This window comes from Callospermophilus lateralis, chromosome 17, assembly GCF_048772815.1.
Source record: "Callospermophilus lateralis isolate mCalLat2 chromosome 17, mCalLat2.hap1, whole genome shotgun sequence".
Classification (NCBI taxonomy): domain Eukaryota; kingdom Metazoa; phylum Chordata; class Mammalia; order Rodentia; family Sciuridae; genus Callospermophilus; species Callospermophilus lateralis.
The window spans coordinates 71453926-71514873 of record NC_135321.1 but is presented as its reverse complement, the minus strand read 5'-3'; the positions used below and the strand labels follow the sequence as shown (position 1 = coordinate 71514873).

Sequence of the window (60948 nt, the reverse complement as noted above, 5' to 3'; positions counted from 1 at the left end):
TATTCCTAAACAGTGGTAAACAGATCTGTCCATACACAATTTCAGATTCATATTTGTATCGCTATTGAGGGCAAGTGTCCACTGTCTCTCAGGGACACTGAGAGAAAGCAGCATCTGTCCCTGACAGCATGTCAATGTCTTGTGTGGGTCTCCCATGGTGTGTTTATGAGAGCTAGCTCTTCTTGTTTTACCATTGATTGTCACCAAATTCATTAACCAATTGACTAGTATAGAATTTTTTCACACAACAGTCGGCCTAACTTGCAAAATCTAATGTAAGTCGTGCTGTGAGAGACGCTAATGAAGGCCCTGAAGTTGACGTGTTTTGTGTTTAGGTAATTTACTGTACTTTTGCTCCCCTTCACTGAAACAGGGGTACCAGAGCAGAGTCACTGTGTTTCCAGTGCCAGGCCTGAGCCAGAGTGGGGCTTTGTGGCCTCAGGCCCTCCACATATGCTGCCTTCTTCCAGCACAGTTGGGGCTCGGCAGCACCCACCCCACAAGGAGGCCAATTCCCTTAGAACGGGCAGGCTGGAGGCGACGCTCCTTCCTGGTCCCTGAGGAATGAGGATGTGGTCATGTGGTGGACACTGGAGAATGGCATCCTGAGGGTCTTTCAGAATGGTGACACCCTTACACACTCAGGGCTTGCCCACTGGCTCTGGGTGGAGCAGGTTGGCCACCATGGGCTCGGCTTGCAGAGCTCTTTCCCGAGAGGTCAGGAGCCTCTTAGCCCCCGGCAGCATGGTTGGGGGAAGCACCAAGGGGCTGGGCTGGGGCTTGGTGTCCTGAAGGCTCACCTCCACCTTCCCGCTGGGCTGTGTGTCATATTGGTCTTTTATTTATTTTTAACTGATACCTAGTAATTGTATATATTCATGGGGTCCAGCGTGATAATTTGTATACAATGTGTAATGATCAAATAAGGGTAATCAGCACTTACATTCCCTTAAACACTTACCATCTCTTTGTGTTAAGAAGCTTTGAACTCCTCTCTTCTAGTTCTTTATAAGGTATATAATAAGTTGTGCTAAACTGTAGTCACCCTACTGTACCACAGAACCCAAGAACTTACTCCTTCTGTTGAACTGTAATTTGGTACTTGATATCCAACTTCCTCTATCCAATCCCTTCTCCCTCCTCTCCCTAGCATCTGGTGACACTATTCTACTCTTGTTTTAGTCAGCTTCTTGGCCATTGTGACTAAAAGACCCACAAGAACAAATGGAGAGGAGGGACAGTTTATTTGGGGGTTCATGGTTTTAGAGGTCTCAATCCATAGACAGCAGACTCCATTCCTTGGGGTTCAAGATGAGGCTGAACAGTATGGAGGAAGAGTGTGGCAGAGGGAATCACCTCACATGAGGATCAGGAGGCAGACAGAGAATCTACTCTCCATATACAAAATATGTACCCCATAGCCACGCTCCAATGAACCACTTCCTCCAGCCACACCCCACCTGCCTCCCGTTACCACCCAGTTAATCCCTTCAGGGATCAATTAATTGATTAGGTTAAGGTTCTCATAACCCAATCATTTCTTCTTCCTACCTTCTTACACTGTCTTACACGAGAGCTTTGGGGGGACATCTCACATCCACACCATAGTAACTCTCTCCTTCTGTGAAACCCACCCTTTTAAGGCTGACTTAGCTACCAGTAAGAGTGTTCTTTCAGGGGGACTCCAAACACAGGAATTTGGAAGACACAGGAATAGAGCATATAGAGTGGCCAAATTCACCATAAAGAGAAGGGGCACACACAAACATCAATTATTTGAAACTGTTTTTTCTTGGCCATTAAAGAGGAAACTTGACAAAACAGAAATAAGATTAGGTATTCTCAAACACGAACCTTTATAAAGCAACACTTATATACAGATTGGATCTTGAATGTCCTCCAAAGATCTGTGTGTTAAAGGCTTGGTCCCTAGCCTGTGGTACTATTGGGGTGTATGTGTGTGAAACCTTAGGAGGTGGGGCCTAGTGGAAGTTAGGCCACAGGAAGTTAGGCCATTCCCGGGTGACTTTATGGGGATCTTGGAACCCCAGCCCCTTCCTCCCTCTCTCTTCGCTTCCTGACTGCCAAGAGGTAAACAGGCCCCTTTCACCAATCGCTCCCACTATGATGTACTATGTGACCACGGGCCCAAAGCAATAAGGTCAACTTACCAGGGATGGAAACCTCTGAAACTGTGAGCCAAATAAACCGCTCCTACTTTGAAGTTAATTATCTCAGCTATTTAGTATCAGCACAGAAATCTGACTAACATACGTTGAGTTCGAAAGGTCTTTTAATTTCAATGATTTAAATAACTTGTTTTAGCTGCTTAATTCATATTTATGAATCTTCCTAATTTAGTATCCCGGTTTTCAGTGATCAAAGTGTACTTACTTTTGAGAACAAGCCTGTGATCGCAACATGTATCCCTGCTGATGAGGGAAGTCTTTCCTGTGGGCAGCACGTTGGGCCCGTCCACTGTGCCCAGCTCTTGTCCTCATTCTCACTGCCTCTGCTGGCTGCTGTCGCCACCCCCACCCTCGGCTGTCGGTGCAGAGCAGCTAGTTGCTGAGGGTAGCTGCTCTCTGTCCCCTCCAATCTGCACTCTGCCCTGGTAGGCTTGCCCCTCCAGATGGGCAGGGGCTTAGTGGGTGTTTTAGTCAGCTCTGTCTCTGCTGTGACTCACAGGCCCCACCAGAACAATCATAGGGGAGGAAAAGTGTATTTGAGGGCTCACGGTTTCAGAGGTCTTAGTCCATAAGGCCAGCTCTATTCCTTGGGCCTCGAGGTGAGGCTGGACATTACGGCTGAAGAGTGTGGCTGAGGGAAGCAGCTCACGGGACGATCAGAAGGCAGAGAGAGTTTCCACTTGCCACATACAAAATATATACCCCAGGCCACGCTTCCAGCGACCCACCTCCTCCAACCACAGCCCACCTGCCTTCAGTCCCCACTTGGTTAACCCCATCAGGCGAGTGATTCAATGATTGGATTAAGGCTTTTGTGACCCGGTGATTTTTTTTCTCTGAATTTCCTTACATTATCGCACACATGAGCTTTTGGGGGATACCTCACATCCAAACCTTAACATTGAGGGTAGAAAGTTCTAGTGGATATCTCTTTCAGTTTTAGTGTTGCCCACCATGATCTGATCTAGGCTTTCTCTTCCTCATCACTTTGTTTTTACTCCACTGAACCTTATCTTAGGTAAAATTAGAATCCAGATGAAGGTGAAGAAATGGTGGGTCTTAAAATAAGAGTTTTGTGATAAGATTTTTTTTTAAAGGCAGCTAGTTTAATGGTCCAGCCTTTATAACTGCCCAAGTCTTGTGTTCCCAGCCTTCATTGGCTTTTTAACAGCTGGGATGTCAACTCCTGTTGAAAATGAACCTGGATTTCTCAGCATGGGAATTCAGTATTTCCTCCTCTTCTCTACCCAGGTGCCCATCTCTCATGTAGGGATTCAGGAAATTGGTTTGTGGCTTCCAATAATTTTGGAATATCACACTCCAGGCATTTTAAAAATGAAAGGCATACAATTTTTCAAAAAAACTACTTCCAGCAATGTTTCTCAAAATGGGCCCCAGGACCAGTAGGGTGGCACTGCCTGGGACTGTGGCAGGGGAACAAGTTCTTCATCTTCATGCATCCTTTGGGGTCCCTCCAGCCTGGGCTGGCTGTAAATATTTTTTGTAAAACTACTTTTTTCCCCACTAAAACATCAAATAAACTTTCCTGTAATATGTCAAAGTAATATTTCTGAGCCATTTGACATGTAAGAAGTCAACACGGAAGCCATGAGAGTGGGTGGAATGTCTGCTTTCGTGCCAGCAGTGTGGGCTCAGCAAGCTAACCAGCCAGGCTGCTGCTGTGAGGTCAAATTCCGGAGGAGCCCTGGCTTCCTTGGGGGTTCCTCAAGCATCGGATCACTTTCTGTGGACTCAATCCCTGGTTCTAGGCCTTTGCCTTTGAGGACACATCTGCAAGGTGAGAAGACCTGTGTCCCCTGAAACAGCAATCCTGCAAGGTGGAGCATGCTGGTGGGGACAACCATCCAAGGGACATATTAGCCAGCTTGAAGGGCACCCACTGAGCCACAGCAAGAACAGAGAGAGCATCGAGCCAGGATGAAAATTGATTGTGAACAATAAATAAAAACCAGCAACTGTAGTAATTCTAAAGAAAAGAAAGGTCTGTTTGTTGGCTGGTGACTGCGCTGGTTTCTTACTTTGAAAATAGGTCATTTGAAAGAGTGAATTGGGTGATTTCCCTGCCTTCTCAACATGCTCTTTGTGGGAGAATTCTAGTCGATGATCCTAGGGAAATGCGGGAATTCACCCAAAGCCCCTGGTAATGGCTAGTTCACATAGTGTTGTGAAAAGGATTGTATAGGAAATTTAAGAGCAACTGCTATGGCTTTAGGATGAATTTCTAGAAATGGAATTATGGTGTCAAATGCAATAAAGAACTTACAGGTTTTGATTGTTATTTCCAATTTTTAAGGCAAATGATTAAAACAAAATATTCACAGAATAGGTATATGAAAAAAATACTCAGCCTAACTAAATGCAAATTAAAACAGTAATTACAGCCCATAATGCACTCATAAAATTTTTAAAAATGTTTTAAGTTCAATGAAACCTAGTATTGGTGAGAACATGAATGGCCTAGAATGACCCTACACATCATAGCCAGGGATCAACAACCCCATGGACACAGGGTGGGGTCCTGCTCCATCTGTACAACTAGACTCTGGGGCCAAGACTGTGGTAGATAAGAACCAGAGGAACCACTCCACAAGCCAACATGAAAAAAAGGAAAATTACCACTGACCAAGGGCTCAAGATGTAGTAAAGCTCAAACCTGAGCCACACTTAGCTTTGAATACAAAAGTTTTACTGCTTTTGAGGTGCAGTATTCCAAAGTTAAACAAGAAATGCACAAAAACCTTTGTACAAGTGGTTATAGCAGCATTGTTCACAAGAGACTAGAAATTCAAGTGACTCAAATGTTCTCCATTCAGAAAGGTATAAAAATATGTGACATATCTATACAATATAATGTCAGTAGGTCATAAAAAGAAATGAGGTACTGCTTCATGTTCTACAAGGATAAGCCTTGAAAATATGCTGTGTGAAAGAAATCAGACCAAAGGTCATATATTTTAAAAATTTTGTTCTTTTTAGATATAGATAACAGTAGAATGTATTTTGACATATTATAAATTTGTTGAGTATAACTTCTCATTCTTGTGGTTGCATATGATGTAGAATTTCACTGGTTATGTATTCATATATTAACATAGGAAAGTTATGTGCAATTCACTCTACTATCTTTCCTATTCCCATCCTCCCTCTCTTCCCTTCATTTCTTTTGTCTAATCCAGTAAACTTCTATTTTTCCCTCCCACCCCTTATTGTGTGTTAGCATCCTCATATCAGAGGGAACATGTGGCCTTTCATTTTTGAGGTTGGCTTAGTTTACGTAGCATTATATCTCCAGTTCCACCCACTTACTAGCAAATGTCATAATTTCATTTTTTATTATGGTTGAGTAATATTTCATTGTATATATGTACTACATTTTCTCTATCCATTCATCTGTTGAAGGGCACATAGGCTGGTTCCATAGCTTAGCTACTATGAGTTGAGCTGTTATAAACATTGATGTGGCTCTGTCACAATAGTATATGCCAAGGAGTGGGATAACTGGGTCAAATGTTAGTTCCATTCCAAGTTTTCTGAGGAATCTCCATATTTCTTTCCATAGTGGTTGTACTAATTTGCAGTCCCACCAGCAATGTATGAGTTTACCTTTTCCCCCACATCCTCAACAATGTCTATTGTTACTTGCGTTCTTGATAATTCCCATTCTGACTGGAGTGAGATGAAATTTCAATTTGCATTTCTCTAAGTGTTAGTGATATTGAACTTTTTTTTTTCATATATTTGTTGACTGACTGCATTACTTCTTCTGTGAAGTGCCTATTTAGTTCCTTAGCCCATTTATTGATTGGATTATTTGTATTTATTTATTTATTTATTTATTTATTTTGCCATTGAGGTTTTTGAATCCTTTATAGATCCTGGAGATTAATGCAAAGATTTTGTCCCATTCTTTAGGCAAAGACCACATATTGTATGAACCCACTTATATGAAACATTGGGAATACTGAGATCCATAGAGAGAGAAAGTGCATTAGCATTTGTTAGGGTTGGTGGGACTGGGAAATGACTGTTCATCTAATAGGTATGGGTTTCCATCTGGGAGTGATGAAATATTTTGGAACTAAGCAGGTGATGGTTGCACAAACTTGTGAATATAATAAATGGCACTGAAATGTACACTTTAAAAGATTAATTTTATAATATCTGAATTATATCTCAATAGTTATTTAAATATATGCATATATGTGCATATATATGTAGTCATTTAAAACTTTGAAACCGCAGATGAATTAAACAGCACAAACAATTGATTAGATACATTTGAGGAAAGAAATAATGTACTAGAAGACAGGGGGGAAATTGTCCGAAACACACTATAGAGAAATAAAATATGACATTTCATGAGAAATGATGATCAGAAAGATCAGTTGTGACATGATGGTAAGAATTATAAAATAATAGCATAAGGACATTATGGAAGAGACAATATTTTTAAAACATGCATTTTTGGTGATTTTCAATTTTTATTTTCAGAAAATAACACCATGTCCTATCTTTACTTGTATAATACTCCGATTTACATAATAATTTTTTTTCTTATTTAGCAAAGTGTTTTATTCAAAAACTTCTCAGCACCATCTAGTTGTCAGAAAGAATGGATGTCACCTTTTTCTGCCCAGTTAACCCCCAATTCAGAGGCAAAAGTTAAACCCTTTGCTTAGAGCTCCCCCTAATGATGATTCTTGAGATTATGATAAGGTTTTGGTTGTTCTTTCGCCCAACTTCTCCCTAAGCCTTTACTTAAATGGACTCAGGCAGAGCTGTCTGTGCACAATAGTTCAGAACAACAGGAAGGAATCAGGTCAGACCCAATCGACCTCCTGTTGCTGGGCCACTGGAGGAACATGAAATTACCTTGAAAAAATTGTACTCAGTGACTTCCAGCTACATAGGACAGCAGTTTGTTAGGCAGCTCTGATTGTAACTGAAGGTAACCCTCCACTACTCTAGGAACATATGGAAATGAAACATTGCATTCACTGAGCAGAGGAAGGCACATCAATAATGTAAAAGTCACTTTCTTTTGAGAGAGAGAGAGAGAATTTTTTAATATTTATTTTTCAGTTATCGGTGGACACAACATCTTTATTCTATTTGTATGTGGTGCTAAGGATAGAACCCAGCGCCCCATACGTGCCAGGCAAGCACGCTACTGCTTGAGCCACATCCCCAGCACCTGGAAAAGTCACTTTCTGAAAGGTAAGTGGCAAATCAGGAGACCTGAGGGAGATCTGATCACAATGGAACATCAGATGCATCAGAGAGGCTCTTTCAGTGAGGACAAGAGGATGCTGCCGTAGGAACGAGAAGGCTGGTGCTCTTGCCAGTGGAGGTTTAATGGAGTGAAGGAGGGGGAAGTCAGACTACTGTAGTCTGGGTACGCATGGAGGTAGGAAGTAGAAAGGGTCGGTCTTTTTTTTTTTAGATTTTAAAATTTGCTCTTTTTAGTTATACATGACAGTAGAATGCATTTTGACATACCATATATACACGGAGCATAACTTCCCATTTTTTGTGATTGTACATGATATGGAGTTATACTGGTTATGTATTCATATATGACTATAGGAACGTTATATCCAATTCATTCTATTGTTTTTCCTATTCCCATCTCTTCTCCCTTCCCTTCATTTCTCTTTGTTTAATCCAATGAACTTCTATTCTTCCCTCACGCCTCCTTATTGTGTATTAGCACCTGCAAATTAGAGATAACATTTGGCCTTTGGTTTTTTGGACTGGCTTATTTTACTCAGCATGATAGTGTTCAGTTCCATCCATTTACTGGCAAATGCCATAATTTCATTCTTATTTTTTTTAAAAAATAATTTTTTTAGTTGTAGTTGGACACAATACCTTTATTCCATTCATTTATTTTTATGTAGTGCTGAGGATCAAACCCAGGACCCCATGCATGCTAGGCAAGTGCTCTGCCACTAAGCCACAATCCCAGCCCCTAATTTCATTCTACTTTATGGCTGAGTAATATTTCATTGTGTATAAACATCACATTTAGAAGGTGTCAATCTTGACAGTTCTTGCAACACAGTTTGGGAACAAAATGAAGGACTGGGGAATATACATAACCATTTAGAACATAATAGACAAGAGCTCTAAGAGTTACCTACTCTCTATATCTATATTCATGTAAAGAGAGATAACTCATTCTTGCATATAATGAAAACACCCAACTAAGAGGCAAATGATGTAAGAGAGGGAAAGAAGACTCACATGTGGATCACTTGCCATGTGTCAGGAGTTGTATGGACACATTTCATTCTATCTTCAGAAGTCAGTGTCATTCATGTCTTATTTCTCCTTTAGAAATGAGGAAAGCAAGGTTCCAAGAGCTCACTGTGCAGTTTGGTATTAACCATAACTATCAAAAGAGCCTGCAGACTCAGTGACAAACACCAAGGTCAGCTTTTTCCATGAGGGTTTTGCCTAAACTGTGAAGGTCACCTTTTTTTGTGAGCAAATATTATACAAGATGTGTAGTACAAAAAATCTCATAAATACGAAAAAAAAAAAAAAAAAAACCTCAGCAGAAGATGGTAAAATACTATTAACAGAATAAAAATGAGGCATAACAGAGCCATGTTCTAGGATCTTAGAAATTAGATTGGCCTCGGAATAAAATTCACAAATGGATGAGATGCAAATTTGTCATAAAGTGCAAGAGTCACTGCGAGGCCAGAGACATTAAGCACAGGACACAGGGATATGTTTTGCAAACAAAGCCTGAGATACTCAAGTGGGAAAGTGTTTCAAGGGAAAATATCACATTACCCACCCCAACACATCCTGGGGCAGAGGATGCCCTGGCTCAGCAAGTGCACTATCTAGTACTGTGGTAGGTGGAGGGGAAGGAAGCAGTGTCCAGCCATTAAGTATGGAATTTCTCTAAGACTGAATTCTTTGGAAATTGTAGGCACCATTAATCCTGAGGAGCTTGATGAATTTATTTTTAATTGAAAACAAATATAAGGTAGAAGAATCTATCAGAGATATCACACTTAATTTTTGTTTTGTGAAACTTTTGTTTGAATTGATCAAAGGGTATAGATGTGTAATGCATGGTGATTTAAAATATATTTCTTTCCATGTGCTGAGTTGGTAAAAAAGTCTGAAAAACACAGTTAGTTTTATTCCTTCTACTTGGGTACGTGTTCATGAAGTCACCTCACCACACATATCTGCCTACTAGAGAGGAAGATGCTGGTCACAGTGAGTCTCATTTCCTTTGTGTGTGTGTGTGTGTGTGTGTTTGAAGCTCTCTGTGCATCTTGTGCTGCAACTGCACACTGCTCGGTGGCCCTAGCCTTGACTAAAGCTTCCAGCACAAACACATCTGCACATGCTATTCAAACGGAATTTGGGCAGTGATGTCACCAGGATGAGATGTTGACAGTGAGGTGAATGAGAGTGGAGTGTCAGCTGCTGTTGAGGGCCACAGCGGAGTCAGGATGACGCATGGCATTTTGGAGTGGTTGAGAGGTGACTCCAGCAAGCCATTGAGATGATGATGGTTATGTTAAGCTGTGTATTCAATTGTATATTAGAGCCCTGCTGTCCGCCTCAGCCTGCTACTTTGGAGTTCTCGTGGGGATTCCTGGGGAGTTCGCATTGGTTGGGGAAGTGCCGGAGGAGGGATTTCTGGGGGAGGGATTTCCGGTTGGTGTGTGGTGTGTCCCGGGAGAAGGCCGAGAAGGCCGCGTGCGTGGTGTTCGCAGGAGTGCGGAGAATAAAGGAGTTCCTGTTTTGAACTTACAAGGCTGTGTGACGGCTCGGTTATTTTGTGCCCAGCCAGATTGCGGCAGGCTGCCTGAGAGCACAGGGGGAAACCAGAGCCAACTATGTCCAACAAAAGGTGCTGGCTTCCATTCTTACCAGTTCTTTCCAGAACTCTTCCATTTCCTTTACCCCATCTCTCTCTGTCCCTTTCATCTTGGAAAACAAGCAAACAAAAAACCCTTCTGCTCTCCTGACTTGTCCATTCACATGGAGTTAGGATGGGGCCACTGGGGATCCAGGAACTAGAGGCTGGGATCAGAAACCCCAGAGGGTTTTATTGCTCCATTACTGTCTCTTCTTCACTTTTGGGTTCTTGGACTCTCTCCCATCTGCTTCACTCCCACACTCAGTTCTTCTCCTGACTTCTCTTCTTTTTAGGCTGGTGGATGAAGAGCTGATTAATTAAAGGCAGACAGAGCAGAGGTATTACAAATAGTGTAGAAGGAATGGCAATAAAGCAGAGTATAGAATTTCCTTGTCTACATCGACAGGTTGTAGAAAAGTGTGTCCTCAAGTCTAAGGTGCTTTGACTTTTACTTTGTATATACAAATTGTGTAGGCATTAACTATCCTGTGAGTCACAAAATGTTCTATCCTGTACCAAACTCTTGTTCTGGCTCCTCCAAGCCCTCTTCTGGACTAGGACTCAATCTTAGTGGTCTTAGTTGATTTTCTGTTGCTGAAATTGAATCCCTAGACTAATTTATAAAGAACAAAGGTTTATTTAATTTATGGTTCTGGAGGCTGGGAAGTCAAATAGGCCAGATCCTTGGTTTCTTCTCCTGAGCATGCTCTTAGACTCTTTACACAGCCAGACTGAGGATTTTCCAGAATTTCCACATTTCTCTAGACTGCCTCCATTTTAGTTATACATTCTATCTTTAAGTCATCTCCTTGCTCTCTCATTTCGCTGTAAGCAATTAACAGTAGCCATACCACAGCCTGATAGTTTTGCTGCATAGAAATGTCTTCCCTCAGATATACTAGTTCATCAAGATAAAAACATTCTGAGTCGGGCATGGTCATCTCAGTGGCTCAGGAGGCTGAGGCAGGAGGATTGCAAGTTTGAGGCCAGTCTCAGCAGATTAGTGAGTCCCTTAGCAACTCAGTGAGACCCTGACTCTAAATAAAATATAAAAAGGGCCAGGATGTAACTCAGTGGTTAAACGCCCCTTGGTTCAATCCCTGGTATCAAAAAAAAAAAAAAAAAAAAAAAAAAAAGTCCATTTACTTCTGGACAATCTGAGCTTGATTTCATTGCAGTCTTATTCTAAGCATAATAGTATATTAATGATAAAAAAAATCTGTTGCCAATTTACCTAGTGTCTGGCTCTGTTTATCTTTCAAGGTAGATTCTTACTCACATATTTAGAGAGTAGGGAATTACTGCTGGCCAGCTTTGAGAATATGGATTTCTCCTGTTGTGGAAAGATTCATGCTAAGTGTGTTGAAACCATGGTGCTAAGTGTTCCATTGGATCCACAAAATGTCACTGTTCCCAAGGAAGAGGCAGGGTCAGTCAATCAATCACTTCCAAGAAAAGTATGGAGGAACAGTGTCTAGCCTGGAACATGGTTGAAATAAATTCTCTTCTCTGAAGCCACTGAGATAAGGTTGTTAATATTTAACAGAGCCCAAGAAAGTCAAATTAGATGGGTCTTATTTTCCACAGTTTTCCATACCACATGGGAGGGAGCATGGAAATGTACAAAGTAGAACAGAAGTGGGTGTTCAGAGGGATGAGTCACAGGAAGGTGTATGGCAGATTCCTAGAAATGAGGAAGGAATACAGAAATAGATGGAGCAATAGAGAGGTCACTCACTGTACAAAAATCAATTGTATTTCTGTACAGAAGAGGTAAACAATCAAAAAACGAGATTAAAGAAACAATCCTAGTTACAACAGAATCAAAAGCAAAATACTTAGGAATAATTTTACCAAAAGAAGTGAAAAAATGAATACTAAAAACTGTAACCCACAGCTAGTTTGGAGAAAACCTGTGTGTCGTCACTGAGTTCCCTCTCCTTGGCAATGAGGACATCATCTTCGTTGAAGGAAGAAGGGAACTTCATTCTTTCCCCTCTGAGCATTACAAGTGGGCTGGGGTGTATACTCCTCCAAACATATATTACTGTCTCCATTTTTTGGGTAGAAAACTGAGGCCTACTAAGAGGAGTGACTGTTTATATAGGCATTGGTTCTTCCTACCCAAACCCTGCCAATCATCTTGTATTTAAAGGACTCCCAGACACCAACAGATTTTTAAGAGATAAATATGGGATTCAATGTGTAAGAGGGAACCTAAAAATTTCAAAATCTGAAGCAAGTAGGATCTGCAAAGGTTGTCAACTGAAATAACAATCAGTGTGAGATTCTCCAAAGAATAGTGATTTTTTTTTCCTGGTATATAATAGAGCATTGCAATGGGAATACCTGTGCAACACTGAACTATGGGTATATTCAGGAGTTTGAGGCAAGAGGAAAGTGATAAAGGCAAAAAGGAAGACATTTACCTAAATTACTTGGGTCAAAATTTGCTGGTTTGGGGACCTGATGCAGGAGTTGGTGTCAGCTGTTGGTGTAGGTGTCTCTGCTTGGCAAGTGTGTCAAGAACATCTTGTCTGAGTTGTTGCCATCTTAAACAATGCTAAAGATAAATTTTTGTTACAGAAATCTGTGTAAATGTGCTAGACGTGCAAATCACTGAGATGTGTATAGAACAAGAAGAAATCTCTTTTGTGCCTTTAGAAAGATCTTGAGAAAGTACTCATCGCAGGCAGGCAGGCATGACTCACCCTCTTCATAACTTCTAAACCCTTATTTGTGTGTGTCTGAGAAGAATGATTTCATTTTTGTATCATCACTTTTATAACATCGAGCTGACTACCCTGAATCTGCAGAAGAGAGCTGGAGGAATTTGAACAGGGCAAAGCACATATTAAGAAAAGAGAAAAACAGGCGTAGGTCTTGAGCAAGAGTCAAGCCTCTCACATCGCTGTCCCCCAACTGCCAAGCTTCTCCACTTTCACATCACCCTGATTCCACCTTCAAGCACATATCAACCTGGTGATCCTGGTGACTCCAGCCAGACACTTCCCTGTCTGAAGAGCAGTTGGTGGTATTGGAAGTTTTGAGAAATCTCTGTACAGAACTTCTTGCCTAATTTGTGGCAGAAACCAAAGAAGAAAAGGCAAAATTCTCCCAAAAGAACAAATGACTACAGATCCTGAGCAGATAATTATCAGATACCAGAGTGTAAACTTTTGGCACAAGGATTATTTAACTTCTTCTACCAAAGAATTTCCAATTCAATAATATAATTCATTGAAAACCCACTCATTAGTTTAGAGAGTGAGAACACTTCTTTAATGAGCTCAGACAGAGCTAACGTTAATTTCTTATTTGTTATCCATTTAATTTTTTTTTGTTGTTATAGATGGGCACAATACCTTTATTATTTTTATGTGGTGCTGAGAACTGAACTCAGTGGGTGCTTAATACGTGCAAGGCAAGGGCTCTATCACTGAGCCTTAATCCCAGTCCCCTTGTTAACGAATTTAAAGTAAAATGTAGACATGACTTTCAAAGCTTTCGAATGCACATGTAAAAGTAGACGTCGATATTATAATCGCAATATGCTTAAACAAAATAAAAAAAGTTAAGGCCAGTTTTTAACATCACGGACTTCTTCGCCTACATTCGAATTTCTCCATTCGTTCCACAACCAACCAGCTTCCCAAACCAGGATTCAAAAAGGAAGTTCCTGAGGCCAGCGCAGGTACATCCGGGTCTCCGGGTACCCGGACTCACCGCAGAGAAAACTAACATTCCCTCCTCGGGTTCCCTAAGGGCAGGCGCAGTGCCTCGTGGGAAATGTAGTCTCCTCACTAACATGGCCCACCTGGTTGTCCGATTCATTCTGAGCATGCGCGGCCACGCCCATTCCCGCCGGGTTTCCACTGAAGTTCTCGGGCAGAATTTCTCCCCACGCTCCAGAGCACGCCCAGACTTGCGTTCTTTGTTTTTGAAAGTTGGTGTGAGTGGGTGGAGATCCCCGAGCCTCGAAGTCCCTGAGGAGCAGGAGGGGGTGTCTTGTTACTAGGGGAGATCAGAAACGTCCGCGGATCTCAGGGTCCGGGCCGTGAGGGTGCCAGCCGGGGCTGCGGAAGGGACCACTGGGTTGTGCTTTCAGGACTTACCTCCTCGGCAGACCCGTCGCCGCCAGAAGGCAGGGGATGTGCCTCCAGAGGGCCGGAGGTTCTAGAGCCGGAGGTATGCTACCGTGAAGTCACACGCCGCGCTGCCCTCCGGATCCCGTTCTAACCCGGTGGCGTCAGTTTACCCACGTGTGCGAGAAGTTTCCTAACCGTACTAGGAGAGTGACCCCCAAATTCCCAGAGAAACTTATCAGTGTAACGCGAGCGCGCTCGGAGGCTTGCCCTGCGGTCCTCGTGTCCGTGGGGTTCCTTGGTGACTCTTGAGAAAGTGAGGTTTCTGGTCCTTCTCATACCGCCAGTGACAGTCCTGCTCCCCCCACGTGTTGGAAGTTTAACATTAGAGAAGCACCGAGGCAAGCATATACAGCAGGGTTTATTTAAAAGGGGGCAACAGAATTCTCCTGGGAGGGAGAAGGGGCCATGGCTGGTATCCTGGGATCCCCAGAAGGGAGGTGTTATGCCCTTTTTATATGTCCTAGGCTTCCTTTGTTCTGCCCTTATCTCTCCTTCCAGAAAGTGACTAGGCCCAGGAATGCTGGTGGGGGGCGGTGTCAAGGTGGAAAACCGGTGGGCTGAAGGGGTAGGGCAGAATGGAGCGGCAAGGACACATTAATTAACCTTATAGCTCCCTGTAGGGAGGGGCAATTCCTGGGACAGGTTATCTTAGCAACAGATTGGGCTGGGATAGGTTCTTGATAAGGGTGGAGGAAGGGCTCTGAAGGAATTAACATTTCTGTCCCTCAGTGGGCAGTCTCCAACTTCCCAGACTTACTCAAATTGGACTCCTTGATCCCACCTGACTCAATTTATCTTTCCTGCCTGCCTGCCTAATTCCAGCTTCACTGCTTGCCTACCACCTCTAGTTACAGAAGTTTATAGAAATTTATAGGAGACCTAGTTTCCAGGGACAGTGAATTAGTCTAGGGAGATAAGTGAGACTGGCCATCGAAAAATGAAAGATGGAGACCAGGTAGAGATACACATGAAAGTTTATTTGTTAGAGAGCTGATACATAAAGCACATCTCTCCTTAGAGGTAGAGGCAAAACAGGCTTGGGATCCCGGACTCTTATAGGGCAGGCTCAGGAATTAGAGATGGTATCCTAATGCAGGCCTTTAAGGGTGGGGTTGGTATGAGGGAGTAGTGAGCCTATCTCAGAAAGGCCCTTGGTTGGGAAAGTGAAATTTTTCTTAAAATGATGACTGTAAAATGATGGCTGTCACTTAAGATGGCCGTGCAGATGCTAAGCAAGGACCTTACAATGATGGTCTCATTTTCCTTGGAACCAAGCACTTCTTAATGCACCTTGAGGAAGTGGCTCCATGAATAGGAATTCCAATTGAGAAACTACACCCATGGCCAGAATCCTCCCACTAGTGCTTCTGCACAAAGGCAGAAGAGCCAGAAAGGTGACTTTGCATAGCCTAAGCAATTATTTGCATAGCCTAAGCCCTACTGTGTAGAATGTCCAGGACTTGGTTGATTGTACCTCATCCAGTAGCTATCAAGGACTTGATGGGATTGAAAGGTTGAACCATCTTTCAAAGTTAAGCTGGACTAAGGGAGGATAGTCATGGGCCTAGGAAATGGTACTTACTGGAAAATGATTAAAGATGTGGCCTGGGCTGGAGGCATACCTGAAGGCATCTGTCTACAGTGCTTTGTACACACTGCAATTCCTTCAGTGTTTTTTCCTCATTGTTTGCTATATATTGAGTTATCTCAAACTTAGTCTATCACTGTAAAGAAAAGGAGACACAGAGAGAGATGCAGAGGCAGAGAATGGCTGCTGGTCCAAGTGGCCACGTTTATTTATACCAATAGGTTACATTAGGTCATTAGTGCAATAACTACATTATTTTTAGTATATTACTAAGGTTGCTTGTTTTGCAATTATATTCTATAGTTCCATTATGCAATGTTAGAGCTTTATGTAGCTCTCAAGAAAGTCTGTTTGAAGTTACTGTTAGGCAGGCAGATCCAGGAGCTTGGTGAAACATTGTTATCTAGCAAGCAAGTTCCTTTATTCCCAGGGACTATGTGCTTGAGATCAAAGTCGAGGCTGATAAGACTCTAGTACAGAGCCTCCTTATGGAGGACAGTACCACAGCAGCTAGGGATTGCACAAGTATTAGTTATCTTACTAGTTCCTGGGAGAAACTGCAGAATATTCCAACTGTGGAAAACAAAACATCTGTTTTCCCCTGGGAGTTTGTTCAGGAGAGGAAATTCGCTGTCTTCTACATTTCCACAGATTTGGCATGTAGGGATATGCTGATGCCACTTCTATTCTGATAGTTCTTCCTGATAATTCAGGGATGGTTTTCCAAAGTATTTCTTCTTTATAAGAAAGATTAAAAAAAAAGTTGAATTCAGTTGCCTGGGGTCACATGATTTCAAATGTTAGCCAGATTGACTTTTTCTCTTACATTACCCATTTTACCACAATTAAGTCAAAATAAGTGTTTATTTATTTTGAGATTATTTTTGTGACACTGCAGTCAATATAGAACAAACATTGCTTTATAATACTGTGGCTTAAGCATTCTTATCCTTTTCTTTATCTCCAACATTTTCTGCAGATTATGTGACCTCAAAGGGATAATAACACAAATGTCTACTACTTAATGTCGATAATCTGTTTTTAGAAATCATACATTTTCCACATACATTGTTTAAAATGTTAAAGTTAGACCTATGACACTTCAAACCAGTTTCTTAAAATGTAAATAAAATATATTGTACACTTAAAGTAACAGACTTTAAGGTTAACAGACTATGACATAAAAAAAGTTTACTGATGTGTAAACAGTTTTATGATTCATATGATATCTGTTTGAGCCAGCAACCTCAGCTAAGTTCATTGAACTTACATTCATTCTGATTTTTAAAACTTCTACATATGTTTTTTTTTTTTTTAATTTTAATATTTATTTTTCAGTTCTCGGTGGACACAACATCTTTGTTTGTATGTGGTGCTGAGGATTGAACCCAGGCCGCACGCATGCCAGGAGAGCACGCTACCACTTGAGCCACATCCCCAGGCCTCTACATATGGTTTTGAAAAATTTTTTGATTATATTTGACATGTAATCTCTCCCAGGTAGTTTTGTTAAAAGCATTGAACTATCGTGACTTTGATATGTCAGTTGGCATTCACTGTGTGAGGAACCAATTCAAAACTTATTGGCTTAAGGGGAAAAAAATTATTAGGTTAAAGTTCTGTTGATCTGCCTCTTTTTGTTTTTTTGGTATCAGGGATTGAACCCAGGAACATTTAAACCACTGAGCAACATTCCCATCCCTTCTTTAGTTTTAATTTTTAGACAGGGTCTCACCAAGTTGTATAGGGCTTTGGTAAGTTGCTGTGACTGGCCTCAAACTTGAAATCCTCCTGACTCAGCCTCCTGAGTTGCTGGGATTACAGACATGTGTCACCACGCCTGGTACTGATCTGCATTTTGAGGTGTGCTCATGTGGGCAGTTTCTATGCTTATGTTTCTTGGTTCACAAATGAAACTTTAGTCTAATTTTTGCTGAGGTTGGTGCAGGATGGCTTCATTGCTATTTCTGGTGGTTTGTACTGGCCATTGGCTCTTTTCTGGGTTTCTAACAGTGTAACCACAGGCTTTTTAATGTTAATTCTGTAAGAGGGCAAATGCTGGTGGGCAAGTACTTTTCAAACTGATATTTGTCTTGCATTTCTAATACCCATTGGCCAAAGCAAGTGAAATGGTAAAGCCCACTTTGTTGTCAGAACATACTGTACAAGGGCTTGGGTACAGTTCTGTCACTGAGAAGCATTACTGGAGCAGTGTACCGCAAGACATACACGTTGTGCACATTTTTACCTATATGATTGTGGGTGAAATGTTGGGTTGTTCCATGATGTTTAGGTATATATAAGTAAAATGTGTTATAGTGGAAACGTTATATGGAGTCTTGTGTGGAATCCCCACATTAATAGGCAAATAGTTACTACAGCCCAATTGTATTTCTATAGCATTAATTTGATTTAAATTAAGTTATATTTTTAGGCAACATTAATATCAAATTAGTAGGTAATGCATGTTTTAATTAACCCCCAAATAAGTTCTAAGTCTAATCTCTACCTTAATGTAAATGCATCTTCAATAGGGTCTTAGTTGCCCCTTATTGAGTAAACTATTCTCCCACATAGAGGCTTTTTAATTTATTTATTTTTTTGTCTTTTTCAGCAAATATGTAGAGTGTTTTGAGCAGAATAATAATGTACTGAGCTCCACCAATTCTCTCCTTAGTCCACTCTACTTGCCTGCTGTTCCAGCCATGCTTCCAGAGTTCTCTCTCTGTGTCCAAAAGCAACGAAAACTGAATAAATCTTTAGTAAGTTGTTTATTTATTTTTCATTTTGTTGTCATTGTATTTGGTGAGCTTTGTGAGACCCACAAATTAAAATGGAAAAAGAGAAATAAGTAAAACTCAGCTTCAGGAAACTGGACATAAAGTTGGCATGTAGATTATGGGTAGGTTATAAGACCTCAGAGTCACCTAAGTTTAATGCATCTGTCTCTGATCTTTCTGACACCATGGCAAAAAGACGGTCGGTCACATTTGTTACATGATTGGAATGGAACATAAGAGGAGGGCATGCTAAATCCTCTTGGGGCATGAAAATTTGCTGCCACCAAAGTCTGAAACACTGACTTTATTGGTTATATAGATGATATAGTGGAAAACTTTTCACTGACAATTTGGAAATAAACACTTTTTGTGTTCAGCATTAGATTTACCTAATTGCTAAAGTAATGTGGTTCCAGACAGCTTTTGCACAACCATTCTGGATTCGGGGATTAAACCTGGAATGTGTGGAGGACTGAGTCAACCACAGGCCCTTAGATAATTCTCCATAATTTTTCCTCAGTTCATGTGTACAGGTTATACATCAGATCATTCGGTTACATTTTTTGGACTTGAACCCATGGAATGTAGTTGTAGTTCATTTCTTTTTCTTTTCTTTTCTTTTTTTTTTTTTGGAGGCATTAGTCTGAGCAGTTGTTCCTGTTGGGCACCTGCTCCAGAGGAAAAAATTCAAGTAAAAGAGAAGGCCTCTCGAGCTAGTCAGACAGAGGAAAAAATTCAAGTAAAAGAGAAGGCCTCTTGAGCTAGTCAGACAGAGGAAAAGATTCAAGTAAAAGAGAAGGTCTCTCGAACTAGTCAGACAGAGGAAAAGATTCAAGTAAAAGAGAAGGCCTCTCGAGCTAGTCAGACAGAGGAAAAAATTCAAGTAAAAGAGAAGGTCTCTCGAACTAGTCAGACAGAGGAAAAGATTCAAGTAAAAGAGAAGGCCTCTCAAGCTAGTCAGACAGAGAAAGAAAGTTTAGAGCAGAAAAAGCCATCAGGGGGAAAGTTACAAAAGGAGACTGCTACTAACACCTTTCTATCACCAGAGGGCTTAAGTGTCCAACCAACAGCACCACCTCTACAGGAGACTGCTACTAACACCTTTCTATCACCAGAGGACGTAAGTGTCCAACTGACAAGGCCACCTCCATATGCTGGGAGGCCCCCAACCCCCGCAGTTGATAGTTGGGATCCTGAGACAGGATCTCAAATATTAACATGCCCTGTATTTGAGCAGGCAGGAGGGCAGCGAATTCACCATGCTTTAAATTTCAAAAAAGTGAAGCAGCTAAAAGAGGCTGTAACAACCTATGGTCCTCAAGCACCCTTCACTGTAAGCATGGTCGAATCCATTACCAACTTGAACATGACGCCAGCAGATTGGGCTAATATGTGTAAAGCTGTGCTAAATGGAGGACAATACCTGTTATGGAAGGTTGCCAATGAGGAATTTTGCACGGAGACGGCTAGGCAAAATGCAGCAGCTGGTTATCTTCAGAGAAATCTAGATATGTTGTTAGGAAAGGGACCTTATGAAGATCAGCAGCAACAAATTGCATATGATCCTGGCGTATACATACAAATTGCTGTAGATGCGGTTAGGGCATGGAAGACTTTACAAGGACATGGAGGTTTACAAGGTCAATTATCTAAGATAATACAAGGAGCTAATGAACCTTACGCTGAATTTGTAGATAGGCTTATTCAAACAGCTACCAGAGTTTTTGGGAATACAGAACAAGCAATGCCATTAATAAAACAACTGGCTTATGACCAAGCAAATCGTTGGTGCAGAGATATCATTAGACCATGGAAACATGAAGATTTAAATACATATATTAAATTATGTAGAGACATTAATGAACAAGAGCAAGTCGTGGCAGCTGCAGTAAAACAGGTTTTAGATGCCAGAGACATTAATGAACAAGGGCAAATTGTGGCAGCTGCAGTAAAACAGGCTTTAGATGCCAGGCCAAGAACATGCTACAGTTGTGAACAAACAGGACATTTTAAAAGGAATTGCCCCATAGGAGGAGGGTTTAACAAAACTAGGTATCAAAGAAGTAGAATACCGGGTATTTGTCCACGATGCCGTAGAGGGAGACATTGGGCTAATGAATGCCATTCTCAAACCACCATAGAGGGTACTCCATTATCAAAAAACGAACAAGGACCAAGTATTTATCCATGATATCATGGAGAAAGGCATCGGGCTCCATTGCTAAAAAATGGACAGGGGGGCCCAATGCTCCGGGGCCCAAAACCATAAATATACGGAGCACTGGAGGAACCCAGCAACCCCATCAGGGTAGTGCCCAGGACACATTGTCCATCAGATCCCTCATCAGACAAACCAGAGGGAGCGCAGGGTTGGACATCTGCGCCTCCGCCAGATCAGTACTAACTCCAGAGATGGGAGTTCAAATCATTCCCACAGGGGTGAAAGGACCTCTTCCCAAAGGAACAGTAGGCTTATTATTGGGACGCAGCTCTTCTACTCTAAAAGGACTTATGATAAGTCCTGGGGTAATTGATCCCAATTATGAAGGTGAAATAAAAATTATAGCCAGTTCTCCAAAGGGTGTATCAGTAATTTCACCAGGAAATAGAATAGCACAGTTACTAATAATACCAAGCCTACATGACACATACCTTTGTTTTATTTATTTATTTTTATATTGAGGATTGTGCAAGTGCTAGGTGAGTGCTCTAGTTCTTCTAAAGCTCACAGTAACCTAAATTATAGTCATATCTAGTACTATTCTCTGGTCTTTACCTTAGTTGAATCTTTGGCTGTTTGCAGATGATCTTCTGGAAATTCTTCTGTATTAGTTTCTGTCATGGCCTCAGTGATGGTTCTTCTCTTTTACCTGTATTTCTTTTCTTCTTCATCCATGTGTCTCATCCTGTTCACTGTTTGTCCCTCTCTGCAGTTCTCCTTGATGATTCAGCTCTTTGTGGTTGGGTGCTCCAACCTGTTTCTAGCTTGTTCTTTTGACTATAGATTTAACTTCCTGTACTTATTTTTTCATAGCCGTCCAAAAGGCAACTCCAAACCAACAAATCCAAATTGAAAGTCTCATCCTCCTCTATTTCTTTCATATGGCATTACTGCCATTTAGTCAGTGACCCAAATTACTGAAAAGGGATTTTTTCCCCTGAGCTTTTTCCTTTCTTAGGTCTCATCTCATCTAATCTCATCTTACGTAAAGTGAGTATCCCATGATACTCTTGTTTGATTGTTCTTTTCATTTATTTTTGAGTCTGCACATGGTGGCAGCATAGAGGGAAGAACTTCTGGGACTCACAGTCCCCTGAAGGGTGTGTTTGCTAGGTGATGAGGTTCAGTCGCAAGTAGACTCTGATTCTGGCTAGCTATGTGACATCCTTAGCAGTACACAGAGAGAAAGCATTCAGGAATTAGTTGGAATGTTTGAACAAGTCAATAAAAATATTTGTGAAGAATGAAACCAAGAAGCACTGACATTTTTAATGTCTTTTACTTGTAAGTTTGTCGTTTAAAGATACATGTCATGTTTTTAAACCCTTTGAAAGATTATAACTAATTAATTATAATTATAATTATAACTAATTCTTCTATTTCAGGTAACCAGTTAAAAATGAGCAGGATAAGATAGATATTTCCATGTTTATGGACTAGAATTTTAAGTTGATTAAGAACAAAAAATGACCACCTTTTCAGTGCTGGCTGAAAGCCCAACAAATCAGATCCTGGTTGCCTGCCATCTGCCCTTTCACATACTTGCCACCTATAGAGAGTAGCATGAACATGGTGGACACTTCTCTGCAGCTGGATGGTGGGATGCAGGAGGCACCCTGTAGGCACTAGTCTGAGCAGTTGTTCATGTTGGGCACCTGCTCCATTTCTTTAATTAGGTTATGCTGGTCCCTGGGAATGTTGGATTGCTTCTATATCCTGTCTATGTGAGCAATGCAGTATGTGCAAATATCTCTTTGAGGTCTTGCAGTCAATTTTGGATATATATACATAGAAATTGGACTGTTGGATCATAGTGAAAATCTATTTTTAATTTTTTGAGGAGCCACTATCCTATTTTTCATAGCTGTTGCAACATTTTGCATTCCTACCATCAGTTTATAAGGATTCTAATTTAGCCAATACTTGATATTTTCTGTTGGGTGTAAAGTGATAACTCATTGTGTCTTTCATTTGCATTCCTCTAATGATGAATGATATTTATATGCTTGTTGGCCATTAGTGTGTCATCATTGGAGAAATGGCTGTGGAAGTCCTTTATCTGTGCTTTAAATAAGTTATTTCGTTGTTTTTTTTTTAATTGTGGGATGGAAGCAGTTAGGTATTTCGCATATTAACTTGTTATGAGATACATGATTTGAAACTATTTTCTTTCATTCTGTAGTTGTCTTTTTACTCCAATTATAATGCACAAGAATTTTTTTTGGTCTACATTCATTTGTGTATTTTTACTTTTGCTACCTGTGCTTTTTAACATTATATCTATGAAGTCATTGCCAAATCCAATTTTATAAAGCCTTTCTGCTACATTTTCACCTTAGAGTTTTATAGTTTTGGTGTTAAATATAGGTTTTTGGACCATTTTGAGTTAATTTTTGTATGTGGTGTAAGGTAAGGTTCCAGCTTGTCTTTTGTATGTGGATATTCAGTTTTCCCAACACTGGTTGCTGGACTTTTCTGCACTGAGTGGGCTTGGCACCCTTGTGGAAGATCATTGGAAAATATATTTTCTAGACTACATCATGTATTTTGGTTTAAAAATATTGTCACCTCAGTGTATTGAGATAGCCAACTAGATTCAGAAATTAATAATAAAATAAACATATACTGGGAAACTTGCAAATACCTATTTGCTGTCAATTTTTAATTATGTAATTTTAAAAATTCAGGTATGACTGATGTACGAAATTGTCTATATTTAAAGTGTACATTTTGATGAGTTTATGAATAAGCATTACTCACTTATGGCAACTTTCCCAAAATAATACATTAAGGGGCTGGGGATGTGGCTCAAGCGGTAGCGCATTCGCCTGGAATGCGCGTGCCTCTGGGTTCAAGCCTCAGCACTACATACAAGTAAAGATGTTGTGTCTGCCGAAAACTAAAAAATAAATATAAAAAAAATTCTCTCTCTTCTCTCTCTCTCTCTCTCTTTTTAAAAATAAAAAAATTTCAAAAATGATACATTAATATATCATCTCCAAAAGTTTCTACTGTATCCCCTCCTTTTATATGTAAAACACCTTTTAAAATGTAATAACATTTATTACATTTTATATATAATAAACCTATAGGTAGATTTTATATGTAGTATCCCAGAAGATAACCTTCTTAGCAGATATTTAAGTATATAACACAATATTCTGAATTGCATATACTTTTCTGTAGATTTAAGACTGATTCATATTTTATGACTGAAACTTAGAACCCTTTGACCAACACCTCCCCAATTCCTTTGACCCTCAGCCCATGGTAACTACCATTCTACTTTATGCTTCTGTAAGCTTAAGTATTTTAAATTCTTGATATATGTAGTATCCTAGTCTATTCATGTTGCTGTAACAAAAACCTGAGACTTGGTGCTTAATAAAGAACAGAAATTGCACAGTTTTAGAGGCTGGAAAGTCCAAGATCAAGGTGCTGGCATCTGGTATCTGGTTAGGGTCTTGCTGCCTCCCCACATAGTGAAGGACATGGAAAGCAGAAGGGAGTGATTGAAGCTCTTTCTATCAAAGGGCCCTAATCCATTCCAGAGGAAGGAACTCTCATCTGATCACCCCACAGAGGCCCCATCTTCTAATACTGTCCACATGGTGATGTGAAATTTGGGGAACACATACATTTGGGTCATTGCTTGTGGCATCATGCAGTACTTTTTTGTGCTAGACCTATTTTACTTAGCATAATGTTCCCCAGGTACATTTGTGTTGTCACAAGTGGAGGGATTTCCTATCTAAGGCTGAATGATACTCTGTTGCCTGTATGGGCCACATTTTCTTTATCCATTCATTATTATTAAGTGCTTTTATATTATAATTAGGAAGGTATTTTTAATATTGGTTTTATTATTAAGTAATAATTATCAAACTCAAGCTTTTAGGTGGCTGGATTGTCTTTTTAAAATATTTTTTAGCTGCCAATGGACTTTTTTTTTTTTTTTAACTTTATTTATATGTGGTGCTGAGGGTCGAACCCAGGGCCTCACACATGCCAGGCAAGTGCTGTACCACTGAGACACAACCCCACCCCTGGATTTTCTTTTTTAAAAGAGAAAACCTCTTTTATTTTGTTAGAGAAGTTGAATTTCACAGTAGAATTTGAGGAAGGTGCATAGATTTCTTCCATAGTTGTATCCTTACACATGCACAGCATCCCCCTTTGTCAACATTCCTCAACAGAGTGGGAAATCAGTTACAATTGATGACCCTGCATTGACACTTAATAGTTGTCCAAAGGCCATGGTTTTCGTTATGGTTCATTCTTGGTGTTGTGCACTCTGTGGGTTTGGAAAAATGTTAATGATATGTTTCTAGCATTATAGTGCCATAGAGGGTATTTTCACTGCATTAAAAATCTACTGTGCTCCCTCTGTTCATCCCTCCTCATCCCCAGCCCTGGAAACTACTGATCTTTTTACCTTCTCCACAACTTTACCTTTTCCAGAATGTTACACAGCTGGAAATATAGAGTAAAAAGCCCTTTCAGACTGTTTTTTTAAAATTTCATAATGTGCTTTTTGAGATTTCTGTATGCCTTTCAGGACTTCTTAGCTCATTTCTTTCTAGAGCTGAGTAATATTTCATTGACCACATATGCCACAGTTTTATCTATTCACCTCTTGAAGGATAGCTTAATTCCTTCCAGATTTTGACTTTGAATAAAACTACTATAAACATTTGTTTACAGGTTTTTATTCTGGGAGTGTTTCCACCTCTTTTGTGTAAATACCAATGAGCACGATTGCTGGATCATATGGTAAGAGCATGTTTAGTGTCATAGTAAATCACCAAAATGTCTCCCTTGGCAACTGTCCTGTTTTGCATTCCCACAAGTAGTGCATGAATTTCTCTTGTTCCATGTCCTCATTAGCATTTGGTATCAGTGTTCCATATTTTGTTCTTTCTACTAGGTATGTAGTGATATCTCATTGTTATTTTAATTTGCATTTCCCTGATGTCTTATGATATAGAGTATCTCTTCCTGTGTTTATTGATTGACTGTGTCTTCTCTGTTTGGGTATCTGTTAAGCTCTTTGTTTTCTTATGATAGCTATAGAGTTTTGAGTTCTTTTAATGTTTTACAAAACAGCCCTTTTATCAGATTCGTCTTCTGTAAATATTTTCTTCCAGTCTATGACTTATTTTCTTTTGACAATGTCTTTTGCAGTAAAGAAGAAATTTTAATGAAGTCCAATTTATCATTTCTTCCCTGAATTTTGATTTTGGCTTTGTATGTACAAAGTCATTACTTTCCCCTCGGTCATCTAGGTTGTTTTTATATGTTCTAGAGTTTTATAATTTTTCATCTTACATTTTAGTTTGTGATCCATTTTGATTTAATTTTTATAATGGGAATGTCTAGATTCACTTTTCTTGTGTATAGATTCCTAGTTGTCCCAACTCCATATATTTTAAAGAATAACTGATTCATTCCTTTGTCAAAGACCAGTTGATTATAATTATATGGAACTAATTTTAGGCTCTCTGTTCTGTTCCATTAAATTGAATCTTTTGGTCAAAGTTTGTAAAAACTGACATTGATAATATTGAGATTTTCTATTCATGGACATAGAGTATTCACTTAGCTGTGCTTTGATTTTGTTCAGAAAGATTTTGTATGTATAGAGATATTGTGTTATTTTGTTAGATTCATATGGATTTCATTTTGGGGTGCCAATATAAGTAGTACTGTGTTTTCATTGAAAAAATTCCACTTGTTCATTGCTGATATATAGGAAATTGAAAAATGTTTATACATTAACCTTACAGGCTGTAATCTTGTTATAATCACTTATTCCAGTTTTTTTTCTTTAACAGTTTTTTTCTACATAGACGACAGTTGTATTATCTGTAGTCAGTTTTATTTATTCTTTGTCTGCATACCCTTTATTTCGTTTTCTTGTATTACTGTATTAGCTAGTACTTCTATAGTTATGAAAGATGTGATAAGAGGGTACATCCATGTCTTTTTTAGTCTTGCAGGAAAGGTTTGAATTTCTCACCATTAAGTATGTTGTTAGATGTAGGTTTTTGTGGGTATTTATTATCAAGTTGAGGAGAGTTTTTATCACAAATGGATGGCAAGTTTTTTCAAGTGATTTTTCTGCATCTGTTGTGTAATCATGTGATTTTTTTCTTCTTCAGACTATTGATGTGATGAGTTGTATGAGTTGATATTCAAATGCTGAGCCAGCCTTGTGTGCCTGGGATAAATCCCACTTGTTTTGATGTATAATTCTTTTTGTAGATTGTTGGATTCAATTTGCTGATATTCTACTGAGAATTTCTTTGTTTTTTTTGAATCTGTGTTCATAAGAGGTAATGGTCTGTAGTTTTCTGTATTTGGGTAGTGCTGGTTTCATAAAATGAACCATAATATTCTATCTGCTCCTTTCCTCTGAAATAGATTGTAGGGAATTGATATAATTTCTTCCTTAATATTTTATTGAATTCACTGGTGAATGTATACACAACAGGTACTATATTTGAAGGTTAATAATTATTCTGTTCTTTAATAAATATATATTTATTATTGTGTATTATTTGTGTGAGTTTTAGTAAATTATATCTTTGGAGGAATTGGTTTGGCCTATTCTGAAAATAATATTAGGGACTTTCACAGTTGAAAAGGAGGAGCACATTCCAGGTGGTGAGGGGCAAACACAGGTATAGAATAGTCACTAAAGTAACCCATATCTTTGCAGAGATTTAAGATGGTAATGAGGCACAGCTACAGTTCACTTCAGCATGTGATGACAATCAGAAACCAGGGCCTTGCCACTTGTGTGGGTGCACATCTTCGTTTTTTGTTTGAGATAGCCTGATACTCTCAGTATTATTTCTCCCTTGTTGTTTGGGTGGAAGTCCCTTTATTCCCTGTTAATCTCTTAAGATTATTCACTGTCATGGCTACAGGTACCATTGAAATCTTGGTACTTCAAATTTTAATGTTCAGCTGATGTCTCTCTCCTGTATTCCAGATTCATATCCAGTTGCCTGGTGGACATCCCACATAAGAAATTTCAGTTATTTCATCTGCAATATCTACAAGTCTAGGTTATTTCTGCCCCCTCACATTCTTCCATTTTTCACATTTCACTATAGAACAGCAGTATCTAACTAGCTGCCATCATACATGTAGCCTGGAAGTAATAGTTCTCTTTGACCCTCTGTTCAGCAAGTTAATACCACATTCTGTTTCTGCTAATACTTTTCATTGTTTCATTTCCTCATTATGTATATTTACTGCTCTCTGTTCTAATATAGGTGGTAAGCTGTCACCCTTTTTCTTCCTTTATCACTCTTTCTTAAGCTATTTGCCACTCTCCTTCCAGGGTTGACTATTATATGCATATCTATTCATGAAACTTACTTTTTCTTTTAGGGCTTCGTTATTTACATTGTGTGGTTAGGGAAGCGGCAGTCCACCCTGTCATACCCACAAGCAATCCTTTAGCATATAGGAAGGACGTTTTGGGACATGTATATGTTTTTAATGTATAAGCAATTAAAAGATGGTAGGTACATAAAATCTTTTTGTTTTTGGAATTGGATCATAAATTCAGACCAACTCAATAATAAGTTCCTTCAGTATTGCATGAATCTCTTATCATGGCCCAAGATCATTCACCTTGGCAGGGCATGTGTTTAATTTCATTAATGTGTTGTGCATTGTTTGTGGTACTCACATTCATGAAAACACAATTCACAATTCACAATTCACAAAAACTGAACATCTTTAGTATTTCAGTGACACCAGCCTCATAATACAAAATAGAGTGGTATTTTCTCCTTTTTTATTTTCCCAGTCTATATTGCACTTCTGTTTGTATTAATTCATCTTGCACATCATTCCAGGTCTACATATATACTTTGTCTTTATATCAGATCATAAGACTTTTAGAGGAACAGAGTTTTATTCATGTTTATCTCCCTCACACCAAGTATGGGTCTAGATATTTAAAATAAATTTTGTAGTAGTATTTTTGATAATAAATTTTTACTGCAGATAACTTCCACTGTGATCTTTCCTTTTTCCATCATATATAGTATAAAGCATTCTCTGTTGTGGAAGATACATGTAAGACATACACACCTATATAGAAGGGAGACAGACACAATCTGTGGAGGACTGATGACTTGAGGAGAAATGTGCTGTTGCAGGGGTTGGTGTCATTTGAGGATGTGTCTGTAGACTTCACCTGGGAGGAGTGGCAGAACCTGGATGATGCTCAGAGGACCCTGTATAGGGATGTGATGTTGGAGACCTACTACAGCCTGGTGTCACTGGGTGAGCAAAACTCCCCGATAACTTCCGGGAGCGATGTCCTTCCCTGCGCCCATTTGGCAAATATAAGAACCATCTATAAGGTTTAATGCTGTTTAGGTATGGGATTCTAATTCATGTAGAATGTGCCTTTGTTTTTTTTGGATCCAGGGATGCTACCTCTGAGTGCTTGTTATTTTTTATTTTGAGATAGAATCTCACTAACTTGCCTCGGTTGGCTTCCAGCTTGTGATCCTCCTGCTTACCTTCTGAGCTGCTGGGATTACAGATTGGTACTCTCACACCTGGTAGTGTGTCATGCCTTATTAATGAAAGGCCTTTTTTGTGGGGAGCCATCGTGAACTACTTGAGGGGTCTTTACTTGGTACTGAGCCATGGAGACTTAGGTTTTATTCCTTGGGAACTATCCCGGCTCTCCCATGTGAATCAGATCACCCAAGGCATGAAATCTCTGTCTTTGCTATACCGAGTAGACAGCTCTTGTAACTTTCGTGTTGGGCATAACCCGCTGGAAACTGGACAGCCCACCTCCTACCTTATTTGGCAAAGAATAGTCCATGGAAAACCTTTGATGTTCCCCCCAAATAAATAAAGCAGGCAAAGACTCCATTGCTCTCTTTCTAGTGTGGAAGCTTGATCCCTAAGATCGACTATCCCGCCCCTGCTTTTTAAAAATTACTTTCTGTGTCCTGTGTTTTTTTCACTTCCTTCTCTTTCTTAGCTTTTGTTTCGCAGCCATCCCACTCTACCAAGAGGAACCTTTACTTCCATCGCCTATGCGGGATGTGGGCAAGACCTTTCATTGAATAGTTCCTGAAGCCAAGCTCTTTTTTTTTGGGAAGGAGCTGATGTGGCAGTTTGGCAAAATCTTACATTATTTCTCATTAACAGGGCACTGCATTATAAAACCTGAGGTGATCTTTAAGTTGGAGCAAGGAGCAGAGCCATGGATGATAGGGGAACACCCAAACCAGACCCTCTCAGGTCAGTCAGTGCATATTGAGCACAGGGAGATTGGGAACAGTAAAATTCATCAGATGTTGGGAGTGTTGAGCTTATTCTACCTCTTTTTTGCTGTGTCCCTATAGGGGTTCTGTATTTGGGATTGGGTTGTCTGATGACTTTATGGCTGTGGTGTGCTTGGTGGCTGGGAGTTTCTGTACAAAAGAACAGGATGCTTAGTTGCTGGGAAAGTTTCTGTGCAAAGGTATGAATGCCTAACTGCTGGGAAAGTTTTTGTGCAAAGACACAAGATGCCTAGCTGCTGTAGCAATGCCCTGCGTGAGGAGGCTCTGTGCTAGAGTCTTATCAGCCTTGACCTTGATCTCAGGCACACACCTCCTGGGAGTGTGTTTCACTGCTGTGCCTGTATCTGTCCACTCAGCAGTAGCTTTAAACAATGGACTTTCTTGAGATCTACACAAAGCTTCTAACATTGCACATTGCAATTATAGTTTGTAACTAAATAATAACCTGCATAATGTTGCTAACTCTGTAACCTGCCTAATGACACAATGAACAATAATGTAACTACTGATGCCAGTGACCTAATGTAACCTACTGACATAAATAAAGCTGGCAGCTTGGACAAAGGGCCATTCTGCCCCTATACTTTGTTTCTGTCCTCTTTTGGATTTTTTTTTTTTTTAATTTTAAGATGTCAGTGAACCTTCATTTATTTTATATGGTGCTGAGAATTGAACCCAGTGCCTCACACATGCTAGGCAAGTTCTCTTCCACTGAGCTACAACCCCAGCCCTTCTTTTGATTTCTTTATAGGTCCCAGACCTGAGGAGAGCTGGATCAAAGATTTTTTATTATATAGTCTACAGGGAGGGCTCTTATACATAAATCCTTTCGCTGAGTATTTTAAACATTTACTCTGGTCTATTCTCTGCCTTCATTTTCTTAAATCTTTTTCTTTGTTTCTCACTTTTTCACATTTTCAGTTGCTGTCTTCCACCATTCCAGTGAAGTGGGTTTTTCCCTCAGGCATTTTAAAAATATACATCCATTTATTCTTAAGCAGATTTTGAGCAGTGGAAATTTTATAATGTACTTATAACAAACGTGATCAATATATTGTCCCTCTTTTATGAAGTTTACATTCTAATGAGAGAGAAATAAGAAAAATGTGAATTAATTGAATGGGAAATACATAGAATATTTAACCAGAGTGAGAAAAGAAAATGGAATGTGATAATTCAGAAAGGATGGTCAGAGAAGGCAATTTTAGGGAATTATTATGTATTTACTTTGGTATGGCTTCACTTCAAGTTAACTTTTTCACTACTACTCACATATAATACCTTGGTGAATATAAAATCTATATTTGAGGGTGGACCATCCCTATTGGAGGTGCAAATTTGGATATTAGCATCTTTAAACAAAAATTTAAAGTCATTCTTATACAGGATGTCATCAGAGAGTTGATAAGATAGAAAAGAAGTCTAGGAGTGAGCCTATCATTCAGAAATAAAGAATCATGAATCTGAGAAGGACCCAGAATAGGAGCATAGCAAAAGGTGGGCCTGGACTTCAGAATAGAAACAGGAGATGTTGGGTCTCCAGGCCAAGTAAACGAAGGTTTCATTTTGGAGGGCTCAAATTTCTGAGAGTTGAGTTTGAAGTCCCTATTTTCCCTTGTCTTTATGAACATCCTTCTAAAGCAAAGAAGATGAGAAATGTATGTGAAAGCTCCATTTTCTAAGAAAATAGGAAGCTGCTGAAACTTTAGTACATAAAATAAAAGCTTTCAGAAGCAGTGAATTGTGCGATAGGGGTACTTGCATTAGGAATTGGAGGGACAAGTCAGGCTGTGGATCTCAGAAGAAACCAGAAAGGCAGTTTCTGGTGGGCACAGCATGGGTTAGGGAGCAAGTTGCTTTAGACCAGCATGTTACGGAAGCCCAGGGTTATAGGTTAAAGTGGCCTGAGAAGCAAAGTAAGCCAGGTTTAATTAGGAATTTGGAGAAAGCTGTAATCATCTAGCACAGGGAAAAGAGTCAAACTTACTACCCCAGATAGTATATTTTTTATTACATTAAATCAGAAGAAAAATCTTGTAGTCATGGACTGCCTAACATTTCGGGCTATTATGGACAATGTATCCATCTAAATAATCTTGATTCCAAAAGATTATGTTAGAGCTCAAAAATTCCTATTATTTAATGACATGGTAAGCATTATAATGCCATAGCCCAGTGCATAACCCACATGTTTGCGGTGAAGCTGGTATTATAAAACTTAGTCCTCTAAGTTGTGTATAGGACATAATTCTTGATAATTTTTAGTCACTTACTACAATGAAATACCTAAGGCAGCTAACTTATAATGGGTAAAATTTAGTTGGGCCTAATGGTTCTGGAGATTCTGGTCCAAAATAGTGAGACCCCATCACTTTTGGCCATTGGAAAGGGTGGAAATATTGGGAGCATGATGGCAAATTACTTACATTATGAGTCAGGAAACAAGGATGGGAGAGGATGGGCCATGTTCTCACAATCTACTTTGAGGACACACCTCCAGTGACCTTAGGACCTGCCTCTGGGTCAGGCTTTCTGAAGGTCCACAGCAACTTCCAGTAGTGCCAACTTGGAGACAAAGTCATTAACACATGGGCCTGTGGAGGATGTTTAACATTCAAACTGTAGCAGTAATTATAATAAATTTCTATGGTACCATTTTATATATTTACTATACTATAGTTTTTATTACTTTAAGGCATACTCTTCTACTTATAAAAATGTTTGTTTTTAGACAGTATACTGTGTTACCCTGGGAGCAGCCTCAGCTTGTGGTTACTGTGTCTCCACACAGGTCCTGTATCATTTAGATTTCTGTAAGCACACTCTGTGATGTTTACACAATAACAAAATTGTGTAATGACACATTTTTCCTCAAGTGTTCTTGACATTAAGTGATGCACGATTATACTCATATAGTCACTATTCATTATTGATTAATTACAAATGGTAGGCTGCTAAGGTAGGAAGAAAGAACTTTACTTTTACATGAGCATTCCATAAGAAATGCTGATATTTATGGATTTGTTTTTGTTTTTCATTTTAGATGTCCAGAAAGTGGATGACCAAATAGACAGGAGCCAAGAAAGTCAAGACAGATGTTTGTGGCAAGTTGTAATCACCAACAGCAATTCATCAACTAAGGAGAGAGTTGAAGTAGGAAAACAATTTAAATTGAGCTCAAGACTGATTTTAAATAATGGGAACTATTTAGAAACAAGGCTTGAGGGGTTTAATGTACATCAAAACAGGCTTCTCTCTAGGGAGCCTGATACAAGTAATGTAATTGGGAAGTCTCTCAGATGTCCTCAGCATCTTGGTCAGAATCAGCAGGAGGAATTTGAACGTTGTGGACAAGTTAAAGCCTTGAACACACAGGTGAATGTATTGAAACATGAGAGGGTTCCTATGAGAAATACCTGTGGAGAGAAAGACTGTGGGAAAGGCTGTGATGGTTCATTTTTTACTGATGGAGAGACAACTCAGGTGAGGAAGAAAACTTTCTACAAACAGCCTAAAAGTCAGCAAGTACACATAGGAGAGAGACCCTCTGAATGTATTAAAGATAAGGAAACCTTCACTAGCTGTTCAGACCCTATAATACATCAAAGGGCATGTAGAGGGAAAAACCTTTATGCATGTAATCACTGTGAGAAATCTTTCAACCGTAAGTCCAACCTTGTCATCCATCAACGGATTCACACAGGGGAAAGGCCCTATCAATGTAATGAATGTGGGAGAACCTTTTCCCGGAACTGTCACCTGAGGGAACATCATAAAACTCACACAGGAGATAAACCCTACAAATGTAATGAGTGTGGGAAGACTTTCAATCACAAGATAGGCCTCACTGTACACCAGAGAACTCACACAGGTGAAAAACCCTATGAGTGTAAAGAATGTGGTAAAACCTTTTGCCAGAAGCCACACCTCTGCAAGCATCAGAGAATTCACACTGGAGAGAGACCCTATGAATGTAAAGAATGTAGGAAATCTTTCAGGGTCAAGTCAAAACTCACTGAACACCAGAGAAATCACACAGGTGAAAATCTCTATAAATGTGAAGAGTGTAGAAAAACTTTCAACAATAGATCAGCCTTCATTGTCCATCAGAGAACTCACATAGGAGAAAGACCCTATGAATGTAATGTATGTGGAAAAACCTTTAGCCAGAAGGGAAATCTTGGTGAACATCAGAGAATTCACACAGGGGAGAAGCCCTATGAGTGTAAAGAATGTGGAAAAGTGTTTTCTCACAGATCCAACTACAGCAAGCACCAGTTAAGTCATGTAAAGGAAACACCCCAAGAACATAAGAGTGTGGGAAAATCTCTTGCCAGGTCAGAGCACCCTTAATTTTGTATGGTAGAGACTGGCCAAGTGTTCTCCAAAATCCATTTTCTTTCCTTCTGGAAACAGCCTGCATTTCTCAGTGCCCCGTTATTGTTGGGGTACCATGTAAATAGCTCTGCAGGTAAATAGGGACACAAGTGTTGAATCTTATTTCCAAGCATAGTGCAATATAAAAGCTGTGCTGTCAGTCCTTCCAGATGTCTCATGCTCTGTGGATCTCCTGTGAAGATGGCCACTAAGATGTCCTTCAGAACTTTAAATGGGAGAAGGTAACTATGATTTAGGACAAAAAGAAATGACTCACAAGATCAGAGATTATCCCACTTCTGTCCTAGAACCCTTGATTTATACTTTATGTGAGTGAAAAGTAAATACTCTTTTGGGCTATCTCATGTGTGATCTGTTTGCATTACAATAGAAACATCTCGTTGTAGCTAAAAATAAATATCTTTAATACATCAGCCCTTCAAAAGCTTCCAATGTTTTTGTATAGAAGAGAGTTTATAATTATGGGAATTATAACTGTGTTCAGAACGCTTGACCTGCCAATCATAGAGACTAATGCTTCTATGTAAGAGTTTTGATTCTTTTTTTATGGTTTTATTTATTTTTAAAATAAATTTACATATATAATTCTACTTCAACATTCAGATTTATATGCATATATTTATACACACACACACACACACACGCACACATACACACATTTTAAAGGTAACCCTCTCCATAAGCCTAGTCCATATCTCAGAATTCAACCTAACACTACCCATATCCATGTGCCTTTTATACAGAAATTATAATCATTACATTGAATATTCATGTATTTTTAATACATTCCTGTATGATTATATACATTATACATATACATATATCCTATCGGTAAACAAAATACTACACATAAATTTTAATACATATTCATTTATATATTTATAACATACATCTAAGTCAAATTGTAAACATCCATCTTAACGCAAATCCAGATACGTATAAATATTTTAATGTATATCCATATTGAATTTATACATATGATATAAATGTTTAAACCTTAGCTCTAACCTTAACCCTTTTTCACTACATGGTCTGTCACTACAACTACGGCTCAACAGAAACCTCTACACATATAGACCAGATCACTTTACATGAATGTACCTATATAGTTGGGGATACAAATTTTTAGATTCACATAAAAATCCAGATATTTCATTCATATATATATATATATATATATATATATATATATATATATATATATATTTTTTCATTGCCATTGGCAAGCCCCAAATTTAACACATAACCAAAAATACCACATAACTTTAAAATAGCCATAGATAAAAGTATATATATTTATAAACTTTCATATAATTTTAATTCTATATTGATATATGCATTCCAGTGGTAACACTGTCAACCTAGTCCCTAACTCAGAACTAAACCTATCCTTACAGATAACCATCAATCTTCTATACAAAAATTATAATCATTACTTTGAGTATTCATATATATATATATATATATATATATACACACACATATATGTTCCTTTATATGTTTATAAACATGTATGTACCCTAATTCTAAACAAAATCCTACCTATAAATTTTCATATATATTCAGTTGCATATTCATAAAATATATCTAAATATAAGAGTTAGTTCTTGGCTGCATGTTTTTCTGTTCTTTACATGACTAGGCTGTAAACTTTCCAAATTTATATGTTCTGATTTCCTGTTAATATGAAATTCTGCCTGTAAGTCATTTCATTGTTGCACTTTGCTATATGCGGTTAAAAGAATCTATGTAGTTCCTTTAGTGTTTTGCTCAGAACTTCTGTATTATTTCATATTTCAAAACTGATCATAAAGAATAGAAGCTATTCAGTAATGTTTCCTGAGGAGTGTCAAGTGTATTATAATGATGCTTTTTTTTTTTTTTTTTTAGTTAAACATGACCAGTGATATCTTCCAGGTGACATTTGAGTATGTGTCTGGGAATATTTTTGATTGTTATAACCACATGTTGGGATTTCTGCTGGCATCTAGTGAGTGGAGGCCGGGAGTGTTATTGAACATCCCACAGTGCACAGAATTGCCCCTTCAAATATGGGGTTATACTTAGGAACATTCTCTATTAACAAAAAATTTCCTTTATGGAACCCAGCATAACTGTGGATAGAGAATATATACACTTAGCATAATATTATCACTTTTTATATTAAACATAGGTGTTGTACTGCATAACTTTTTTTTCCTATTCTCCTAGTATATGTAAATTTGTATGACTGTTATTACCAAACTGCCTCTTAAGAAAATAATTGTCTTTCCCTAGTTTGCAGCTAATACAAAGCTAGCCACTGGGTTCAATAGAAACCTGATTTATGCATTTCTATATAATCAGGAACATAATTTTTAACAGCTTCTGACTGAATAATTTGAACAGCTGTGAGTAATAGTAGTAATTTCATCAACTCAGTGGAAAGTAGTCTATGGAAGGAAAATTTCTTTATTCTCCTAGTTTTAGATGGAGCAGCAGCATAGGTATGCATGTGTGTCAAGTGCTGTGTATCTGGGGAATCTCTTCATGTGTACTTCCAGTGATGTAGTGCTGCGTTTCTTGCTACACAAGGGGCAACATGGTAATCCCTGGTTCTACTTCTATATATGATTCAACACACTGATCTCTGTGAGTTGCTCTTTATACATATTCAGAGACAGTAAAAACGGAACCTGCCTTGAAGGTCACTGTAGATAAGCATCATACTTTGAATATTACCTGGCTCCCTTTATAAACAGCATGAAATCTGTTAGTGTTGTAATCAGTGTAGTGGTAATGGGGATTATCATAATTCATAAAATTATTTATTTTGGTTTATTATGATAGTTGGTAGTAGGCAATAATGTTTCTTTGTCTACATAAACCATCTCTAACTTTGAGAAAGTCATGATTTGGTTATGGTACTTATACACAGAGTTATTCAGGGATCATCTTGATTGAGCATTTTAAGATTATTTGAGACTGATCTGAGTGATCTTTTAGGTTAACCAGTTCTGCCCAGTGGCATGCTGGGACTGTGTGGCATGTCTAGGGAAGTTTTCACAAAGGGGTGAGGGACATGGAAAAGAGAGTCCTGTTGATGGTCACTAATCACATTTGTGGAAATGGCCTCTGTTTGCATGCTGAGGCTCTCATGGATGGGGCCTAGGAGTGGAAGGACCTTATACAAGGTCCAGTGGGAAGGATGAGGTGAAGGGCCACTGAATAAATACACAACCCAGAGCTGCTCTGTTTGGGGACATTTATGTAAAGCAGGACATTTCTATTGTTCCATGAGAAATTGTCAGCACCTTGCACATCAGGACAATATATTTAGTATGTTAGTGTCTGTGGGTGAGGAGTCACTCCAGCCACCCATACCAGTAACCACCAGGGACAGCCTCACTGGTCCCAATTTTGTCTCTTGGTTGTCTATCAAAAGCTGATCAGACCTCAAATACCAGGGTAAAGCAGATTAGGGGAAATAAATGGCCACATGTTTTCTGTGGAAAATGAAGTAGAACAGCCCAGGCAACTATACTTATTCCCGATAGTGTTGACTTTTAAGGCAAAAGGCATTATTTTGGAGATAGCACTAAATCTATACCGATGAAAGATTTGATTTGTCATGGTGATAAAACAATTTTCAATACCTGTACACCTCAAAACTCAGCCTTAGCATGTAAAGGGAAATATTCAACTTAAGGTAAATGCATGGCCATAGTGGGAGATGCAATCGCCTCTCTCCATTGTGTTTACAAAGGGAGTGAGTTATAGAAAATAGAGGTAAAAACAAATGAATGCAGATAAAAGCCCATAAATGGACTTAGAAATCCCCTAGTTATGGGGGCAAAGTTGGAGCCTAATCACAGGGAGGGATCTCAACCTGTATAACCTCCTTCCTGGTCCCCTGTTGGTTGGTCTGCAAATCCAAGAAATGAAGATTAAAGAGGAACAAAGCAAGTGGCTATGGGTGATGTGACCCTTGAGCAGGCTTAAGATTGTGGGGAGGGTCATTATACAGGTCCTGTATGTCCTTGCTGAGTGTCCACATTAACCTGCTCTGTGTTCTGATGCAGAGCAGTTTTGGTGCCTGGTTACCTGGGCAGCCCAGGAGTCCCAGGCACCACTTCTTTGGGTAGGTGGGGGATTCACTGGTTTGCTGCTTGCTGTAATATGTATTGCTGCTTATGGTGCTGGACCAGGTTCCTTAGTTCTTCTGCTACCTCTTTGCCCACTGTAAGTGTAGCTTCTGTTTGGACCCCTTGTGAAAAAGGTCAGACTGAATTTGCTTATGCTGAAGTTTAATGGTGGGCAGTGAGCAGCATAGTCTTTTTGCCTGTGTCTGGGTCTTGAATCTCCTGCCAGCACCCATGATTTTCAAACAGGCTCACGGATTCCAAGCTGGTTATAGACCTTGCACAGTTCCTGACCCAGACAGTCAAGCAGGCCTGGTGGGTGGCAAGCGGGCATGATAGCCAGGTGGACAAACGCTGGCCAGGCCCTTAGGTTGGTGCAGTTTGCCTGCTCAGCAGGTGCAACATGGCTGTCCCTGAGGCACAGAGGAGTCCACAGAGGGGGCAGGAATGAGTAGGGTGAGTGAGGTCTGGGAGGGAAGCTGAGAGGCAAGAAGGGCACAGAGGTTGGGAATTGTGGCTCGCCAGGAAGGTCCTTTCACACCTTACAGTCGTCTGCCTTCAAGTCTCATACCAGCAAGGGGGGAGTTCTGTACCATCAGTTCTCAATTCTTTTCATTTCCCTTTTTTCATTTATTTTGGGTTTAGTTTTCCCTTCTCTATCTAGTTTCTTTTCTATTCTCTTTTGGTACTCGGGATTGAACCCAGGGCTGCTTAACCACTGAGCCTCATCCCCAGCCTTTATTATTTTTCTAAACTTTGAGACAGGGTCTCACTAAGTTACTTAGGGCCTCACTAAGTTTCTGAGGCTGGCTTTGAATGTGATCCTCCTGCCTCAGCCTCCCAAGTTGGGATTACTGATGTACACCATTGCTCCAAGCCTTCTATCTAGTTTCTTAAGGTGGAAAGAAGCTTATTGATTTTAGATTTTTCTGTTTAAAATACTCAAGGCTTTAAACTTCTCTTTAAGCCCCTTTACAACTGCATCCCATTAGTTTTGACATGTTGTGTTTGCATTTTTCATTCATCTTGAAATATTTTCTAATTTCCCTTGTAATTTCTTGACCCCAGACTGCTTGGGAGTCAGTGTTTTTAATTTCAGAAATTAAATGAGGAAAAAAGATATATAATGAAAACAGAATCATATGAACTGGATGTACTGGTTGGCCATACCAATAATGGACCATATTACTTATTATTAGTTATGACTATCATTTTAAAATCCACATGGCCAGAGATGTTCTTTGTATGACTTCAACCCTTTTATATTTATTTAGGTTATTTAAGACTCAGCATGTGATCTTTTCTATAGCATGTGTTCTATGTGCACCTAAGAAGAATGTGTGTTCTGTTGTTGGATGTTTCATACTGTTATGTCAATCTACTTAATAATGTTCAAATATTCTATGTTCTTATCAGTTGTTCTGTCCATTACAGAACAATTGTAGAAGGTGGGATACTGACTCCTAGTACTGTTGTTGAAGAGTCAGTCTACTTGTTCCTTATATTAGCTTTCCATCACTATGACAAAATACCCAAGATAATAAGATTATAAAGAGGAAAGTTTCATATTGGCTCATGATTTTCATGGTCACTTGTCCCTGCTGTCTTGGGCCTGCTACATCATGGTGGGAACATGTGGCGGAGGAGGCCTCTCGATGTCATGGTGACCAGGAAACAAAGGGAGAATGAAGAAGGGATGGAGGTCCCATTATCCCTTCAATGGCACATTCCCAGTGACCTAACTTCCTTCTAGCAGGCCCCACCTCCTGGCAGCACCACAGACGAAACCTTTGATCACATGGGTCTTTGAGAGATATTCAAGATCCAACACAGTATTCCTTAATTCCTATTCTTTTCTTCCCCATTTAATGTTGGGCTTTTTTGTAAGAGTTATGTTTATAATTATTATATTGTCCGGGTTGATTAATCCTTTTATCTTAAAATTAAAATGTTCCTCCTCTAATACCTTTTTTTTTTTTTTTTTGGCTTTGGTCTATTTTGTCCATTATTGGTATGGCCAACCAGTATATCCAGCTCTTATGGTTCTGTTTTCATTATACATCTTTTTTTTTTCCATTTAAGTTTTAGTCTTTGAATTTAAAGTGTTTCTCCTATGTAGAATGTATATGTCTTGTTTGTTGAGAGCCACAGCCCAAGCGGCCCCAGCAAACTTCCAGCTGATTGGCTCACAGTGGCCCCAGCAAAATTCCAGCTGATTGGCTCACCGCGGCCCTAGCAACCAGCTGATTGGCTCCTCTGCGGTGATGCTCACTGGGCTGTTTCCCCGCCCTTTCAGAACACAGAGCTGCTCATTGGGGGACTCTTTTGGCTCTGCCCACGTGACTCAGCCAATCGGCCTCAAGAGCGGGAAGAGATTGGGGGAGGTGCTGGCAGGGAGTGCCTGAGGTGGCAGTTGGTCTCTGAGGGAATTCCTGAAGAGCTCGTGTGGTGCGGTGTGTGTGTTCTAAAAATAAAGTTCATTCCTGCTTGATAAGTGGCTCATGAATTGTGCCCAGCCACACTGCGGCATTTGGTGGCCCAGACAGGGAATGCCTGAAGCTTGGGGGTAAGTGAAATTGCTCACCCCTGAGGAAGAGCGAGAGAATGGGTGACCATTTCAAAAAACAATGTGTTCTTGTTTTGATTTATTTTGTTTTTATTTCAAGTTGCCTGTCCCAAGAACTTTTTCAGGCAAACTGGGGAAAGTGGTTGGCTCAGGGTTTGAAGTTGTTCGGCCCTAAGGAAGAGATAAAAATAGATCACGAAAATACATTTCAAGAAAATAGGAAAATTGATACAACGATTTTTTGTTCCATTTTTGTTTCATTCTGTTTTGGTTTTGTTTTGTGTTATCTTGTTGGGTTGCATTATCTTTATAGTAGATTAGAAATTAGTAAAAAACAAACCGAAAGAGTGTTAAGTAAATTGTTAGAGGTTCAGACTATGGTAGAAAACATGTTGGATCAAGCAAAAGAGAAGGTCTCTCGAGCTAATCAGACAGAGGAAGAAAATTTAAAGGAGGAAGGACTATCAGGGAAAAAGTTACAACAGGAGGCTGCTACTAACACCGTATTATCACCAGAGGGCGTAAGTGTTCAACCAACAGCTCTGCCTCCATATGCTGGGAGGCCCCCAACCCCTGTGGTTGATAGATGGGATCCTGAGACAGGACTTCAAAGATTAGCATGCCCTGTATTTGAGCAGGCAGGAGGGCAGTGAATTCACCATGCTTTAGATTTCAAAACAGTGAAGCAGCTAAAAGAGGCTGTAACAACCTATGGTCTTCAAGCACCCTTCACTGTAAACATGGTCAAATCCATTACCAATTTGAGCATGATGCCAGCAGATTGGACTAGTATGTGTAAAGCTGTGCTAAATGGAGGACAATATCTGTTATGGAAGGTTGCCAGTGAGGAATTTTGCACGGAGACGGCTAGGCAAAATGCAGCAGCCAGTTATCCTCAGAGAAATCTAGATATGTTGTTAGGAAAGGGACCTTATGAAGATCAGCAGCAACAAATTGCATATGATCCTGGTGTATACATACAAATTGCTGTAGATGCAGTTAGGGCATGGAAGACTTTACAAGGACATGGAGGTTTACAAGGTCAATTATCTAAGGTAATACAAGGAGCTAATGAACCTTACGCTGAATTTGTAGATAGGCTTATTCAAACAGCTACCAGAGTTTTGGGGGATACAGAACAAGCAATGCCATTAATAAAACAACTGGCTTATGAGCAAGCAAATTGTTGGTGCAGAGAGGTCATTAGACCATGGAAACATGAAAATTTAAACACATGTATTAAATTATGTAGAGACATTAATGAACAAGGGCAAGTCTTGGCAGCTGCAGTACAACGGGCTTTAGAAGCCAGGCCAAAAACATGCTGCAATTGTGAACAAACAGGACATTTTAAAAGGAATTACCCCATAGAAGGAGGGTTTAACAATACTAGGTATCAAAGGGGTAGAATACCAGGTATTTGCCCATGATGCCATAGAGGAAGACATTGGGCTAATGAATGCCATTCTCAAACCACCATAGAAGGTACTCCATTATCAAAAAACAGGCAAGGACCAGGTGTTTATCCATGATATTGTGGAGAAAGGCATCAGGCTCCATTGCCAAAAAATGGATGGGGGGCCCAATGCTCCGGGGCCCACAGCCACGAATATACGGGGCACTGGAGGAACCCAGCAACACCATCAGGGTAGTGCCCAGGACACATTGTCCATCAGATCCCTCATCAGACAAACCAGAGGGAGCGCAGGGTTGGACATCTGCGCCTCCGCCAGATCAGTACTAACTCCAGAGATGGGAGTTCAAATCATTCCCACAGGGGTGAAAGGACCTCTTCCCAAAGGAACAGTAGGCTTATTATTGGGACGCAGTTCTTATACTCTAAAAGGACTTAAGATAAGTCCTGGGGTAATTGATCCCGATTATGAAGGTGAAATAAAAATATAGCCAGTTCTCCAAAGGGTAGATCAGTAATTTCACCAGGAGATAGAATAGCACAGTTATTAGTAAGACCCAGCCTACATGATAAATTTTCCAGTTGTACTGTAGAAAGAGGTTCCAGGGGGTTAGGCTCCACAGGTGTAGATTGGGCTATGCTTTCTTTAAATTTAGATTCTCGTCCCATGCTAAAACTAAATATTCAAGGACATGAATTTAATGGGCTACTGGATACAGGTGCAGACCTTAGCATCATCTCTCGTCAAGAATGGCCAAAACATTGGCCGTTACAACAAGCCACTCAAACGCTTCGAGACCTAGGAGTGGCAACTAATCCCCATAGAAGTGCAATGGTATTAGATTGGAAGGATCCTGAAGGATGTAAGGGAACTATACAGCCATATGTATTGGATCATCTTCCTATAAATTTATGGGGACAAGATGTCCTAGATCAATTAGGACTAACATTAACAAATAACATCAATCCAAATGTGTCCACTATTATGGCTAGACAAGGTTTTAGGAAAGGAAAAAGATTAGGAGAACAAGAACAAGGTATAGCAGCACCAATACAAATAGAGCAAGGAACAGACAGACATGGATTGGATTTTCAGGAGGGGTCACTGAGACAATAAAAATTACTTGGAAATCAGAAAGACCAATATGGGTTCCTCAGTGGCCCCTAACTAAAGAAAAGATACAAGCAGCCCATGACCTGGTCAAATAACAATTAACGGAGGGACATATACAACCTTCTGTATCTCCCCATAATACTCCCATTTTTGTCATTAAAAAGAAATCTGGTAAATGGAGATTATTGCAAGATTTAAGAGCCATTAATAATGAGATCGTTATTATGGGACCTGCTCAAACGGGGATTCCCCAATTGTCTGCTTTGCCAAAAACCTGGTATGTTTTAGTTATAGATATTAAAGATTGTTTTTTTTTTTCAATTCCAATTCATCCTGAGGATAGTCCACATTTTGCATTTACTATCCCTGCACTGAATCATGAAGGTCCTGATCAGAGGTATGAATGGAAAGTACTCCCTCAAGGGATGGCTAACGGCCCAACTATGTGTCAAATTTATGTTAACAAAGTAATCCAGCCACTTAGAAATCAAAATCCTGAGCTACAAATATTTCGCTATATGGATGATGTATTATTAGCACACAAAGATAAAAACACATTGCTAGGATGTTATGTCACATTTACAAACTTATTAAAAATTATAATCTAGTGATAATAATAGATAAAGTATAATTAAATTTTCCAATTAATTATTTAGGAGTTCTATTATCCTCAACCATGGTTCGTCCACCAAAAATTCAAATACGAGTAGATCAACTCAAATCACTTAACGACTTTCAAAAGTTATTAGGAGACTTAAATTGGATAAGGCCTTATCTAGGCATACCAACAGGACAGTTGGGACCTTTATTTGATATCCTAAAAGGTCCATCAGATCCAAATTCACCCAAATGTTAACACCTGAAGCAAGAAAGACATTAAAAATCATTGAAACATATATGGAACAAATGCATTTGGATAGAATTGATATAAGTTTGCCTTTATTATTTATTATACTACCAACAAAAAATATTCCTACAGGAGTACTTTGGCAAGAAGGTCCATTATTATGGATACATTTATCTTATTCTCCTAACACTATTTTTACTAGGTATCCTGAGGCTGTAGGATAATTAATACTCAAAGGAATAAAAGCAGCAAAGGGAGTGTTTGAAATTTCTCCCAATAAAATTATTACTTCATATACTATGGATCATATTGATGAGTTAGCTAATGAGTTAAATGCTTGGGCAATAATCATGTGCAAATCTAACGTTTCATTTGATAACCACTTACCATCTAATCCTTTATTGTCTTTTTGGTCATCGCATCCTGTAATTTTTCCAAAAATGACAAGAAAAACACCTATCATGGATGTTCCAAATATATTTACTGATGGGTCAAATAATGGTACAGCAGCAGTAGTTACCCCTGATCAAACTTTTACATTTTTGGTACCCAAACAGTCTGCTCAAAAGGTAGAGCTTAATGCAGTATTACAAGCTTTTGTGATGTTTAAAGATTCTGTATTTAATTTATTTTCCGATAGTCAGTATATAGTTAATGCTATAGTATCCCTTGAAGATGCTGGTAGGATTTCTCCTTCCTCTACTGTTTTCTCTTTGTTTTCCACTATACAAAGTCTAATCTGGGACAGAAAAGATCCATTCTTTATAGGACATATCAGGGCACATACAGGATTACCTGGAGCCCTTAGTTTGGGCAATGATTTAGCAGATAAAACTACACATGACATACATATTTTCTCTACACTAGAAGAAGCTATAAATTTTCATAAAAAGTTCCATGTCAATGCTAATACTTTACAAAAGCGTTTTAAAATAACTAAGGAACAAGCTAGACAAATAATACAAAGTCAAAATTGTGTGACCTTTTTACCACAAGTTAATCTTGGAGTTAATCCTAGAGGACTGATACATAACCATATTTGGCAGATGGACGTCACACACTTGCCAGAATTTGGAAAGTTAAAATATTTGCGTGTTACAGTTGATACTTCTTCTGGATTTTTGATGGGCTCCCTTCATGCCAGAGAAAAAACTAAAGATATTATAGCTCATTGCTTACAAAATTTTGCCACTGTGGGCATTCCAAAACAGTTAAAAACAGATAATGGCCCTGGTTACACTTCTACCTCTTTTAATCAATTTTGCTCATCATTTGGCCTTACTCATATAACAGGAATCCCATACAATCCACAGGGACAAGGCATAGTTGAAAGAGCTCATCAAACTATTAAAATGTACTTATTAAAGCAAAAAGAGGGAATTGGAAAGGGGTACATATTCCCCAAAGATAAGCTTAAAATAACCCTTTTTACTCTAAACTTTTTAAATTTGGATTCATCAGGGCTTAGTGCTGCAGCAAGGCATATATGTCCAAAAAATGTACATAAGCCCAAGGTACTTTGTAAGGATATTCTAACAGGACAATGGAAAGGTCCTGACCCAGTGATTGTCTGGAGTTGGGGGGCTGTTTGTGTGTTTCCACAGGGAGAACACCAGCTGATTTGGATTCCAGAGAGATTAACTAAAGCGATTTCTACAGACCAAAAAGAAGATGATTTGGCTCAAATCCATAACAGCTGATATCCAGAACTCCAGTTTGGCTATCCTTACATCTGCGACAGTAGTTCTCCCACACCTGGAGGCTAATGAAACCAGGATTTTTTTTTCAATATCTATTTTATTATTGCCCTTTCCCACATCATGAAGTTCTATTTTGTTTTTTGAGCTCATACAGACCTAGGTTAATGTTTTTCTGATCAGTTCTATTTTTTGACTTTGGAGTTTTTAAACATTGCAATGGAGATTTCACCTGTAAAAAGTTATAAGGCCTTTACTATTATGTTATGTGTTGTATGTATTATATTATGTGTGCACACTTGTGTTTTGTGTTTTATGTTTGTATGTGCGTATGTCCATATATCATATACGATGAGCGCTCATGAAAAAATGGATCCAAATATTTTTTTTTCTTATTCACGTGATTTAAATGGTTTAATTTAAATTGGGTAAACAGCTGTTGAGTATTGTGTTAGTATGTGAACAAAAAAGGAGGTTAACAGATCTGTTTGTTTACGTTCACCTTTCCTTTTCATTATTTTTAATAATTCTATTCAGGATAATGTAAATTGTTCAGAAAATTGATTTCTTTTAATGCCTGCTGGAATGTTACATAATTTTTTCTTTGGCCATTATTGCCAGAATTCCTATCTTCATCCCAGTGCCAGTGAAGACAAAGATAAAACCAAACTACAGCTTCTGCAACAGCTATCACTGAACTGTTTGCAGAACTTGTATCGACTATGTATCATTTGTATGCATTATGAACTATCTGTTGGTGCAGCGACTTGTGGTAGTGCCAGGGTATTTTTGCTGATGGTGTCATCGGTGGTACAATTTTTCCAAAAGGAACCATCAATTGGCTTGGTGTATCCTCCTCCCTTCTGCTTGTGATGGTCGTTCAGCTAAAATTTGGGAGCCAACAGAGGTGAGGCAAAGAACCTCACCCCCCCAGTGGTACAAAGGCCTATCTACAGGTGTGACTGTATGCTGGACCGGTAGTCAATGACGGGTAAGATCCAATTGCATTGGTACCAACCTAAGACAGGAGGCTGACACCTTGAAGTCAGCTCATCGGATCACAGGTAAGGACCATATGTAGTATTGGACAACCTAAGACATGCACGGTCCCTAAGCCACATGCTTGTTGTTTAATTAAACAGAGAGGGGGAGATGTTGAGAGCCACAGCCGAAGCGGCCCCAGCAAACTTCCACCTGATTGGCTCACAGTGGCCCCAACAAACTTCCAGCTGATTGGCTCACCGCCGGCCCTAGCAACCAGCTGATTGGCTCCTCTGCGGTGATGCTCACTGGGTTGTTTTCCCGCCCTTTCAGAACATGGAACTGCTCATTGGGGGACTCTTTTGGCTCCGCCCATGTGACCCAGCCAATCAGCCCCAAGAGCAGGAAGAGATTGGGGGAGGTGCTGGCAGTGAGTGCCTAGGTGGCAGTTGGTCTCTGAGGGAATTCCTGAAGAGCTCGTGTGGTGCGGTGTGTGTGTTCTAAAAATAAAGTTCATTCCTGCTTGATAAGTGGCTCGTGAATTGTGCCCAGCCAGACTGCAGCACTTGTTTGTTTTGTTTACTGAGCTATTCTTCCAGAACACTCACCCCACCCATTTTATTTGACCTATGGATTGAATCCAGGGAAGCCTCATTTTATTATTTTATTTTTGAGACAGGGTCTCACTAAGTTGCTTAGGGGCTTGCTAAGTTGCTGAGGCTGGCCTCAAACTTGCAATCCTTCTGCCTCAGCTTCCTGAGTCACTGGGATCATATGTATGCTACCATGCCTTCCTGGAATGCCGTTTGAACCAGGGGTACAATTGACTAAGTATTTACTATGTACCTCGTCATATTAAGACCCACACCCCTATATAATAGTCGAACTGTCAAAAGTGCGAGACAAATAATTTTTAAATATGCAAGAGAAAAGCAGCAAATTACACATAAGGGTATTCCCATTAGACTAATAGTAAATTTCTCAATAGAAATGCCTTCAGGCCAAGAAGGAATGAAATTGTGTATTCTATGACTTGGAAGAAAATAACTGTCAACCAAGATTGCTATACTCAGTAAGGCTATCCTTCAGAAATGAAGGAAAAAGAAAGCTCTTCCGACAAGCAAAAACTGAGAGGATTCATGATGACCAGACAGGCCTTGCAAAAGATGCTTAAGGAAATCCTACATACAGAAATGAAAGAAAGATAACTACTATCATGAAAGCATATGAAAGTACAAATCCCAAGCTGGGCATGGTGTAATCCCAGCAGCTCAGGAGGCTGAGGCAGGGGAATTAAGAGTTTAAAGCCAGCCTCAGCAAAAATGAGGTGTTAAGCAACTCAGTGAGACCCTGTCTCTAAATAAAATATGAAATAGGGCTGGGGGTGTGGCTTAGTGGTCAAGTGTCCCTGAGTTTAATCCCTAGCACAACCAACCCCTCCCCAAGTACAAATCCCACTGGAAGTGTAGATATACAAAAGAGAAACAGAAAAAAAAGCAAATGTCAATATAGTAAACCATAAAGATGAATAATAGAGGAAGAAAAGAGCAAAGGCTATATAAAACAACTAGAAGAAAATCAATGAAATGACAGAAATAAATCCTTACCTACTGATCTTGAATGCAAATGGATTAAATTCTCCAACTAAATTCTCCAAGAAACAGATTGACTGGATTAAAACAAAAAAGAACCCAACAATACACTGTCTACAAGAAACTCAGTTCACCAGTAAAACACACACAGGCTGAGAGGATGTAAAATGGTATCTCAAACTAATGGAGACCAAAGTGAGCAGGTTATATTTGACAAAAGTAGACTATAAGACAAAAAGTGTAAGAAGAGACATGGCAGTAACTGTATAATAATGATCAAGGTGATCAGTTCAATGAGAAGGAATAATGATTATAAATTTAAATGTACCTAATGTTGAAGCATAAAACAAATACAGATGTAAAGTTAGAGAGAGCCTCCAATACAATAATAGTTGAGGTTTCAACACCCTATTGTTAGCAATGGACTAATTGTCCATTCAAAAAATCAACAAAGACACACATCAGAGTTAATCTCTATTGTAGACTAAATGAACTGAACAGATTTTCCCAGAACAGTCCAGCTCCCAGTCACAGAATACACATTCTTTTTATCAATACATGGAATTTCCTCTAAAATAGATGATATCTTATGCCAAAAACCCAAGTCTTAAAGTTATTATTATTATTTTTGGGTACAAGAATTGAAGCCAGGGGCTATGAACTACAGTCACATCTCTAGCCCTTTTTTATAGTTTATTTAGAGACAGGGTCTTCCTAAGTTTGCTGAGGGCCTCGATAAGTTTCTGAGGCTGTCTTTGAACTTGTGATCCTCCCTCCTCAGCTTCTTGAGCTGCTGGGATTATAGGCATGAGCCACCACACATGGCTACAAAATTTTAAAAATTGAAATCATACCACCCCCATGTCTTCTGGTTGCAAATGAATGAAACTAGAAGCTAACAACAAATAAATTTTAGAAATTATACAAATGCATAGAGATTGACCAACACATTTGTATGAACCATGGGTCATCAAGGAAGTCAGAAGTGTAATTTAAAATATTATCAAACCCAATTAAAATGTAAACCCAACATACCAACACTTGTGGGATATAGCAAAAGCAGTCCTAAGAGAAAAGTTAATAACATGTATGCCTAGATTAAAAAGGGAAAAATTTCAAATAAACTATCTAACAAGGCATCTCAAGGACTTACAAAAGAAAGAATAGATCAAAACTGAAATTAGTAAAAGGAAAGAAAGAGCAAAGATCAGAGAAAAAAATGAATAGAGAATAAAAATAGATTCACCATTATCAAGTTGGTTTCTTCCCAGAAATGCAGGAATGATTCAACACACACAAATCAATAAATGTAGCACATCATAACAGAATGAAGAATAAAAATCACACGATCATCTTTTTTTTTTTTTGACTTTTTTTGGTAGCATTTTCTACCTTTTTAATAGAGATTTGAAACAATTATAGCCAATCTAGTATCTATTACGTTATTTTATTTTTTTTAAATTTTTTTTATTGGTTGTTCAAAACATTACAAAGCTCATGGCATATCATCTTCCATACATTTGATTCAAATGGGTTATCAGCTCCCATTTTTACCCCAAATACAAGTTGCAGAATCACATCGGTTACACATCCACATTTTTACATAATACCATATTAATGACTGTTGTATTCTGCTACCTTTCCTGTCCACACGATCATCTTAACAGAGAAAAAGCTTTTGATAAAATTCTACATCCTTCCTGATCAAAGTTCTGAACAAATTATGTATAGAAGGAACATAAACATTATAAAGGCTACATATGACAAACCCTTACTGAATAGGGGAGAACTGAAAAAATTTCCTTTAAGGTCAGGAACATGATAAGGGTGTTTATTCTCACGACTCTTATTCAGTATAGAACTGGGAATTAAAAAATTTTTTTACTTGTTCTTTTTAGTTATACATGACAGTAGAATGTATTTTGACATATCATACATACATGGAGTATAACTTTCCATTTTTGTGGTTGTACGTGATGTGGAGTTATATATGTATTCATATATGAACATAGGAAAGTAATGTCTGATTCATTATACTGTCTTTCCCATCTCCCTTCCCTTTCCCCGACTCCTCCCTGTCCAATCCAGTGAAACTATACTCCTCCTTCCCTAACACCTACCTATTGCTGGTTAATATTCACATATCAGAGAACATTCGGTCTTTCAAATTTTGGGGATTGGCTTATTTCACTTAGCATATAGTCTCTAGTTCCAAAAATTTATGACAAATGCCACAATTTCTTTATGGCTGAGTAACATTCCACACACACATACACACACACACACACACACACACACACACACATATGTATATGTATATTTATATCATGCTTGTTTTATCCGGTCATCTGTTGAAGGGCACCTATGTTGATTCCATAGCTTAGCTATTGTGAATTGAGCTTCTATAAACATTGATGTGGCTTTGTCACTATAGTAGGCTGATTTTAAGTTCTCTGGGTGTATGATGAGAAGTGGGATAACTGGTTCAAATGGTGTTTCCATCCCAAGTTTAGAACTAGGAATTTTAACCAGACCAATTAGGTAAGAGGAAGAAACAAAAGTCATACCAGCGGGGAGAAAGTCAAATTCTCCTTGTTTGTAAATTATATAATGCTATATATAGAAAAACCTGAAGAACACACTAAAAGACTGTTAGAACTGATAAATGAATTCAGTAAAGTAGCACATAATCAACATAAAGAAATTGGCAACTTTTTTATACATCAATAATTAATTCTCTGAGAAAGATATTATGAAAGCAATTTTAGTCACAATAGCTACCTCCCTCCAAAAAGCCCTAACAATAAATTAAGGAAGTGAAAGATCTCTACAATGAAAATTATGAAACATCCATGAAAGAAATTGAAGATACACACACAAATTGGGAAACCTCCTATGTTCATTTTTTTTAAAAGAGAGAGTGAGAGAGGGAGAGAGGGAGAGAGAGAGAGAGAATTTTAATATTTATTTTTTAGTTATCGGTGGACACAACATCTTTGTTTTGTATGTGGTGCTGAGGATCAAACCCGGGCCACACGCATGCCAGGCGAGCGCACTACCGCTTGAGCCACATCCCCAGCCCCCCTATGTTCATTTTAATATTGTTAAAATGTCCTACAATTCAAAGTGATCTACAGATTTCAATGCAATTCATATCAAAATGCCAATAGTAATATTAACAGAAGTAGGAAAAATTCTAAAATTTATATGGCAGCACAAATGACCCCAGTAGCTAAAGCAGTCTTGAGCAGATATATTCAGATTTATTTATTTAAGATATATTCAGAGCTATACTAACCAAAATAGCATGGTACTGGCATAAAACCAGAGACACAGACCAATCCAACATAACAAAGAGCTCCACAAACCCGCATCTGCAGCCAACTGAGTCTTGACAAAGGCACCAAAAAGTATACTGGAGGAAAGATAGTCTTTTCCATAGTTGTGCTGGGAAAATTGGAATTCACATTCAGAAGATTGCAACTTGACCCCTAAACTCTTGATCCTTGTACAAAAACTAGCCCAGAATGGATCAAATATCTAAATATAAGACCCCAAACTCTGAAACTACTTACTAGAAGAATATATTAGGGAAACACTTCAAGACATTGGAGCAGGCAATGATTTTCTGTATAGAACTCCAAAAATACAGAAAACCAAAGCAAAAAGTGACAAATGGTATCACATCAAATAGACAAAAAAAGCTTCTTTTATCAAATGAAAGAATAATTTAGAAAGTTGCCATAAGAGTAAGTGGAGGGGGACTGGGGATGTGGCTCAAGTGGTAGCGCGCTCGCCTGGCATGCGTGCGGCCTGGGTTCGATTCTCAGCACCACGTACAAACAAAGATGTTGTGTCCGCCGATAACTAAAAAATAAATATCAAAAAATTCTCTCTCTCTCTCTCACTCTCTCTTTAAAAAAAAAAAAAAAGAGTAAGTGGAGGGGGCTGGGGATGTGGCTCAAGTGGTAGCGCGCTTGCCTGGCAGGCAGGTGGCCCGGGTTCGATCCTCAGCACCACATTCAAACAAAGATATTGTGTCTGCTGAGAACAAGAAAATAAATATTTAAAAAATTTTCTCTCTCTCTCTCTCTTTCTCTCTCTAAATAAAAAAATGCATTAAAAAAAAGAGTAAGAGGGATTGTAGCTCAGTGGTAGAAAAAACCTACAGACTGGGAGACATATCTGCCAATTATTCATCTGTCAGAGGGCTAATACCTAGAATATATAAGAACTAAAACACCCAAAGATAACCATTCAATCAAAACGTGAGAAATGATCTGAATAGACCCTTCTCAAAAGAAGAAATGCTAATGGTCAAAAAATATGAGAAAAATATGTAAGAATACTCAGTATAAATTAAAACTGCAGTGAAGTACAATTTCACTCCAGTTAGAATGACTATTATAAAAATAAATAAATTCTGACAAGGATGTGGAGGAAAATGAACTCTCAGTTAGTGTTCATGGGGATGTCAATCAGTAGAGCCATTATGGAGAAGAGTCTGGAGGTTTCTCAAAAACCTAAAAAATAAAACTATGATATTATCTAGCTATTCCACTTCTGGGTATATATTCAAAGAAAATCAAATCAGCATATCCATGTTTATGTGTCACTATTACTAATGATTATCCTAGGTGCCCATCAACAGATGAGTAGATAAGGAAAAACATGGCAGATATACATAGGAGAGAACCATTCAGTCATAAAGAAGAACAAAATTCTGTTATTTGTAGCAAAATAGAAAGAGCTGGAGGATGTTATGTTGAGTGAAATAAGTCAGAAACAGACAAGAATCACATGTTCTGTCTTATAGGTAGAAGCTAAAAAAATAGTTGATCTGAAAATAGAATAGTGATTATTAGATATTGGAAAGGCATGTGTGTGTGCAAGAGGGTTGGATTTGATCATTGCATGCTGTATATGTGTATGGAAATATCACACTAAACCTAATAATATATACAATTAGTACATATTAATAAAAAATGAAGAGAGCCAGGCTCAATAGTGCACACTTCTAATCTTTGCAAGAGAAAAGCAGCAAATTACATTTAAAAGTATTCCCATTAGACTAATAGTAAATTAGGGAGGCTGAGGCAGGAGGATTGCAAATTAGGGACTAACCTTAGCAATTAAGGAAGACCCTGTCTCCAAAAGAAAAAAAAAAACAATGCTGGGGATACAGTTCTGTGGTAGAGTGGCCTTGGGTTCAGTTGCCAGTACCTCAATAAATAAACAAACAATAAAATTAAAAAAGATATATTCGCCTCTGTATTCATAACAAACAGGCAGGAAATACTCAGGACGATTATAGTCTTCATTTCTGTAGCTGGCCGCATAGCTAGTATTAATAACTACCCTTGTCCACTGACCATCTTAGCTGGCTGTGGTTCTTTACTTATGGGACTAATCCAAAACATCATTCCTGAAGGGGTTGTGCCCTTCACATCCTACCTGGATTATATGGTCATTGTTATCCATTGACCTTAATCACTGGACACTGTGTGACTAGGAGATGTCCTAGGGTGTGTGTGTTCCAGACTCCACTGTGCAGTACCAGTCCAGTTTCCCCTTGATAATCAAGATGAATCACCACGACCAACACAGTAACTCCTTTCCCTGCCTGTTGATTCAGAGTCATGGGGAATCCAAAGTAACTGACAACCATCTTCATTTTCAGTCCTATGGAATTATTGGAGAAAGCAATCTTCTCATAGAAACAAGACTTCTAGGCCAGCAAACCATAAGACTGTGGGATCAGGAAGCAAGAATTTAATACTTGTTACTTGGGGGTAATAGTGGGTGGTACCACTCTCATTTCCACCTCTTGATTTCTAGACCCATGAATCTTGGCTGTGGGAGGAACAGCACTGTCTATTGGATATGGAATCAGACAATTCACAGACTTCTGGAGACTCTTGGCTCAGTTCCGCAAGGGACTGCCACCTAACTGACACTGTTACCGAGCCTACAAAAGGCCCTTCCACCACTCTATCAAAATCAGCTTCTTCAGGATGGGGATGGGAACCTAGTGAAATCAGCATATTCCATCAGTGTGGATCTATTGCCATACTTCTCTTGCTGTGAAGCACGTTCCTTGATCAGAAGCACTGCTGGGTGAAATGTGACTGTGGATGTAGTGTTCTGTAGCCCACAGGTGGGAGCTTGTGCAAAAGCATTTCACGCAGAGAAGGCAAACCCACACCCAGAATAAGTGTCTATTCCAGGAAGAGCAAAATGCTGCCCCTTCCATAGTGGTAGTGGCCCAGTGTTATCCTTCTGTCGCCAGGTAGCTGACTGATCACCCCAGGAAATGATGCATGCTGAGAACTCAGAGTTGGTCTCTGCTGCAGATTGGACAGCAGGGATACAGCCAGGTTTTATCTTTGGAAGTCCATGTTGCTGGCCCCATGCATAACCTCAGCCACATAGCCATGCTTTCATGAGCCCATTGGGTGACAACAGAAGTGTCAAAGGAAAGAGGCTGATCAGTGTCCATAGAACAGGTTGTCTTATCCAGTTGAATGTTAAAATCCTACTCTGTCCTCTTCTGAGTATTCATTTGGCACACAGATGTCTCCTTTTGTTCACTCAAAGAGGTGTACCCACATACAACTTTCACAGATCTCCTTGTTATTACTCTGCCAATAATGTTCTTCCTGAGCCCCTGACCATTGAGCCAAGCCATTGGCCATAGCCCATGTATCAGTATATATTCACACAGTGGGCCATTTATGCTTCTAAGCAAAGTGAACACATGATGTACCAAAGTTCTGCCCATTGGGAAGGTTTTCCTTCACCACTGTCCAGGGGTGTCACAGAAAGAGGCTGTCCTGCTGCAGATCCACTTTCAGGTGGTGCTTGCATACTGTGCAGAACCTCTGTTAAACAGAACCTCTGTAAAAAGTTTGAGCCTTTGATTTCTCTATCAATTGATAATACAAAACTCCTCATAGGGACATGGGTGCATGCTGTCAGAGATAAGGTGGTGTAGCTGGAGTAGGGGACCATGGATATTGGACTGCTTCCTTGTACTTTCAGAGCCTGCCAGGGTCTGCTCCACTGGCCCAGAGAGCACAGAAACTTACACAGCAGTCTAAATCTGCTGCAGAGTCTTCTTTTAGCTGGGGTCCCACTTAAAATCAGAATATTTCCAGATCACTCAGAAAATGGACCAGAGTAAAACACACACACACACACACACACACACACACAAAAAAAAAAAAAAGGTATATGATGCCTCCAAAATCCTAAGAAGTCCACAGAGTGTTGAGTCATTTTTTTCAGTTGTAGGAGAGATTGAAGCAACATCACCTCATAATGGTTATTTAGACATATCTGACACCTGATGAACCCCTAGAAATTATACTGAGGTAGAAGATGCCTGAAATTTGGTGGAATTTATTTCCCACCTCTGACATGTTAATGTTTTACCCATAAATCTAGACTAGTTTCTACTTCTTGTTCATGGGTCCAGTCAACATAATGCATCACTCTAATAGACCAGTGGTATCATATAGAAGGGACAGGTGATCAAGATCCCTGAAAAATAAATTATAACATAGAACTGGAAGGTTGGTTATCTGTGAGGTAGGTCTGTGAAGGTGAATTGCTAGCCTTAGCTCAAAGTAAATTACTTCTTCTGGACCTATGGACAAATATGGAGGAAAAAATATCTGTATACCAGGAAACACATGATGTATTAATTTCCTTAGTGAAACCACATCTGATACAGCAGCTTCAGTTAGAGGAACCATATAATTAAGCTTACAATAATCAGCAGTCATTCTCCAAAATCCATCATTTTTCTGCACAGGTTAAATAGGTGAGCTAATAGGGGTATGATGAAAATCCACGGCTTCTTTCAAACCCTTGATGTTGGCACTAAGTCTCTGAAATCCCTACAGGAATGCAGAATTAATTTTGGTTTACTATTTTCCCAGTTGGAAGCACTTTTAGTGATTTCAGCTTAGGCTGTCTCACCATAAAAACTCTGAACAGGTCAGGGAACTGATACAGGGATTCTGCATATTGGTCCCAAGCTACATCATTAAATGTAGAATCTCTAGTGAATTGCTATCAATAAATTCAGCCTAATCCAAATTTATGTTTTTTTCTACCATTATCCCATAACTGTTGAGAGCCACAGCCGAAGGGGCCCCAGCAAACTTCCAGCTGCCAGCAAACTTCCAGCTGCCAGCTGATGATTGGCTCACAGCAGCCCCAGAAAACTTCTAGCTGCCAACTGATTGGCTCCTCTGCGGTGATGCTCATTGGGCTGTTTCCCCGCCCTTTCAGACCACGGAGCTGCTCATGGGGGGACTTTTTGGCTCCGCCCACACGACCCAGCCAATTGACCTCAAGAGCAGGAGGGGTGGGGGAGGTAGAGAGGCTTGTGGGAAGCCAGTGGTGGTAGTTGGGCTCTGAGGGTTTTCCTGAAGAGCTGTGTGGTGCTGTGTGTGTGTGTGTGTGTGTGTGTGTGTGTGTGTGTTCTAAAAATAAAAGTTTGTTTCTTTTGACAAGTGGCTCCTGAATTGTGCCCAGCCAGACTGCGGCACATAACCTTAATATCCATTCCTAAACATGTCCTGCAGACTGTCAACTCAGAAAATTCAGGTACTTCTTGAGGAGTATAGTTCACTCTCTCTTGGGTCACACTTTTTACCTTGCCTTTATTAGGGGCCTCCTGGGGCTTCACCGTAGTTATAATTCTAGAAGCAAAGGATGGCTGGAGAGAGTGGATCCTGAGGAGATTCAGCATTATCTTGATGGTAAATTTTTAGGGGGAGATTATTTGAATTTCCCCAGGCAATATCCTTATCTGGAAGCAGAGTGGCTGTTCCCACTTGGGGTAGGGAGGCCTCTTCTACCAGAAAAGAAAACTAGTAAGAATTTAGGGGCTCAATGTCTCCAACTTCACCAGGGCCTCCCTACATTTTGTGTCTTCATTCCAACATACAGAATTCCCTTCCTTCCCAATCAATGTCCTCACTGTACCAGTAAATATCTTATAAGGCTAGGGCTTCATCTTATATTGAAATTCAGTCAGCCACAGGGTGAGATTCTGGGTTTTATTTTCAGTAATCTCAGACCTGTAGCTATAGGAGATAAGGGTCTCCTTTAGTGAACACAGAAGCTTCCAGATCATTTATGTAGCATTTGAGCTGGGAATTTGATTCCCTGAGCTCACTTTCTTCTTTCTCTAACTTGTCCAGTGACATTAAGAAGAACCAGCCAATCTCATTATATTCACTAATTTCCCAAATACATTTGGAAGTATTATCCCATCATTGCTTCTTTCATCAGTTGATTGGATTATCCAACAGTGATATTTTGCGTATTTTATTCCCAGATCATGCTGTGGATTATTAGTGTTCTCTTCACCACTACAAATAGGACCATTAGAATACTTAATTCTAATGAGATTAGAGAGTCATTCCAGAGACCTCAGAATGAATTCAGAAAATCTTTAAAAAATTGGTTTCTCTAGAACCACTCATATTACCAAATCTGCAGTAATCTCAGTACTAATCTGTATTGGTCATGTACCTCCAAATAAATAAACCAACAGGTTAGATACAGAGAGACAGATAGAAGATAGATAGAAAAACAGGTAGATTTATATTAAGAAATTGGTTCATGTGATTATGGAAACTGAATTCCGAGATAGAAAGTTGGTAAGATGGAGACCCAGGATAACCAATGATATAGTTCTAGTCTAAGTCTGAGGGTCTGAGAAGCAGGATGGCTGGTGATACAAGTTTTAGTTCCAGTCTGAGTTCATAGTCAGGGGAGGACTCAGCTCAAAGACTCAGAGAAAGAAGAAAGTGAGCTCAGGGAATCATATCCCCAGCTCAAATACTACATAAATGATCTGGAATCTTCTGTAAGCACTTAATAAAACCCAACACCCTCACAGACACACTCTTAAAAATGTGTTTGAGTTTGCTCTTTTCCAGATGTAACCGATTATTATTAACCGTATATTAGCCATGTTTCTGACCAGACAGCACTGCCAGAATAATATTTTAAAGGAAAATAGTGCACAGCTGTTGGTTATTTACCTTGAATACATTTTGCATCATCTTGATTATATTATGTAGTGCATAACTGAAGAATCAAATTATCAATATTCTTAAAATGGGTAACCAAGCATCCATCTGATTTAGGAAATGTTTAGATGATACATGATGAATGACAGAAACCCTAAACCCTTCTGTTGTAAAGCTGCACAATATCTCTTTTTTGTTGTTGTTCTTTTTAGATACACATGACAGTGGAGTGTATTTTGACATATTATACAAACACGGGGTATAACTTATCCTAACTATACATGTACATGTACATGATGTGGAGTTTCCCTGGTCGTGTATTCATATGTGAACATAGGAAAGTTAAGTCACATTCATTCCATTGTCATTCCTATCCCCACTCCCTTCCCTTCATTCCCCTTTGTCTAAACCACTGAACTTCCTTTCCCCCTTTCCTCCCTTGTTGTGTGTTAGCACCCACGCATCCAAGAGAATATTTGACACACTCAATAGTGCTTAACCAAATCAATGGGCACCCATGGCCCAGTCAAGCTCACACATAAAATCAACCTTCTCAATGAACAGGAAACCTCTATGCACCTGGGGGAGTTCATGACTTTTGAGGAGGATGTTGAACTTCCTTCAGACATAGAATTGGGTTTTGATTCAACTTTGTTTTACTTTCATGAGAAAAGGGAAATGCATCACCTAACATGTGGTTTAAATAATTTGTTATAATTATGATGAAAATCTCTGTATCTTCTGTGGACAAGTAGAAACAACAGAAAAATTAAAAGCACACTGGAAATTCATAAAAATATCAGCTTTACATAAACAATCTTCACAATAAACATGGACACTTTAAAAAATGTTTAAAAAAGGTGTTTTTTGAATAATCCTGAGGACCATAATAAACCATCTTGGTTCTTTTGTTTGTCCAAGTTTCCATGATCTGAAACAGATAATGTTTATTCAGAGCCCAAGGTTAATGGACCCTGTTGGTGAGGAAGTGTGCATTGTCTACATGAAAGTAAAATTTTAGTTTGAATTTAGATGCCTGCTTACAAATGGAAAGTGAATATTTAGGAATGAATTCACGCCAACCAATTCTTTACAATATACAAAACACACGTAACATCGCAGTCTTTTTTTTTTGGTATTGGGGATTGAACCTAAGGGTGCTTAACCACTGAGCCACATCTCCAGTTCTTTTTTTGTTTTATTTTCAGACAAAGTGCTTTAGGTTATGACTTTTAATATTTCCAGAGTTGATGACATGAAAATGTCCTTCACTCTTACAAATCATGGGAATGAAGGGTCATAACACCAACACTCTGTAAAAGGACTTATGCCATTTAAGCCAAGTTTCATACAGTGAAATCAAAGTGCAGATTGTTTTTTTTTTTTTTAAGCCCAAAGTGGGTATTTTAAGAAATGAAGAAGAGAAACCCTTTGAACAAAGTAAAGGGAATTCTGTCTGGTAATCTCCTGAGGTAAAGCCAATAAGATAATTGGATTTTCCACAATTTGTTTGTGTTTGGGATATGCCCAAGGAAACCTAGCTGGTCACATACATATTTTAAATTTAATAGAATTGTACCCCAATAAAAGGTCAATGATGTGACCTGTTGTACTGTGTGAATGATAATAATAAAAAAAGTATAATTCACAAAACATTAAAGAACTTTTTCCATTGTGTGACTATGGATTTATGAAAATTGCTTTCTTTGATATTAGTCAGGCATGAAAACAGCCTTCTGCTTCCATTTCATTGAATACACAGGGGAAATTATTGTAATAAAAGATGGAACTTGTTTTCTGGATTTATGTTCCATTACTATTAGACCACACAGGGGTTCATATAGTAGAAAACAGAAACCATAATGGAAATATTATTTAACAATCTCACTTTACATTTCTTTAAAGATCATAAGGAAAAGCGTGGTGTGGGTTAAGTGGGTTCTAATGCAGATTGGTGTCCATATTACATATGATGAAGCAGAGGTTTAGGTAG

The 60948-nt window shown here is 39.1% G+C and overlaps 1 protein-coding gene across 7 annotated transcripts; it reads left to right on the top strand.

Annotated features, from left to right (window-relative positions):
• The first annotated feature begins 13984 nt into the window (after window positions 1–13984).
• On the top strand, window positions 13985–35303 carry LOC143383011 (zinc finger protein 717-like). 7 transcript variants are annotated; one of them, XM_076837379.2, is made up of 6 exons: window positions 13985–14292; window positions 17179–17703; window positions 18455–18602; window positions 29022–29148; window positions 30037–30129; window positions 33217–35303. In XM_076837379.2, the coding sequence occupies exons 3-6, from the start codon at window positions 18546–18548 to the stop codon at window positions 34524–34526; spliced, it is 1587 nt and encodes a 528-aa protein (XP_076693494.2). In that variant the 5' UTR covers window positions 13985–14292; window positions 17179–17703; window positions 18455–18545; the 3' UTR covers window positions 34527–35303. The 7 variants fall into 7 exon arrangements, with proteins under 7 accessions (XP_076693494.2, XP_076961763.1, XP_076961762.1 ...); XM_077105648.1 differs by lacking the exon at window positions 17179–17703 and having other exon boundaries at window positions 18518–18602; XM_077105647.1 differs by lacking the exon at window positions 17179–17703.
• The last annotated feature ends 25645 nt before the right edge of the window (window positions 35304–60948 follow it).

Bases quoted from the DNA above. Each gene is read 5' to 3' on its own strand.
- LOC143383011 (XM_077105648.1), top strand. From the start codon at position 18,546: ATGCTTCCAGAGTTCTCTCTCTGTGTCCAAAAGCAACGAAAACTGAAT. The intron at 18,603-29,021 runs GTAAGTTGTTTA...GTGCTGTTGCAG, and splicing joins GAAAACTGAATAAATCTTTA to GGGTTGGTGTCATTTGAGGA. The intron at 29,149-30,036 runs GTGAGCAAAACT...TCTCATTAACAG, and splicing joins CTACAGCCTGGTGTCACTGG to GGCACTGCATTATAAAACCT.